The 72089-nt window shown below is 33.1% G+C and overlaps 1 long non-coding RNA gene across 1 annotated transcript; it reads right to left on the reverse strand.

Annotated features, from left to right (window-relative positions):
• Positions 1-24303: 24303 nt before the first annotated feature.
• LOC308505317 lies at positions 24304-56197 on the reverse strand. Its single transcript, XR_013994521.1, has 4 exons — positions 56136-56197; positions 42037-42398; positions 40289-40360; positions 24304-25990 (listed from the first exon to the last, which is right to left on the reverse strand). It is a non-coding gene; the product is annotated as an uncharacterized lncRNA (long non-coding RNA).
• Positions 56198-72089: the final 15892 nt, after the last annotated feature.

The raw sequence follows: 72089 nt of genomic DNA on the forward strand, positions 1-72089 counted from the left end.
GATTTTAATTTGTGTTTATCTAATGACAAATCCATTTGGACATATTTAAATGTGCTTATTTTTTGCCCGTATATTTTCATTGATGAAGTTTGTTTTCAAGTTTTTGGGTTGTTTCCCCACTCCCCCATTTAAAAAAATTCACATGATTTGTCTTCTCATTTTCATTTGCAGGAATTTTTTATATATTCTGGATATGAGACCGCCATCAAATCCATATTTTACAAATGTCTCCCATTTTGTGGTTCACCTTTTCATTTCTTAAGTGTCTTTCAAACAAAATAAAACAAAACAAAACAGAAAATGCTTACTGTTGATAGTTTCAACTTATCACTTTATAGCTCGTTTTTTAAGGGTATCTAAAAAGTCTTTCCCTAAAACAAGAACACAAAGATTTTCTCCTATATTTTCTTGAAAAAGTTTTATGGTTTTAAGTGCTTATATTAGGCCTATAATCCATGCCAAGCTCTTTTTTGGATATGAGGTAGATAAGTTTTGAGGTTAGTTTATTTATTTTCAAATGAATATCCAGTTATTTTAGCACTATTGGTGATCATTGGCATATTTGTGGAAGATCAGTTTACCAGCCAACCTTTGACCTTGACCCTTCTTCCCCACATAGTCCCATGTCTCCTGCATTCTTTCGTTATGGGCTAGTCGTGCTAGATCAGGGATTGTCTTCAAAGGAGTTGGAAGAACTGTTTGGGATGGTGGAAGTGGTCAACATTCTGATTGTGATGATGATTACACACTTGTACATTTGTCAAAACTTGTTGAATTGTACAAATAGAACGAGTTAATTTTATTCTATGTAAATTAACTAGTTAAAGTTGACTGAGCATTAAAAAAAACACTACAAAACAAAGAACAGGGCCATGTTTTTATAAATGCTCAATCCTGAATATCGTTATGCGATACAAGCTAAGGGAGGTAACTAAGCATTGGTAGTGTGGTGCCACTATACTATAAGGAGAATGAGAAATAAAAGAAACAATGACTGACATATCATTATGTTGTATGTAAATTTTGTAGATCATTTTTAATTTCTTTCCCTTCTCCTCCTCTTTCTCATTCTCTAACTCCTTCTGTTTTAATTATTTTTATGTTTCAGGATTTCACTGATCTCCACTTTTTTATTGAAATATACATAAAGCAATATGAACAAATATTAAGAGTATAGCTCAGTGAATTTTCGCAAAGTGAATATACTCATATATGTGTAACTGAGACCCAGATTATGAAATGTGATTCACCAGTACCCAAGAATCTCCCTCATGATCCAGTTCTAGCTACTAAACCCTCTCCTGACTTCTAACAATTAATTCATGTTGTCTTTTGTTGTATTTTTAATCGTTGGGATCATAAAATATGTATTCTTTTGTGAGATATTTTGCTAGGGATATTCATACATATCTTTGCATGTACTCCTTTATTATTTGTTTTCATTGCTGTACACAGAGCCAACTACATAATTTGCAGAAACCCTCATTCAAAATTAAGAATTTGAGATGGTGACATCAGAATATTAAACCAAGCAAGCACAGGGCCTTTCTGAGTGAAGGGCTCTGTGCAACTTCCTGGGTGACACTTTTGCGACACTGGCCCTGGCTGTACAGTATTTCATTATGTGAACGTACTACAATTTAAAAAAATCTATTCTGCTGATGAGCATTTGTTATGGTTTCAATTTTTGACTACTGTGAATAATGCTGCTGGGAATATTTTAATTTTCTTTTAGATAAAATTATGTCTATGTACATTTCTATTTGATAAATATTTGCAAATGGAATTTTAGATAATGCAGTATGCATATCTCCAACTTTAGTCTGTGATGCCAAACAATTTACCAAAATATTGGTACCATCTTACAGTCTCACCAGCAGTCTATAAGAGTTCCAGTTCTATATCCCCATCATTCTTGGCATTTTATATTTTTCCCATTTTAGTGGAAAATTTGGTGGGCATGTTTGATTTTGCATTAAGTAACTTGTTTGCAAAAATGGCTACAACAGTTCTCCCATCCGTGAATACATTCCTTGTTACAATGTGACTATGCAAACAGTATGAAAAATGTGATATATTAATATTATTGATTATGCCAAACAATCATATATTTTTACAGCTCCTATAATTTTTAATATGTGTTCTTTCTTTGAATCTCCTAGTTATGATTCTTTACTTCATCTGAAGAATTGTTTCATAGGCTTTAAGTAAGATTGCATTTTCTTCTAAAATTAAGCAAGGAAAGATCTAACTGGAGCCTGTATTTGCATTCATACAGGATTTATGATTCTTCTTCTTCAAGGTCTACCTACATGTCTCCTTTAGATTTTTTCTTCTCAGATGATAGCCCTGTTAGAGTTCACTTCCCACACCATTGGTGTCTAGAAGAGTTTCATCATCTCTTCAGGTGATAACCTATACTGTAAATCTCTCTAATGTTAAAAATATAAAATATGTACCGTGTTCCCCCAAAATAAGACCTAGCCAGACCATCAGCTCTAATGTGTCTTTTGGAGCAAAAATTAATATCAGACATGGTATCATATTATGTTATACTCGGTCTTATATATTATATAAGACCTGAACTTACAGTGTAGTATAGTATAGTATAGTATAGTATAGTGTATTAAAGACCCAGTCTTATTTTGCTATAAAGTAGTATTTTTTACTTATATATTTTTACTTATATATTTTACTTATAGTAAAATAAGACCGGGTCTTATATTAATATTTGCTCCAAAAGATACATTAGAGCTGATGGTCTGGCTAGGTCTTATTTTCGGGGAAACACGGCAGAAAATTTTTATTTTGAACATGTACTGATAACAGCAGTGATCCTACATGAAGTACTTTAGTAAGTTAGACTAAAGTACCTACCTACAGTATGCTGCATTCAGACCCCTGATCCATGAATTTTATTTTAGTAATTTCATTTTCTGCCTAAAGGTAGAAAGACATCGACTGACAATGATTGGACAAAGTGAGAAGAGAAGAATCATTATGACTGTCATTTAAAAGATGGCATTATCTTATAGAATAGTAGTGGTTATGAGATACTCTTTACCAAAGGCTTATACATACCCCCCCAAAAAAAATGTATCCTGATGATTCCTCTCATTAGCTGTGAAAGAAAGATACTTATATTTATACCTTACAGTTGAAGAAATAGAAATTTAGAAAATTTAAATAACATCTCCAAATTTCCTCGGTTATTAATTCACAGAGACAGAATATTCCCCAAAATTTTTGATTCTAAAATTATACATTTTAAGGTTTATAATATATAATAAGATAACATTTCCATCAGGGTGCTGGCAAACGAACCTGGTATGGAATACTAATACCCATAAAAGCAGCATTTGTAAAATGTGTATATATTTATAATTAAAAGATATCTAGTTTGTAACTCAAGAATTATGTGGTTCATAGAACTTTCCAAAATCACTAATTTTGTCATGAGATTATCTTTACTTATATATGTATATCTTAAAAGAAAAAACATTTTAGGAGATTAGGAGGTGATGTGAAATTAAATTATGATCCTGTATTTCTGTTTTTCAGAATTGTAATGAGAGCAATAGACAGAATGAGTGTTATTTCCAGAGGTGAGTAAAAAAGACATGTGATTTTATATTATTCAGCACAGTGAACAGCTTACAATGACTGTTTTTATACAGCCACCTGAAAGTACTAAGATATGAATTAAAATGTCTAATGTTTGATTTAATGTCACATTTCAGAGCTGAATGCATGACTTTAATTGGGCTGTGCTTAGTTATAGAACTATAATCTACATCACTCAGCAAGAGTAAAGTTAATGTGGCGCAGACTTTTATTTCTTAAAATCAGTTGTGAAATGTGAGTGAAAGAATGACAACCCCAAATCTTCAAACCTTTTAATTCCTCCCAAAATGCTGTATGTATGAAAGCAGATGATTGCAGTAGCAACATGGGAGGTACATTATAATTGGGATTTATTTTTTTCCATCATTTTCAGGGTTTTTATAGAGATTTAGGGAATATCTTATTTAGAGAGTTGTAACATAGGCACGTCAGATGGTCATCTAGTATAACATTTTATTCACCTAGATCAATCTCAGAATGTAATTCACATGGCACGGTTTGCAGCCAACCTTAAACAGCATTACTTCAAATGCAGAAGAGACATAGCTGACTCACAGCATTCTTCTCTAACATTTTCTCCATGGACTGTGCCCTTGGCAAAGGCTGCTCAGCTGTTAGAGAAGACTCATCATCAAGAAGTATTTAGATACAAACCAAAACAATTTTTTGTAACTAATCTTAGGCCATTTTATTTTTTTTATTAATTGCCAAATGTTCATGAGACAAAAATTTCAATATTAATTATTCTATAATAGAGTGGTTCTCAACTGGGACAAATCTCTTCCTAGAGTTATTTTGGAAACCCTTAGGGGACTTGTTATTTGTCACAATGATTGTGGTGCATTAATGAGATTTTGTGATCAGGGGCCAAGCATGTCGGTCAGATATGCAAAAGACAGAATATTCCCATACGTAGAAAAATTGATCCATGTAAAAAAAAGTATTCAATTTTTTGTGCCTCAATTTATTTTATTAATGACAATAGATAATGATAGCTACCTCATAGTTATATTTTTAGAATAAAATATTTGTGAAAATATTTGAATATCAGCTGGATAATCTCTTATATCATCTTCACTCCATCCTATGATCTCTACCCTCAATATATTTCTAACTCACTTTCTTTGCCTGATATAGAAAGTTTCAGCAATATTTCTCCTACAATGCAAAGCCGATCTCATATTCTGTCTATCCAATTAATCACCCCTGATGGTATTAGGTATCATTGATGATTTATAAGTGCCTTTTTAAATGTTATCTAAATCATACCATCATATGATTGTACTAGTTTATTGCTAGTGTGTGTGTGTGTGTGTGTGTGTGTGTGTGTGTGTGTGTATATATATATATATATATATAAAATCTATATATTACTTCTTTTCATTGTCTCGTATGAGAAAATGATGCCCATGTAAAGTGTCATTGATATGGGGGAAAGCATATATCTCTTCAGAAAATAAAATTTCAAACTGTTAAAAAGGAATACTTTCAATTTTGTTAAAATATAATTATGATAAACATCAAATAAAGCCAAATTGAGAGCCATTTATCAAAATAATTGACCAGTATTCTTCAAAATTATCAACTTATGAAAGACAAGACAGAAACATTTATAAACTGCAGATGATTAAGGAGAAGCATCAACTAAATACAGTGTATCCTAGATAGAATCCTGGAACCAGCATAGTACATTAGTAGAAAAGTTGATGACATCTGAATAAAATCTGTAGTTTAGTTAATAGTATCATAAAGACATTAATTTCATAATTTTGAGCATTATATCATGATTATGTAAGATGTTAACATTAGGTGAATCAGGGTAAAGTGTATACAGAAATTCTCTTTAGTATCTTTGAAACTCTTCCTTAATTCTAAACTCATGTCAAAATAATAAGTTAACTAAGTATATGACAGTGTAGTAAGTTTAAAAACATATGAAGGAGACTAACGATAAACATGCTTAATGTTTTTTATTTAATAGATTGTGGAATTGGTCATGAATTTTCCCTGTATCTTTACAGTTTTTATGTTTTCAAATAATTGGCATCTGTCTAAATATATATATATATATATACATATATATATATATATGTATATATATATATATGTGTGTATGTATATATATATACATATATATTCATAATTGCATTATGATGGATAAATTTATGTTATTTTTCATTTGTTTTTTGCAAATTTTTAGTTTATTATAAAATGATTGTTTCCATGTTATAATATATAGCCTTGCCCTATTGGGTCTCTCTTAGCTTAATATTTTAAGAATTTTCTTATTCTAAATTATTTATCAAAATACTCTATCTCGCTCTAATTTGTCCTCACACTGAAATTTTCCATCAGTTTTGTGAATTCCCATACAGCTAGATTATTTCTTGGTTCACTGTTCACATATCTTCCATCCTTCTCCATGTCTTGTAGTTAAAGCACAGGCTTTCCTGGCCATGATCATGATTTCCATCCCATTAAATGTGGTGGTATCCACAGTATGATTTTTGGCAATTTTTGTTAAATGTTAAGGTTCACATACTGCTCTGTGCATTGATACATGGGCATATGAGAATTTGAACTTGGTGTCTGAGGCTCTTTGGTCATTTCACTCCTAAGAATTGCCAGACACCTCTAATCTTTTTTGTATATTATCATAAAATTTTACAGTTTTACCTAGATTTTTTTTTCATTCTTAAAGGTCATTCTCAGCCCCCAGATACCCAGCACTTTACAAGTTCACTAATTCTAATTGGCATAAATATTCGTAAGATACATGAGGCTCTTTGCCTCTATCTTTGGGAGTAGTCTGGTCTCATACAGGTATATCAAATCACACTTGATGTTTTGAAATTAAGACAACTGTTCATTTTCTGTACCCTCCCTCACCACAAAACCACAACCTTTAAGTAAGAAGTAATAAGAGAACTAGATATCTGTGCTCTCAGTACTTCCATTGATTCCAAATATACATACACACTATTATATTGTAACAAATGAACCATAGCAGTCAGCAATAGTAAGGGGTGTTTAATCTTGGCATACTCAGCCCCACATTTTAGTTAAAGGAAAGATCTGTTAAAGCACTTGAAGTAGAGAAAACTTTGCTTGTTCAGGCAATGTGAAAACTGGAGTTTTAAAGAGTTGGGTATTAGTGGTAAATGAGGCTGGAGAAGTAGTCATGGATAAAAATCTTAATTTCTTTTGCTTCTCAAACACATTAATCCCAGCAGTATTTTATAATTTTAAAAATCATTAAGAACCCCAACAACTTTTGTTTATGGTGGGTTATATCTGTAAGCATTACTATGTTAGTAATTAAGACAAAAGTTACAAATAGTTCATTTGAAAATAACAATAATAAACACAGTAGATTTAGCATAAATAATGCATTTTATAAAACTATAGCTATATTTTCCAAAGCCAAAAGTTAGTGTAGGAAATAATATTGTTTTACCTTCTAAAAAAGTCTCTTTAAAATTACTGACTTAATAGAAAATAGTTTTATTCTCATATATGCCTCTGCATTTTATTTGTTATTTATTTGTTTTATTTGTTCTGCATTTATTTTTTGGTTGAGGTACTTGAAGAGAATTTGATCTTAGACAGATTTTTAGTTGGGAAAGGGAGGAGTACTATAATAGATATTTCAAATGTGGGGATTTTTGATAATACATCAAAATTTGACAAGAAGTAGTTTCATAAAGGTTAGTTGCAATGTGAAACCTAAAACCATCTAAATTAACTTTTTGCACCGTTACATTAAAATGCATTTGTCTGTCTTGGATCTCGAATGAACCTTTTACCAAGAATGATTCCAAACTTTGTGTATTGGTTATTTGGAAAATATTGGTTCACTGAATCATTATGTAGATCTTTCAAATGGTGACTCATTTTACTACACTATCAATACTGATTCATCAGATAAGCTTTTATTAAGAAAGGGTGAAGCTTACAGTGGATACAAGTTTTCAAAAATGTTTTTTTTTGTTTGTTTGTTTGTTTTTTTGGTTTGTCTGAACGCTCAAATTTTGTCTTTGGGAACACATATTATCATTGTTTTCCTTGAAGTAGAGCCTTACTTAGTTCATTTGAGAATATATCTGCCATTTTGAAGACTTTTACCCAGGACTGAATAATGATAGTTTTTCTGTTAGTCATCCATCCAAATAAAAACTGTGTTACATGAAGAAGTCATGTAAAAATAGTGTTCCATAAAGAAACTATAGTTCACTACACAACATATACAATTGTGCAAGTACCTTTTCTTTAGCGAACCATCACACTTTGGTACTCATATGTAGCAGAACTGTTGTATATGTACTTCCCATGTCATCACATAGACAATCATATACATCTACTTTGTCACTACTGCTGTGATTCATACTAAGGCACTAGCAGTTTATGTGTCCTTGTTATCGAACCATCATTGTAAATGTCAGGGCAATGAAAAAGGCAGATACTATCTTTATGTAATCATGCAAATACTTTTGACTGCTCAGCTCTCTTGAAAGAATCTTTGAGACCTGCAGAGGTCTATGAACTATACTTTGAGAACAACAGTTGTAAAGAAAATTAAACTTTATCCTATGAACAATGCAGGACATTCAGTATTTTAAAGAGAGGAATGATGTGGACATAGTTAATGTTTTAACATAATTATGATTCTAAATTTTGAGGAAAAACTTTTTATCACAATACTAAAGTATACTCTTTTTAAATTAAATATGTACGGTTTAGATTGGCACCTGACTAATGTCTCCTAAAAAACTTCAATAATACAACTACCTATGAAAGCACAGAAATCTAGGACAGTTCATAATAAGCTACCATGTAATTTGTTGAATGAATGTAAGTTTAAAAATAGTGAAAGGGAGGTTTATTTAAAGTGTAAATGTTGTAAATCCATTACCATGGATTCAGATACTCATAGTAAAGGGGGAAATCATTACTATGCCAGGGATGAAGGAACAAACGAAGAAATGGGGTTACTGAAGCTAAGGGAGACATGACATTTTGACAGAGGGGCCTCTTGGTAGCCATTATAGCACAAGGGAGATACAACTAGTGTCAGAACAGGGAGGGCACATTGAGAAATATCTCAACATCTCTCTCCTCCCACCTTCTGATCTTTGCTTATAATTTCCATGGGCTGAAACCAATCTGAAGCTGATTGTAGAAGGATTTGTTAAAAGAGATGTCAATAATGATAAAAACTGCCTGGAATTTAAGGCGACTTTTGGAGGATTGTTCTCAGAACAAAAGGTAGAGTTTCAGCTGTTGATTTATTTTTTCTTTACTGATGAAATTCTCTTTGTGTACCTCATCTCCATCTTCACCTCCCATGTCATGTAATTTGCATTTTGTCACGGTACAGTGATAGAGTACTGGAGAAGTGAAAACCGGCTTATAAAAATCTTTGTTTAAGAAACATTAAGCCAAGAGTGAACCTGAAAATTATTGACATCAGTAGATATTAGGAACAAGATGAAGTCAATAAAATCTCTTAAATTCTGTCTTTCATCAGTGTTTATTTCTTTGATCTTACGTCCCTAGTGGACATGCTACATGAGAGTCTACCTGTTTTTGCAACTGTAAACAGACCATTCTCAAAGTTGGTAAGAGAAATAGAACTGAGCATATTGAAATAGAGAGTTTCAAAAATTCAGAAAACTTACCTTCAGAAAGGAAAAATATACAGTTTACTCAAATAACAAAACATCCCGTTAGCTCTTTCCTGCATTGCAGATTTAACCAAGCAGGATGATTTTCTGATCAGAATACAAAATAAATAGCTAAATAAGTAAAATCATTATTGTAAAACTATGTTCAGGCATATTGTACTCTAACCTCAGATTAATCTTCCTGTGAGAATCCTATTGCAATGGCAGTTTTCATATGCTGTTAAATATTTAATAGCTATCTCTAAAAAAAATGGCTCCATGCAGTATCATGTTCCTTTGAGACCTTAGTTCCAACTGACTTTTAACAAGTAAATGAATAAATCCTATTATAAAAAGAATTCAACACTCCAGAACTCTGAAACATGAAATATTTTTCCTCTGAAGTAACATGTCTTCTGATGTGCTGCCATTGTCAAAAATATTTTCTATTATCAACAAGGAATATTACTTAAAAATATTTTTTAATATTTAAAATAACATGGGTATGATTAAAATTATACAGTGAATCTAAAAATGAGCAAAAGTACGACTATCTAAATGTACCACTTAATATTTCATTGTGTTACTTTTCCAATTTTTTGTTTTAATTTACTTTTACTTTGCAATGTACTTTCATATTTTAAATGGTGGCCTTATTGAGGGCTATTTAAATCACATTCTACCACACCTATCTCAGTGTCTGTGAGTCTCGCATAACATTTACATCTTGAGAAAAACATAAAAATGCCAAATGCTTCACTTTTTCCTGTGTCTAATGTAGGAGATAGACTTACTAGTGATGGTAAAGCATAAGCATATTCTCAGTAAATGTCTCAAACTCACATGGTCTGAACAGAGGGGGCTAAGGGACTGACAAATACCTTCTTGTTGTTCACACAGCAGCCCAACATATATATATCTCAAGACTTCACAATGTAGCTTTTTTACATAAGGTTAAATGAGGCAGAAATTTTCAGTTGATCTTCATTTTACTGTGCGCATGAGTATTTATTTTTGTTTGAGGTATAGATTTGAGTTGATTTGTTCAAATAAAAAGAAAGTATGTTTTATAAAACTGTCATGTAGTTGAACCCCGCATTATTTTGTGTTGGTGGTTGTAGAGAAAAATAAATAAATACAGCACTAAGGAAGCACATTTTGGGGGGTCCTTACAGTTAATAGACCAATTAGAGCCTAGAGTATAATACAGAGCTTAGCTCCTAGAGCTTCCTCTGGTCAATAGAAAAAGGAGGCATACAATGTCATACAGATTTATTCCATAAGGAGACTTCTATTTGAAATGTAGTTACTGCCTGTGGATAGAGTAATCGTGCTTATGAAATTTTTCAGTAACACCATTGTCACTAGACAAGAGCCCAGAAGTATTTTAAAAATTCCAATAATTAGCACATCTCTCATTGGAACAATAGAGGCTTCACATCTTCAATGGCTATGGGGCTGCGCTATAACTAGCCTGGTATGGGGCTAGGACCCTTCATTCCTCCAGGCGGGACTTCCTCAGCTGACAGATCCCTTCCAATTTTTAACAGTCACATGCAGTTCTGGGACCAGCCCGTTTTTGACCTCTGCCCCTCCTACCAGTCTCAAACTGACTTCTGTATGTCCTTAATTGTAGGACTTTAGTTCAGCTAGACTTCAGGTGATTTTCAATGATGGTGGTTCTGTAGTTTAATTGTAATTTTGATGTGGTCATGAGAGGAGCCAAGCACAGAATTTGTCTACACCGTTATGACTAGAAATCTCTATTTTTCTTAGTTTTAGAAACAAAGATGATAACAGCTAAATGGATAACAAAAATCACATCTTCTAAAACAACTGGAAAAACATACTATTCCTTTTTACAATGAAAACAGATCTGTTGAGGTATGTTAAAAACTGGCAGAATCATTTGTATCATTCTTAATAATTTTGACCACAACAAACAGTCTGCATTTAGAAAAATAGAAATACAATAGGAAAATCTGCTTGGGTATACCATGCTGCTGTTTTCCCCGAGACAAGCCACACATTTTAATTAATTTTGAAGTTTTATTCTGAGTTCAGTTCTTTCTTCCCCATAGAAGCTTTCTACAGGAAAGATGTTCCATCCGTTTGACGCATATGGAGAGTGAAACATAATTAAGAGTTAATTAATCACAAGAAATACGTTCTTGAGACATATTTAGGCAGGATAAATGAAAGGATGAAAACTCAGGCCCGATTTGCCATCAGAATGAAACCAGGAAAGAAACCTAGAAATATGATGCATTTTAGTGACCTATGGGTGAACAGGAAGGAACTAAGTAAGCTAAACATTTTAAAAAATCAGGACACATTCTCAAGAGCAAGTTAGACTTCTCATTTTTTTTAAAAAAATGTATCCTTTCAATAGAAACTTGAAACTTGAGGAAAATTCATCTCTTATAAGGAACTAATTTTATATCTTATATAAGAAATTTCAAGATAAATATTAAGAAACGTTAGGGGATATTTGACTGTTGAACTTGACTTAAACCTGGACCTAAGGAGTATGGAGGGGAAATGGTTAGAATCTTCCAGTATAACTAAAGAATTAGTTGTGACTGGATTTTATTTTGAGCAACTTCAAATTTAGCTAGATTATTGTCCTGTGTGCTCCCTTCCCAATGGGATTTTTGCTTTATGAAAATTCTATTGACAGACACTAAAATCAAAAGAGACACATCTAGAGGAGCATTTCAGTTTTGAATCAGTTGTGACCTGCTGATGAGATGAGATAGAAATAACTGGAATAAATTACCATAGTTGAAGAAAAACATTACATTTAAAGTGTGAAATTACCCGAAAACCTTTAAACTTACCATTGTAAGAACTTGACATAATACCTTAGAGGGAACGATGATATGGTTGCTCTTTATGAATCTTTTCTAAATTGAGACTTGATGAATTTTCTAATATAAGATAAATATCTCAATTTTTTTTAATCTCTCTGGGTTCTTTGGTCATTTACTTTATGAAAGAAAGAATCCCACCCTCTTTGTGGTGGAGCATTTTAGTGAAGGAAGCAAAAATAAAAATTGGAACTCACTAGTCCTATATTCTAGTCTTTGGTAAGTTTCCTAACTATTTCAGTAAAATACTAAATGGGATAATCAGATTATTATCTGAGGCCATTGTAAGCATAGAGCCATTAATCATGGATTGTCATAGTGCTTACATAAAGTAAGACTATTCCTGTTTCTAAAGGTGAGGACATCGCAATTAGAGAGAGAGAGAGAGATAATAATTGTATATATCTTTTGTGTAATTACTGATGAAAATCAACAGTGGATTGACACTTTGGGATATGGCATTAACAGGAAATAACCCCCCACTGAGCTGATTATATATATGTGTATATTATTTATTTATTTCTACCGTTCTTTGTTAAACGTGAGACATTGCCACTCCTCAAGGAGTGCTACCCCTAAAATAAAAATAAATAAACAAATAAAAAGAGAGTGGGCTATATTATTATCATAGCAAGCCAGTTAAACTGTATGGTAATGCTGAATACAACTTCCTTTAGAATGTATATTTATTTAGTGCAGTCATCTCAAAAAAGTTAACCATTGTATTATTACTAGAAGTAGAGTTTTAGAGGGGCTGTACTCTAAATACATCACAGAGTAAGAACTACCCTAATCTGCATGAGATATCCAAAAACTTACCACAGCTTATCTACAGATGTCCCAGGAAAGTAAGGCCCAGGAAGCTTTGTTTGATGTAGCGTAGATTAAAAAGAAAAATAGGGGTGTCTCATTCAATGTGAAGGGGATTCAAGCAAATAGAACAAAGTATGACCAAAAAAGTGTGTGTGTGTGTGTGTGTGTGTGTATCTATCCCAAACAATTTTTAATTTATTCCCAAATATATATTCCAAATAATAATGAATTTATTTTGTTTTATTTTTTTATTTAATTTATTGGGTGACATTGGGCATTGGTTAAATTTATGTAAGTTTCAAGTGTATAATTGTAAAATACATCATCTATATATTGCATTGTGTGTTCACCACTCAGAGTCAGCACTTCTCCCATCACCATGTATTTGACCCCCTTTACCCTCATCTACCACCCCTTACGCGCTGGTTATCACTAAACTGTCGTCTGTGTCTATGAGTTTTTGTTTCTTTGTCTTGTTCATTTGTTGCTTTAAGTTTTATATCCATATGTGAGTAAAACATAGGGTTCTTGATACAATGTATACCTCCTCACACCTGTGAGAATGATGAATTATAATATTAAATCTACCATCATTCAGAACAAAAGCAGATAATAAAAGCTTTCATGTAAATCAAACAGGTCACCTAAAAAAGAAAGCATACACATGGCACCTCGCTTCTCAAGAGTTATTAGTGAGACATCACTACAATCAATTGAACCCCTCAGAGTGGTCTGAGGGGAAATTATTTCTGTGCAGAATTCCATATCAAATCAAGTTTGCAACCAAAAGTGTGTGTTTTAGTAAAGACATTTTAGAATAGGTCGTGACTCAGAAAGTTTACCTGTGGCATACCAATTCTTCTTGGGAAGTTACTTTTATCAAGTAATTTCAATAAACCACTCAAAATTAAAAAGAAAAGAAAGTGGTAGCAATATATGATATAGAAAGCGGTGTTAGAATTCTGGAAAGTAGAGAATGGAAAGCCAAGTTGACAGCTCTTGAGCAGGTCTAGAGAACAGCTGGTCTAGACTGAAGCTAGAGCACAGCAGGCTAGTGTGGGAGGTCTCTGAACAAAAACTTTACAGAATATTTGATTAAATCGAGAAATAGGAAATAAAATAATAATTTTAAATAGCACCAGAAAAAAATATTGATTTAAAAATTCTAGAGAAACAAAACAATAATCAGTATAAGAAAAAAGATAAACTTAATGACCTTTGGAATTTGCAGTAAATACTGTCAGTTCAGAACAATGAAGCCTGAATTATAATTACAGAAGAAATTACAATTGTTGTAAACTTTTATGACAGGTAAAAGTACAGAAATCTATAAGAAAAGGCAAGAGAATTAATATCTTTCAAAAGGTTCATTTATCATTGGTGAACAAAGGATATCAATGTTTGGTGCATTATTTTAAAGATAACAGAGAAATTTGCTGTACAAAATAATAGTGGTTGAATGGGAAAATGTATATGAGCTTAACTATAGCATGTCATAGCAATCAAAATCGTATCTAAAAATCAATTAACCAGGAATATAATTGATACAGATTACATAGAGCTGTGCTGTCTAATGAATAACACTAGTCATATGTGGCAATTTGTACTTAAATTAATTAAAATAAATTTAAATTTCACACTAGCCATGTTTCAGGCATTTAGTAGCCACATGTGATTAGCATCTATCATATTAGACAGTACAAATGTGGAATATATCTATAATCACAGAATCATACATGCAATATGGATGCCCCTTAAGAACACTATGCTAAATGAAAGAAGCCAGTTACAAAAGGACAAATACTGGATGGTTCCACTTATATGAGGCACTGAGAGTAGTTAACTTCATAGAGACAGAAAGTAGAATAGTGGTTGCAAGGGGCTGGAGGGAGGGGAAAATGGAGTTATTGTTTAATGGTTATAGGATTTCAGTTTTACAAGATGAACAGGGTCCTGAAGACGGAGGGTGGTGACTGTTGTTCAACAATTTGTATTTAATGCTACTAAACTGTACACTTAAAAATGTTTAAGATGGAACCCTCATGTACTGTTGAGGAGATTGCAAATTAGTGCAGCCACTGTGGAAAACAATTTGGAATTCCTTAAAAAATTAAAAATAGAACTGCCTTATAACCCAGCAATTTCACTTCTGGACATTTATCTGAAGAAATCCAAAACACTAATTTGATGATATATGTACCACTATGTTCATTGCAGCATAATTTACAGCAGCAAAGGTATGGAAGCAACCTAAGTGCCCATCAATAGATGACTGCATAAAGCAGATGCCCTGCTTGTATACAATGGAATATTACTCGGCCATAAAAAAGGAACAACATGGATGGACCTAGGGGTTATTATTCTAAGGGAAATAAGTCACAGAAAAACAAATACCATATAGTCTCACTTATATGTGAAATCTAAAGAATAAAGTAACAACAAACAAAAAAACAAACAGACTCATAAATACACAGAACAAACTGATGGTTGCAAGGTAGGAGGATGGTTGGGGAGCTGGGTGACAAAGGTAAAGGGATGAAGAAGTACAGACTGGTAGTGACAAAATAGTCACAGAGATGTGAAGTACAGTATGGGAAATACAGCCAGTAATAATTATAAAAATTATATGTGCCAGGTGGGTACTAGACTTAATGGGGGGGTGGGGTTCACTTCATAAAGTACAATAAATGTCTAACCGTTATGCTGTACACCTGAAACTAATATAAAATACTATATGTCAACAGTAATTGAAAAAAAATCATAAATAAAATATTTATTTCCAGAAAATGTTTAAGATCGTACATTTTATGTTATGTGTAGTTTAACACAATTAAAACTTAAAACTAAAATAAAAACACATTTAAAAATGCTAACAATTGGTATCTTTCTATTGTAGATCATAATTAGTCACATTCTAGAAAGGAATATTAGTCCTCAAGAGGCACATTTCAGAAAATCCTTTACTTACTAAAGATTACAATTACTGACCTCTCATACAGGGTAAGGTAAAATGATGGTTAGAATGCTTATTCAGAGGTTATGTCCAGTATTCATCTTGAATTTGGAAGAACAAGCTCAACGAAATCGATGCATTTCTTTAAACAATTAGGATCTTCAGTTTTTCTGCAACCGTCATTGAACGGGTGGGGGGATTTGGTGTAGCTACTCTCATGAACTGCATCGGGGAAGAATGAATTTAGTCGTGGAAGATAAATGAGGATGACCCGAAAGTTCCTATCCTCAGTACGAAGTACATGAAGGTTCACAATTTCATGGGCCTATATGAGATATAATAAGCTGCATTGGGCAATGACAGAACAAAGCAAGAAAATGTATTTTGGTGGAGGTCTTGGAAGATAGAATGAATATTTGTTTCTCCAGATTATTCAAATTTAGACCTAAGTCATTGTCAGGGAAGTGATTAATTTTCATACATCTTATTCAGAATTAAAAGGAATTTATCCGTGCTGTGGCTCTGAAAATGTACGGTAGCCGTATAATCAGCAACTTCATAAAAATGTATGCTTTAAAACTCAAAACCATTCAAGATCATCAGTTGGTATTTTAAAGATCAACATTGTACTAAATCTTAAACCTGAAAACAAATTGTACTTTAAGCTATTCAAATTGTATATGTGACAGAACATTCATAATCATTCCAAAATGAGACAATCATGTTGATTGTTCTAAATGGAATATAATATATCTTTTTCTTTCAAAGAAAACGTACAGTGCACAATAGTTTGGATTGCTATTGCAGTAATATTCAGTGAAATTTCTTCTTTATCTACCATTATTATTATAGAAACTGTGAAATGAATCTTGGAATGTACGGTCAGAGGCCATGCTCTCCTCTCTTCGCATCTCATTAATTCCAGTTTGGCTTCAACATAAATATTAGATACTGGACAGGGAATATTGAATGCATTGGAGAAAATAGTATCGATTTGTAAAAATAGAAATAATGAAATCAGCCATTTTTCTTCAGCATACGGCAGGGTAGTTTATTTTTTGTTTTGCTTTATTTGCTCTTTGTTTTTTCAGAAAAATAGATGAATAATCCATAAACCTTCCCTTCAGTGAACTAATAGTCTGGTGGGGGATATCAACAGTAGACAACATTTAAAGCATCTTAGGTCAGTTGTCAAGTACCTCATATTAGAAATAAAGTCAGTATTTTAGAAAAACTACTTAGGTATCAAGGGTTTTGGTCAAGAAAAGTCAAAGATTAGACAACACTGGATATGAGTTATAGCAGTAGAGCAGGTAATTACTAAGTAGAACAAAGAACTAGGAAAGGCATTCCAAAAGGGAAAAGCATTGAAAGCATCAAAAAAAACAAAAAAGGGCACTGTGTACTTATAAAACTGAAAATATCCCTGGAGTACAGCAATGATAGTAATAATAACATTTGTATTAATTCATAAAACAAATATTTCTAGAATGCCTATTCTATGTCATTCCCTTGTTGTAAGAGCTAGATATTTTATTATGTGCTTTTTAGATATGTGGTACTATTTAAATCTGTGTGTGTATGTGTGTTTAAATAGTATATGATATATATATACATATATATATACACACACATATATATGTCATATATATGCCACATCATTTAATTCATGTAACAAATGATTAAAATTTATTATATATTTTATATGCGACATATTTTACATATTTAACAAATTAATGACATAGAATTTATTCCCATTGTAAATGGAAGAAAACTGATTTTCCAACAAGTTGAATAGTTAGCTTAAGCTATCCTACTCATCAGTTCTTGAACCAGGATTGAAATCTGCTATGTCTGACTCATAAAATGAGCATATAATCTCTAAGAAATGAGATTGAAGAAATAGACAATTATTAGATTAGTCTCCCAAGAACCTAATGTAAGTGAAAACATAAAATATTCATGTCTGTAATTATCTTTTATTTCTTGGAAAAACTATCTTTTTTTTTGTAAAATTATGTTATTATAATGTGGTAGAGGTTCACTCCAAATAAATTATGGGTGAATTTGCATCATAAATCAGTAACAATTTATGATTATACTGTCAAGTAACAAATTGCCATCATCAATATCATGTATGAATCCTATGAATGTCCCTTAAAAGGAAGCTGAGGGACTGTGTCTTTCTACTAAGATTATCGATGTCTTTATTTACTTTTACAACAGGTTCAACTTTAGTAGAAGTGTCAAAGAAAAAATATGAATACTTTATAAAAATATGGTTTTATTATTGTTACCAATGTTATTTGGTCATAAAATTCAGTGTTCCTTGTGTTCAAATCTCTTACTAAGAAAAGGAAGAAGTTAAGAAAGGTCAAGAACCACCTTAAGTGTGTCCATCTTATAAATCTCTCTTTTTTTTCCTGCTGAGTGTTTTAGTGAGAAGGATGCCCAAGTGGATAAAAACATAGAATGAAAAGCTTTGTCTTTATAGCTACTTGAAAAGTTTATCATTGTATTGCCAAAAAAAAAAAAGACATCAGACCCATTTGAGGATTGATGAAAAGGTTTTCATCAATTGATGAAAGAGGTTTTCTGGGAATGGCTGAATTGTTTTATGACTTGAAGCAGTAGAAGATAGAACATATGAAGGCTTTCTGGTGATAGCAAGAAAAGACAGAGAAAATTATATACAAAACCATAAACACAGTTCACCACTTAATTGACTTATGCATTTAACATACGGTGAATGTTTAAATAAAAAATATATTACAGTAAAAGACATTGTCGTTAATCCCCCTCAAAATAATGCCCCTCACTTTGAACACACTTAGTCCTTCATTTGTGACACTTTCTGAAGCAGTTTTGGAAGTCCTCTTTCATGAGTGTCTTTAGTTGCACTGTTGTGGCTGCCTCCATGTCCTGATTGATTCAAAACCAATTACCATTTCTTTCATGGTAATTTTGGGGAAGAGCCAGAAGTGGCATGATGCCAGATCTGGTGAATAAGGTGGAGGGGGACACACCATAATGATTTTATTTGACAGAAATTGCCATAACAGAAGTGATATGTGATATGGACACTTTCCATTGTGATAAAAAAAAGTATGATGAATGCTGCTGCCCAGTGGCATCCAATGAAAAGGCAGATATCTTCAATACGGGAAATGGCTCATTGAACCTTAGTAACAGTATGTGAAGAGTTTCAACTTGTCCAGTGCAGTTAGTCAGGTATGAGCAACGGTTGAGAGGTGTGTTTAAAAGAGTGCTGTAAATCATCCTCCATCATGACAATGCTCTGTGTCACACATGGCTTCTGGTCCATGGCAATTTCTGTCAAATAAAAACATTATAGTGTGTCCTTATCCACCTTATTCACCAGATCTGGTACTGTGTGACTTCTGGCTCTTCCCCAAAGTCAAAATGACCATGAAAGGTAAATATTTTGAATAAATTCAGTACATCAAGGCAGCCATGACAGCACAACTAAAGACACACATAACAGAGGACTTCCAAAACTGCTTCTAAAAATGGTAAGAACAATGGGATAACTGTTCGAAGCAAGGGGCAGTATTTTAAGGAGGATTAATGGATTAATGTGCCTTTTACTGTAATAACTTTTTTATTTATACATTCACTGTATTTTTTTAATCACACCTCATATGTTTACTGAATTCTTGCTATGTTTTAGGGTGTGTGCCAGGAAATAGAAGAAAATAATAAAAAGATAAACAACCTGCTCATTTGGAGCTTTCATTCTCCTAGAGAAAAGTACAATAAAATGATAATGAGTAAAAGTTGTAAAGATAAAAATTAATCTGGAGAAGGAGATAGCGATAGAAAGGTTTGGGGAAAGATGCAATTTTTAAAAGCATAGTAAGTGAGAAGTAAATTAACATTGGAATAAAGACCAGAAGGTGATAGATAAAAAAGATATTTAATATATGATGAAAAATAAAGAAAATACATTAGCAACTGCAAAAATCTCTGAGGTGTGAGCATGCACAGTATGTTCAAATAATGGCAAGATGACCAATGTTGCTGATGTGGAATGAGGACAAAATCAGTAGACATCATCAGAGAGATTAAGGGAGCAGGAGTAGGGGTCTTGTGCTATTTTAGGATTCTATAAACAAAATAGGAAGCCATTGTAGACTCTGACAAATTTGTTGAGTAACAACCATGTGCCAGACACTGCACCTTAACTTAGAATACAAATATGATGGTTTCATAACTGTTCACTGTGCTAAATTTTGTAGTTGAGAGATATATTGCTTATGAACAGAGTAATCCCTAATTTTAGGATCTTTAAAATGTATTTTATTCAAGAATAACACATGAAAATTTGAGCAAAATTTAGTGTTAAACTACATGGTACTGTCAAAATGTGCAATAAAAGTTGAAATAATTGAAATGGCACAGAATGGAATGGACACTTTCCTAAATTTTCAGTGGGTTTCTCTCCTCTTTCTCTCTCTCTCTCTCTCTCTCTCTCTCTCTCTCTCTCTCTCTCTCTCTCTCTCTCTCTCTCTCTCTTTTCCTTCCTTCATTTTTTTTTCCTTTTTAATATGCTGCCAATTAGGATGTTTGCCTAGAATACATAGAAAATTATTCTCCAGGCAATCAAAAAGAGAACATCTCACAAGAGGAGGGAAGATTAATTGCAGAATTCTGATGAGAGGATGATTTCGAAAAACAAAGAAAACAAGTAGCCAAAAGAGTTGTCAAGGTAAAGGTTATTGGTGATTTTGAGGGGATAGTTTCATTGTAATCGAGAAAAAAGCCAATTAGAGAAGGCTGAAGAGTGAGTCAGTTATTCAGCTTCTGGCAAAGTTATAGACTAGATATTAAGAAAAGCCCTTGTGCTGCAAAATATGTAGATTTTACCCCCTCCAAAATTGTTAAATATTTAAAATGTTTCTGCTGAACTAACAGAAGATTGAGGAAAATCACTAAAGGACTCAGAACCAATAATACAAAGCAAAATCTGAGCCCAAGGCTATCCTGGGAAAAATATCAGCCCTGGCAATGTAGATGTATAGGGATGTACAGTTTGAATCAACAGCTAAACCTGAAAGAGGTCCCTTACAGTGGCTATAACTTCAGTGAAAGTGAAGGCTAAAATAAAATCATGAAGGGCATCTCTGATTTGCTCTAACTAGAAAATGAAAATTAAAGTACCTTCTGAGAATAAGTAATGATAGTCTGCTGTCACATGGTCCTGGGGATAGAATATTTAGCATCTTTGAGGTCTAGGAAACCCCAAGCCAATATATTAAATGAAAGTGACTGCAGATTGATAATACTTAATGAAACCCAGCAGAATTAAACTCAGATTCCCTCAAGAGGAAAGCAATTTTAATGTAACTTTGTACTTACATTTATAAATGTAAATACCACAAACAACATATTTAGATACCAGGTAATCTAAATACTCGTAAGAAAATATAATAAAACTGTATTAAATGTAAGCAAATAAAAGATTGACTAAATAAATAAGGTAGCTAAATTAACCAGGCATGTTAAAAATCAAAACAAAAAATCTCTGGTTTAAATTTGAAATGTAAAGAGCTTGGAAGATATCACTCCCATTTATATAAGATAAAGATGGACAAACTAAAAGCCAGTGACCTTTCTTGGACCCATCAGAGAATACTGGTTTCATGGCAAACTGCACCCTGAAATCTGGAAACCTAGGTACCTCTAGAGACATATAAGAACCATTATCTGCTTACCTGGACAGAAACCACTGAAGCCAGACTAGTATGAATGCTTAAATGGTAATTTTGAAGAATTGCTAGAGGCTGCTTGTGTTACAGTGAGGCAGAAAAGGAATGATAGAAGAAATATTGTGTATTGAAATACTAGTGCCAATGATCTGTATATGGAATATATTGCCCAGGTCGGTGGGAGAAGAAAAAGATGGGAAAAAACAAAAAAACAAAAAAACCTAGCCCAGAAAAGTTAAAATACAGGTATTTCCCAGAGATAGAGGAATTCAATAGAGGTGTTCTTACTGTGCATCAAATTGAAATCAAAATGGAAAGAGTGAGTTAAACAGAAATGAGAAGAATCCTCAGAGAAATGGACAAATAAGCTTTGAGCTGGTGATTGGGAAGACCCTGGATCAAATAGGCTATTTGAAAAGGGCAGAATCTGATAATTCCAGGAAAAGATTTCATCACAAGACTTGAAAGACAACAACTTCTGAGAGATGAGAATCTTTAAATAGTAACTTCAGTTACAATCATAACTGATGCAAATGTGAAAATGGGGTGGGGTGTAGTTAAAAGGAGAATTTTGGATATTCCCAGAAATCAACGGCCCAGCTGCCTTAACAAACAGGACTGGATGCCACCGATGGACAAGAATAGTGCCTGGAAAGGTAGAGCTTACACCAGAGGATAGCAATATATTCTGGAAACACACAGAGGACATATTTCTCATTCATTTTAGATAGAGAAGATAAAGGAAAAGAAAGGCTAGCCACTTGGAACAGATGATATATTAATGAAAGATGAAGAACAGTTGGAACACTGTGAAAAGACTGCAACCTCAATATTTCCATCCAGTAATCTCATCACACACACACACACCAGGGGTGACAAAAAAATGTGTACCTGTACACCTGACTTGTATTCTTCTTTCGTTATTGGTATAAATTGATTATTACAATTTTAATACAGGTTTTTCCTTTCTTAAAATGTGTGTACATTGTTTTGGGCACCCTATTTATGTATGTGTATATACACATATATGTATATGAGGTCTGGCAGTAACATTTGTGAACTTGTTGCAACGATGTTGCTAACCTTTTTTGATATCTGAGGGATTATTCATTATGAATTTTTTTTTAATAATAGCGTAGTTGAAGTTACTGATGATATTTCTGTTACCTATAGTCACAGAGAACTTTTAATATAATTCAAATATGTGTATGCCTTTTTGTAGCATAATGCTGGTTTTCATGTGTGCGTTTTGGCTCTTGATTGCTGGTTATAATCATTATATAGTCATCATAGATACTAAACACAGTGGTGTGTGAGTGAGCGTTTGCTGTGCCCCCACGTGCTTGTAATCCTTGTTATAGTGTCTCAATAACTATTAGAGACCATAGGGATAAAAATAGAATGTGGTAATTTGGGTAATAGTTTTACTTTTTAAAAACTGTCAAACATTGCTTGTTATTTTTGTGTGTGTAATAATTATTAGAATACGTTTCATTCTGTTGTTTAAATATATTTCTGAAAATGAACTGTGATGCCTTTAGCCTTAAAACACAATTTGCTCTATTTTTCTTTCATAAAATATGGATAAATTTCTTATCCCAACATATTACATTAATAAACAGATCTTAGAAATAACATAGGCATTATACAATTGATAGATTAGTATCTAAATAGAGAACCAATTATTTAGAATATAACATTGCTACAAATGGATAGTAACTGAATCTGATTTTGTGTCCAAGCTATATATTATTACAGATGATTAAATCCAAACTCAAAATACTCATTAATAGAGATTTGGCAAAGTGGGGGAAAAAATGATAAATGAACCTTTTCTGTTTTCCTCCCCTCTCTCCATCCCATACTTGGCTTCCTCACTTCCTCCTTTTCTTTTTCTTTTCCCATGAGAACCTGCTGCTAAACTGTCATTTTGTTTCTTAACCTGTCTATGCCTAACCTGTAATCAACCACATTTCCCTGACATCAAATGGAAAAGTTCTGTTTAAAACTGAAAATAAAAAATACAAATTAGGCATTGAAGGACACATGAATAAAGTGAATTTTAATATACACAGTTTTTCCCTCTTATAAATCATCTAAAAACCTCACAGAATGAGAGTCCCAAGTCTGCAGTGTATATTTACTTGGATCTCTGATGATCCAAGTCCCTCTGGTGTGTATTTTTTTTGCATTTTTATATTGAAGTATAATTTTGACTATAAAAATGCCCACATTTTAAAGAAACAACTGAATTAATTATATATATATGTGTGTGTGTGTGTGTGTGTGTATGTGTATGTGTATATATAGCTATATAGATATATATAGATATATATATATGTATGTATCTGTGACTACATACATATTGAAAATTAGACATATAAACTAGTGTGCAGGTATGTAATTTTACCTCACTGTGGATTTAAATTATATTTCCCGGATGTATAGTGATGTTTATCATTTTTGTATCTGTTTATTGCTCATTTGAGTGTTCTCTTTGATGAAGTGTCTATTCATGTCTTTTTTGCACTTGTTATTTGTATATTGCTAATAAGAATTTTCCGATAATTTCTCCCACTCTGTGTTTTGCCTTTTCATGTTTCCATTATTAACACAGTCTAAAAAAATATTTTTTTTGTTTTTTTTTCTTTAATATGTTTTATACACACTGCTCAAATTTTTATTGAGTTAATGTATTATTCAGCTTTCAGTATTGGGATATAGCAGGAAACATAACATAATTTTTAACCAATTTTTATGTATTCAACAATTTTTTAGATAATTATATATAGAAAGTTATGTATCATTACTTTTCATTTTTATCTGTTTTTAGCTCAGTGGTGTTTTGATTTCTCCAGAAAACAACAGCAGGAGCATTATTCATAAAAATAGCCTCTTTTACTTTTTTTCAACAGCTGTGCTTCTTAATCTGATGGCTATCTATCCATTTTCCCAATCATTATATTTCTTAAGAATAAATTGGAGATATCTCTGAAATGAAAGTTCTGTGAGCTTTAAAAGTGGGTGTTATTGATTTAAGCAAGAGGTAGAAAATGTTTGAAAAGTACTGACAGGGAAAATAAGGGTATCTCATAGCTGGGAAACAGATGATTTATGACTTTCATTATGTTTTTACTATTAGAACAAAGATCTAAAACTTTGTATTTAAATTATTCTTTTATTACTAGATTTATTTGTAGATAAACGCCATAAAATAGTCATATCAATAATATTACATATAAAGAAGAATCAATACAACATTCCCAGTGAGGTTTGCTTTGTTTCTGTTACTTTCCCTTTGGTTTCCTTTCTTGAGAAGGCAGAAGACCAGAATAATTGAAACTAAATTATTCAAGCTTTTCCTACCTCAGCTAATTTTTCAATAAAATAACTGCAATATATAAACTATGCATGTAGTTTGTCTGTGAATAGTGGTAGGAAAACAGGATTATTGACTTTTTAGCAATATCATTTTTTCTGGATGTTCCAGAAACTTATTAGCTAACATAATTATTCAACAAATATTTATATAATGCCTAGTGATATCAAGGTTCTATGAGAGCCATAAAGATAAAAAGATAATTCCCATCTTTAAGAAAAAAATACCAAACTTAAAAGAATAAGATCATACAAATTATAATATAGAGGGTAGTATAATAGAGATACAAACACTCATACAAAAAGTACTGTAAGGAAATATATGTACAAATTACACTGGGAGCACTAAAGGGAGATGCTATCTCATCATGTTTAGATAATAGAGGGGATTCTTCGAGGAGCGAAGGCTTGATTCCTTCTTGAAATTTATGTTGGTTTTAGGCGGTTGATCTTGGAGGAGAGCATATTCTAGATTCTAACTAAGGCGAAAGACATGAAAAGTCACAAAAGTATGAACAGGAATGGAAATCTGAGGATCCTACAATTGATTTGATATGTTCTGATACATAAGTTTGGGGACAAACAAAGAATGAGTTTGGAGGGATTATCTGTGGCCAGTCTGGATTTTAGCCTAAAGAAAATGGGGATATTATTATGCAAGAATATAACATATTTATTTGGAATTTTAGTAAGGTAACTATAGCCAGTGGTCAGTAATGGCAACAGGGATAATAAATAGATTGGTAAATTACCCTAGAGCGAAGATTTAGAGCTCATCTTCCCAGTTCATGTCCAAGGTTTCATAAGTGGCAGAATGATCCAGTCTCTCATCTGAAACTGTCTTGCTGATACTTCAGTTAAAACAGTTTACGTAGAAATGTGACAGCATGAGGGATCCTCCTTGATCTCTCCCCTTGAAGTTACAGCAAGTTGAACAGTTGTAATTCAGCAGAGGGTTCCCTGCAGAACGCAAAACATGTCTTAGAGATCTGCACACTGAAACATCTGAAAGTGGGAGAATCAGGCGAACAGGAGAGGAGGGAAGAGAGAAGAAGAGAGAGGTGCATGTACACAGCCCAGAGCTCACTGCAGTCCCAGGACGGGAGGATTCAAGCTGCATGTGCATTCTCTGTGTCCCCAACTATTCTCTGTGGCCCCAAGCAGTCCTGCCTGAGTGATCAGCATATAATATGGCTGAACCCAGTGATCTGGGCAGAGACCTTTTGAGTAGAGACCTAATACAGAAGTGCAACAGCTGTGGTCTAGCAACCCTCACTGCCAGGCAGAAAACAAATCCATGCAGCCTAGCCACCTCCTCCAACTGTCCCAGAGTTTGTCTTCCCACACGCTCCCTGGGCTAGCAGTGAGACCTAGAAGAAACTGGAACAGAGTCAAGTTAAAGAGCAGAATACATACAACACTGACATTGGAGAGAGAGTCCTGAGCGGCAGACACACACTGCGGCTAATCCAGTGACAGAGGTGGAGAATTTAAGAGTGAAGCAGCTGTGCTCTGTCAGTCGCCATTACTTGGAAGAGAACAAAACCAGAAACACACCAGTGGGTTTACCCAGCCTACCCAACATCCACCACCTTTCACAGCTGATCCTAGCATGGGAACCCAGGGCTGCTCAGGCATTGCAGCTCTGCATCTGACAGCAGAGGCAACACTGGGATTTCAGAGGCTCAGAACCCCATTGCCCACCATATTCTCCCACGGGGTGGTGCTCTGAGACCCAGGAGACCTGGTCACAGAGGAGACGTCTACCTCCCCAGGGAATCTTCCATCATGAGAAGCCAGAACAGAGCAAGAGAGAATAAAATACTCCAGTGCTACCTACTAGGAAACAAAAGAGAGACCACTTCATATCAACTTAGTGCAAGATTCATTCCCATAGATGCCTAGGAAGAGAAAACATCCACCAATTATTATGAACCACCAAGGTAACAAGGCAGCTCAGAAAGAAAATGAAAAATCTCCAAAAAAATAAACCTAAGGGCATGGAAATTTGTGACATAAATGACAGAGAATTCCAGATTGCAGTTCTAAAAAAACGAGATGCAAGAAAATTCAGGCAGTTTAATGAAGTCGGAAATCAATAAACAAAATGAATACTTTATTAAAGAGATTAAATTTTTTTAAAAAGTAGAAATTCTGGAGCTGAAGAACTCAAAAGATTTGAAGAATAAAATAGTGAGGTTAGGAAATAGAGCTGATCAGATGGAGAAAAGAATTAGTGATGTTGTAGATAGAAATACAGTAATGATTTCTGTAAAAGGAGAGAAGAGATAAAAAGAGAGACTTGAGAGTTAAAAAAGTCAAAAAATTATATAAGAGCTATCTGACTCCATCAGAAAGAGCAATATAAGAGTAATGGTCATAACAGAAGAAGAAGAAAGAGAGAAGACCACAGAGAGCCTATTCAAACAAATAGTCAAAGAGAAATTCCCAAACCCATGGAAAGAACTGGATCCTTTAATCCAAGAGGCAAACAGAGCACCTAATTATTTCATTCCTAAAAGGTCTTCTCCAAGGCACATTATATTGAAACTGTCAAAAATTAAAGAATTCTCAAGGCAGCTAGGGAAAAGATGGTAACCTACAAAGGAATCTCCCTTAGATTATCATTCGATTTTCAGCAGAAACTCTACTGGAGCTAGAAGGGAGTGGAATCAAATGTTTAAACTATTGAAAGAGATAAATTACAAGTCAAGAATAATATATCCAGCAAAGTTATCCTTTAGATATGAAGGAGTTTTAAAGACCTCCCCAGATATCCAGAAACTGAGAGAGTTTTCCACCACAAGGCCTATATTACAGGAAATACTGGAGGAGGTTATTCTACCTGAAACAAAAAGACAAAAGGATACAAAATTGTGAATATGATGACTAACAGCTAAGCAGAAGCAGGAAATAACAACTCCTACTCAGAATGGGGTACTATACACTTAAATATAATATAGAGGGGAAAGGAGATAAAAATATAAAAAAAAGAGAAAAAGAAGACAATTTGCTAATGCAACTTGCAAATGAAGTTTCAGCATAAATAGGAATAATTTGTCACAACAAAAACATAAAAGGGGAGAGTGTAAATGTCTTAATTTGCAAAGGGGAATGGTGATAACATGCTTGCTGAAGATACTGTATATATGAAAACTTTCATATACTGCATATATGAAACTTTTACATAATGGTAACCACTGGGAAGATGGGGAGACACAGAACTGAGACACATTATATAAAAAAAGAGAAAATGGGAAAAAATTATAGAGTACCACCAAACTAAAATAACACAGAAATACAAAGACAAAGAAAAAATGGAGACAGCAAACTACCAACCAGAAAACCAAAGATAAAATGGATACAGGAAATCCTCATATATCAATAACCTTAAATATAAATTTATTGAACTTACCAATAAAAAGGCACAAGATTGGATCAAATAAACCAAAACCTAACCGTATTCTACTTTCAAGAAACACATTTCAGTTGCAAAGACAAATATAGATTCAAAGTAAAAAGGTGGAAAACAATACTCCAAGCAAATGACTTTCAGAGAAAAGCAAATATAACCATGCTTAAATCTGATGAAATAAACTTAAAAAAAGATAATGAGACAAAGATGGACATTTCATAATGATAAAGGGGACAATACACCAAGGAGACATAATGCTTATCAATATATATCCCCCAGTCAGGGAGCGCCGAAATATACAAAGCAACTACTAACAGAACAAAACTAAATTGACCAAAACACAATTATAGTAGGGGACCTAAATACGTCATTGAAAGCTATGGATAGATCATCCAAACAGAAAATAAATAACAAAATATCAGCCCTAAATGACACATTAGACCAAATGGATATAATTGACATGTATAGAGCACTTCATTCTAGAACATAAGACTACACATTCTTTTCTAGTGTACATGGAATATTCTCAAGGATAGACCATGTATTGGGACATAAAACTAGCCTCAGCAAATTTAAGAAGATTGAAGTCATACTAAGTATATTCTCTGATCACAATGCTTTGAAATTGGAGATCAACTGCAAAAAGAAAGTGGGAAAAACCACAAATATGTGGAGATTAAACAACATGCTACTAAAGAATGACTGGGTCAAAGAAGAAATAAAAGGAAAGATCAAAAGATACTTCGAAATAAATGAGAATGAAAATGCATCATATCATAATTACTGGGATGCTGTGAAAACAGTAATAAGAGGTAAATTTATATTATCACAGGCCTATCTCAAGAAACAAGAAAAATCCCAAATCAACAACCTAACATTACATCTTAAAGAACTAGAAAAAGAGGAACAAATGCAACCCAAAGTCAGCAGAAGGAAGGAAATAATAAAAATTAGAGCAGAATTAAATAAAATAGAGAACAGAAGGACAATAGAAAAAATTAATTCAACTAAGACCTGATTCTTTGAAAAGATTAATAAAGTTGACAAACCCCTGGGTAGACTCCCTAAGGAAAAACAAAAGACTCAAACAAAATCAGAAATGAAAGAGAAGTTATGACAGATTCCACAGAAATACAAAGGATCGTACAAGAATGCTACAAAGAAATATATGCCACCAAATTCAGTAACCTAGAAGACATTGACAAGTTCTTAAATATATATATAGCCTTCCTAGAGTGAATCAGGAAAAACTGGAAAAATCTAAATAGACTAATCAACAGTGAGGGGATGGAAACAGTCATCCAAAACCTCCCCTAAAGCAAAAGTCCAGGACCAGATGGCTTCACTACTGAATTCTACCAAACATTCAAAGGTGATTTAATTCCTTTCCTCCTGAAACTCTTCCAAAAATTGAAGAAGAGGTAATACTTTCTAACACATTATGAGGCCAAAATTACTCTGATATCAAAACCTGGTAAGGATAACACACACACACACAAAAAAATACAGACCAATACCTTTTATGAATACAGATACAAAAATCCTAAACAAAATACTAGCAAATCATATACAGCAATACATTAAAAAAATTATACATCACAGTCAAGTTGGATTCATTCCAGAGGGTGCAAAAATGGTTCAACATATGCAAATTAACAATGTGATACACCACATAAACAAAATAAAGGGTAAAAAATGATATGATCGTACCAATTGATGCAGAAAAAGCATTTGACAAAATACAACATCCATTTATGATTAAAACACTTAACAAAGTGGGAAAGTACCACAACATAATGAAGGCCATGTAGGACAAACTCTCAGCTAATATCATACTTTATGGTGAAAAATTCAAAGCTTTCCCTCTATGAACAGGAACAAGAAAGGGATGCCCCCTATCACTACTGTTATTCAACATAGTATTGCATGTCCTAGCCAGAGCAATCAGGCAAGAGAGGGAAACAAAAGGCATCCAGATTGGGAATGAAGAAGTCAAATTGTCACTTTTTACAGGTGACTTTGATTCTTTATATGGAAAACCCTAGACTACCAAAAAAAGACTACCAAAATACTATAAGAAACAATAAACAAATGCAATGAAATTTCAGTAAAAGAAAGGAAAAAAAAAAGTCCTTTTGTGGTTGCAACACAAAGAACAAAATACCTAGGTATAAACAAAGGATGTAAAGGACCTATACACTGAAAACTATAAGACATAATTTTAAAAATTTGAAGAAGACACAAAGAAATGGAAAGATATTCCATGTTCATAGATTGGAAGAATCAATATAGTGAAAATGGCCATATTACCCAAAGCATCGTACGTATTTAATACAATCCTTAACAAAATCCCAATGGAATTTATTAAAGAAATAAAACAAAAAAAATCAACAGATTTACATGAAATCACAAAAGACCCTGCATAGTCAAAGCAATCCTGAGAAGAACAAGGTGAAGGTCAAAGGTATCACACTCCCTGACTTTATACTACAAACAACAATAATGAAAACAGTATGGTATTGGCAGAAAAACAGACAGAGACCAATGGAAGAGAATTGAGAACCCAGAAATAAACCCATATGTATATGAGCAGATAATTTTTGACAAAGGAGCCAGAAACATACAATGGAAAAAAGAAAGCCTTTTCAATAAATAGTGCTGGGAAAACTGGAAAGCCATGTGCAAAAATCTGAAACTAGACTGTTGTCTCCATACCAAAATTAACTCAAAATGGATCAAAGACCTAAACATAAGACCTGAAACAATAAATTGCATAAAATAAAGCATAGGTACTAAACTAATGGACCCTAGGTTCAGAGAGGACTTTATGAATTTGACCTCAAAGACAAGGGGAGTGAAAGCACAAATAAATCAATGGAATTATATCAAACTAAAAAGTTTCTGCACTGCAAAGGAAACCATCAGCAAAATAAAGAGGTAGCTAACTGAATGGGATAAGATATTTACAAACAACACCTCTAGATGGGGCTAATATCCAAAATATATATAGAACTCATACACCTCAACAACAAAAATAAACACACAATCCAATTAAAAAATGGGCAGAGGACATGAACAGAAACCTCTCCCAAGAAGACTTACAAACGACCAATAGATATATGAAAAAATGCTCAACTTCACTAGCTATTAGGAAAATGCAAATCAAAACCACAATGAGATATAACCTCACACCTGTTAGAATGTCTATCAAGAGGACAAAGAATAACGAATGTTTGAGAGGCTGTGGAGAAAAAGGAACCTCATACATTGCTGTTGGGAATATAAATCGGTACAGCTACTATGGAAAACAGCATGAAGTTTCCTCAGAAAGTTAATAATAAAATTATCATGTGACCCAGCAATTCCTCTTGTGGGTATCTACCCAAAAATCTGAAAACATTTATCTGTAAAGGTATATGAACCCCTATGTTCACTGCAATATTATTCACAGTGGCCAAGACATGGGAACAACCAAAGTGTCCTTTGATAGATAATTGGATAAATAATATGTGGTACATACATACAATGGAATACTACTCGGCCATAAGAAAAGATGAAATACTGACATTTCCAACAACATGGATGGATCTTGAGATTATTATGCTAAACGAAATAAGTCACAGAAAAAGTCAAGAACCGTATGACTTCACTCATAAGTGGGATATTAAATTGAAAGCAACAAATGAACAAGATAAACAAACAAACAAACAAGCAGAATTTCATAGACACAGATAACAGTTTAATGGTTACCAGAGGGTAAGGGACGTGGTGGGTGGTAGAAGCCGATAAAGAGCGGGGTCGAACATATAGTCACAGAAGGAGTACTGACTCTGGGCAATGAACACACAATGCAATAGATAGATGACGTATTACAGAATTGTACACTGTAAACCTATATAATTTTACTAACCAATGTTCAGTGTGACTCCCATAAATGTAATGAAGTTAAAAAGAGACATAGGGTCTTATACTAATAAATTTTTCGGGTCCTTAATAGAATTAGAGCAAACAGTTGAAAACTACCAATAAAAGGAGTAAAAATAGGAAACTATATGTATATATGTATGTCTATCTATCTATCTATATATGTATATATAGGTGTGTATATATATATGTGTATATATAGATATATGTATATATCTATATAGGTATATATTTATTTATATCCAAATCTGTTTATGTGCACCTGTACACAAGAGACGGATCCATAGGAAGTAATTTTACTAGGTGCCAGCACCCCCACCTAATTATTGGGACTCTTCAGAAACTATTTCCATCAGTCCATGCTGTTTTGTGTTCCCCCCCCCCCCCGCCAGGGATCACTACACACTTGGGCTTGAACAAGTGGCATATGGAGGAGTGATGGACTTTAATAAAAAGCATAACAAAATTATGTCAAAATAACGGAAATAATGAGAACAAAGATAGATAAAGGGTGACACTGATAGGGAAACTGCAAGCAGTGACCACGGTCTGAGAAGGAAAGATCAGAAGGCGTAGAGGGGAGGACTGAGGGAAGTTTATACTGACAAAATGAGCAAGATACTGTACGTTTGCTTCTTTCTTGCTTTTAGACTCGAAAGACAATACACTTAGCTTTACCTGAATTTCACTGGTATACCACATTATTTTGTTTTCGTATGTTCCATTGTCACTGTGTCTAATTTGCAGAAATAGCTGAGAGGAAAATACTTAATACAAATCCCCTTTGGAAAGGGAGTAGACTAAAAGCAGGATGTGGCACATATATACAATGGAATATCACTCAGCCATAAAAAAGATGAATCCTACCATTGCGACAACATGGATGGACCCAGACGATACTATGCTATGCTAAGTGAAATAAGTCAGACAGAGAAAGATAAATACCATATGATCTTACATATATATGGACTCTAAAAAACAAAATTAATGAACAAACAAAAAGAAACAGGCTCATATGAGTAGATACTGATAGTTATTTGATAGTTATCATATGGGAGGAGTTTGGGGGGTGGGTGAAAAAGGTGAAGGGATTAAGTACAAATTGGTACTTACAAAATAGTCACAAGAATGTCAATTTCAGCATACAGAATATAGTCATGACTATTGTAACTATTGTCTCTGGTGGGTTCTAGACTAATCAAGGGGATCACTTCATAAATTATATAAATATCTAACCTCTATGCTGTACACTTGAAATTAATATAAAACAATATTGGATGTCAACTGTAATTGAAAAAAAAGTTAAAGGGAGAAAAGGTGAATGGGGAATAAGAGGTTCAAATTTCCAGTTATAAAATAAATAAATCATAGGCATGTAAAGTACAGCATAATTTACTCAATAATATTGTAATAATGTTATATGGTATTAGATCATTACTAGCCTTCATATGGTAATCACTTCTTTAGGTACATGAATGTTGAATAGACATGGCATACACCTGAATCTAATATAATATTGTTATATATAATGTTAGCTATATTTTAATTAAAAAAAATTTAAGTGCTACGTAAGGATCAAGGATATAAACCAGTAACTTTATAACAATAGATTGACTCTCATGGAACAGGGTAGATGATACAGAAAACCTGCCAAAGAATAAGAAATACTGCTATAATTGAGCTATAGGCTTATTCATCTTTGTACTTCAATACCTAACATAATTCCAGGTACATAGAAGGTATTCAACAAAGGTCCATTAAATGAATGAATTGGGAATGTTTTATAGTATATTGAATGAACTCCAAGCACTTTATTATTATTTCATTGTTTTTACTGTTGTGATATATGGGAGGGGAAAGATAAGGAGAGTAGAATCTGTAAGAATAATGAAATTGGATTTGTTCAACCTGGTTAATACAGTTTTTGTTTTGTTCTGTTTTGCTGTCAGTATTGCACATAAGTTTAAAATGGTCGTTATAAAGTGACTTCAGATTTTTAGAGAGTAAGGGTATTGTTATTTTCTTACAACAAAAAATAAAACATGTTATTCTAATTTTAATTTGCTCTTCAAGGTTCAATCTCCATTTTTCTTATTCAACTCTGCCCCAGGAAACTTACCTACATTAATTAAGTTGGCTAGTTCTCTTGCTTTCTGGCTTCCTAATGAGGTGGCCACTCTAGGCCACCTTTTTGCTCTTTCTCTTGTGTTTTTATCCCTACGGAGGAATACACGACCTCCCTATCACTGGCCAACAATTACTGCAATACTATTGTGATTTCCCTATACCCTACTGAAATGCTTTATTATACTCTCTGAAAATTATTCCATTCCATTTTGACATTCATTTCTTGTCAGGATCTGATGGATACATGTAATACAATTAATGATCAATATAATGTAATACAATTAATTTGACATCAGTTTAGTAAATTATTCAATATATTTACAGTTGATCTGTTTTGAAACATGCACAAATAGAGCCATTAAAGTTATGGTATTTTTCACTTTTGGGATCTCTTATCTAATTCATGTATTTACCTTTGTCATTTGACGGCTGGCAATCTATCAAAAGATAGAGATACATATAATACTAACATTGATTATGTGAGAAATCAATAATGGTTGCTGTTGAGAATAGAAAATATACCAGATAGCTAAAACTGTGAAAGAAGTACCATTCAGTTTCATCATTAGACATTTATAAATGAGTTTAATAGAAAGAACAAGTTGTGTAAACTATTCCAGATCCAATAAAGACATGATTTACAACACTCCAGCTCAGTGTGTTTGGGTTATCTATGTCGTCAAAGGCATAAAAAATGGAAATTTATAAATTTATTTGTAAAAAAATTATTTATGAATTTATAAATACGTACTTATGAATTTATCTATAAAATTAAAGTACTTGCTTAATATTTTTAAGGCATATTATCTTGGAAATTTTAGTACTTAGGCCAAAAAGTAAATTCAAATAGGTGATATAAAAAATGAGCCATTTTTATAACATAAGTATATATAATAAATATATGTATTAATAATTTCTAAAGAAAAGTAGAATTTAGATGTTTTATTCATATTTTCACATTAGAGCACGTCTTATATAGATTTTTAAAAACAATTTAATTACTTTTTATTTTGAGATAACTATAAATCATTTATATAAATCTACATTTCTCTATAAGAAATAATAGAGACATATCTTCCAGTTTTTACCTAGTTTCTCCCAATGGTAATTGCAAGAACTGTGGTGCAATATCACACCCAGGATATTGACATTTATACAATCCACATCTTATTCCAGTTTCCCTAGTTTAATTGTAGTTGTGTGTATATGTGTGCATTTGTTTATGCATTTCTTTCTCAGTGTGTGTGTGTGTGTGTGTGTGCGCGCGCGCGCGCATCTGACTTTAAAAATCATTGATACAGGGTTTCTCTGTCTGTTTTCAGTTACCATCAGACTAAATTTGGCATGGAGATTTTAAAGTGAAAAGCTATTAGAATAAAAGTGCTTGAATGAGTGACATTTTATTTGAAATATTAAAAATATATTATTTATTGAACATGCCCTTTAGTTCTCTTTTCAACTTACATATCATCTTAATGAATGTTTTCATTTCATTAAACTTGTTAAATAGTAGATTATTTCAGGATTTATTTTCTTCGTAGAATTGAAAGTAAAGATAATTGTAGACTGAAAATAATTGTAAAGTTATCTTTACCAAAATACTTAAGAGACTTCTGTATACAATATTGATATGAAACTAATTCACTCCTCTCACACCCTGATCACTATTGAAATTAATAACAGAAATATAAGAAACAAGGAGGACCCTCAAATACCCTGAAACTTTGAAAAGTGCTTATCCGTATGCCCGAATCTTTTACTTGTAGAAAGGAAAAACAGGAAATGTGCTGATTTGTAGTTACTTCTGAAAAAAGATGAAGAAAAATGATAGATATGCAAAGCCTCATTAATTCCTCACAAATTATAAGGAGTAAGGACTGAAAGAGATAGTGAGCCAGTAGAAGCTATTACCTGTCTGGATCACCAGCACTTGAAAACATTTTTTCTTAGGAGGCTAAATGTAAAGCAGGAGCAGCTTATCTAAGGCAAACAGCAGTAAGTAGATGGGCCTTGATTTGGTAGTGCCATTATCCGAAAACAGCGGAAATGAGGGTGGGCATAGGCACAACTTGTAACTGATGTGCCCAGGCCAAAAAAATTCAGGATGTGCAAAAGTGGCTCATACACAGTGCACACAAGTGTAGTATGCTTCATCATTGTAGAACTCTTGTCAAGCATCTGCTGAGACCACCTACAGCTCCAGCTCCATTCATTTTGGTACGATGCTGAGATAGTAATGTAAGTTTATATCAACTAACCATTTAATCTAACATACATTGGGAAGAGGCTAATGGTAAGCAGGTGCAATATGATGTTCCAAAGATGCTCATTTTCCTTGCTTTGGGAAGATACCAAAGTCATAAAGATCTCTGTTTATTTAAGGAGGAGTAAATTTTAGAACAAACATCAACAAAGTGCCTGGAACACTTAAAAACTGTCCATCATAAAATCCAGGCAATGTTTTAGTTAATAAGGTGCAATAAATAGAAGTAATTTTTAAAAATTACTATGATAAAATAAAAAAGCAATCTCTCAATGATTTGAAGAACAGGTAGTGGGAATGACAGACATAAAGTTGGAAGGTTAAGATGTTGTAAGATAGTAGGATAATGTGAGGAAGTAAGAATTGAATAATTAATAAATGGCAAACACCCAGGTCATGATGCTTTACAGGGTAAGCTGTGGGAGTAGATGACTGAAGTAGATTGCAGATGAAGCTCCTTAGAGTTGAGAGCAAGGATGCTGGAGGCTCAGATTTGGATAGGCTACCCTTAATGTCATTAAAGATACTGTAATAAGAATTATGGTCACAGGTAAACTAAGACCCAGAAACAAGACAGTAAACAGCAATAGAGACAGAGGAGAGTGTGGTGCCAAAGACCATAAGCCCCAAATAATGTTCATATTCAGATGAAAAGGAAGGCATAGACTTATCTGTCAAGTATAAAGTAATATGACTGACACACAGCTGTTCCATGTATGACAGCTAATATTATTGTTATGGTTTATGTCATAAAGCAGAATATCAGGTTGTGGTCTAGTTTTCAGCAATTGACTGATATATCCATTTTTCATTTATGAAATAAATTATTTTTTTCCTTAAGGGATTTTAATTTTGTGGTGGAGCTGCCAAAGTAGCATAAAAAGAATGAGCAAAGACGAAATACAAGAATTTGTGGTAATCCAAATTAAGTGCACATCTCTTTTGGAAAGTTATCCCGTATCACTTTCATTTCATCGTTCTCCAAAGATTTTGGTTAGTGAAACTCATAATCTGAATAACATTACTAGGAAAATGTTAAATGCATTTTAAAAATACCAGAGGGGGGGGTAAAGTGACACTGAGCATTGCCTCAATGGCACATATCATCTCTGCTCAGGAAAAAAGTCACAGTACAATTCAGCCTGCTGAGATACTGGCTCTACCACATAGAGGTTGTGATTGGCCTCCAAGGTGTGACTGAATTAATTTTAACTCATTTCACAAATTCCATTTTTTATTATGATGTATATGGCATATAACAATAAATCAAAATATAATTATTGTATTTTAAATTTATGTTTTTGGGGACAATGGCTGTTGTAAAACATTCTGCTACTCTGTTGCCCCTCAAAGAGAGGTTAAAAATGTTCTTTTCCGGTGCCAGTCTGCTGGGTTTATATTTTGGCCTGACTTTTTACGCTCTGTATAACTTTAGGTGATTTACATAATGTTTTTTGGATTTAAGTTTTTTCACTTATAAAATGGGGATATTAGGGTGATGTGTAGGGAGAGGATCACTTTTCTCCTATATCTGGTATATACTACCCGTAGTGTATATAATATGTAATACTGTAGTCTAGGATTTATAGTAGCACTCAGTGCATTATATTACTGCAAATATTATCTGAAAAAAGCTAGAATATTAAGACATTTGAGAAGATAATGATATCTCTCATACACTGAATACTAAATGCCAGAGACCTAACAAATATGATTTAATTTAATCCTTACAACAGGCATGTAAGTTAGGTATTATTACACCATTATACAGATATAGAAATTAAAGCTTACTGAATTGAGATCAAAATGCTTCTAGATGGCATGCTTTTTCCCTTGTATCATTTGATCTTATCTCTTTCATTGATATTTTCACCATGACTGATTGATTTAATTCCATATAGAAAATAATGCTTTATTTGCTTTTCTCACTCATAATTCTTACTGAATTCATTGAGTATCTGATTCTACTAGGTTATGTCATACTCTTAGATTTTAAAGAGGGAATGCAAAATAGGGATATTAACTTCCAACTTTTAGTCAATCCAATCTGGAGACTAACTAAACATACAGCTTAAAATACTGTCTGATAGAATCTCTGATGATTAGAATATCATTGTATTTTTAGTGCTGTTTTTCTATATGGAAGCAATTGATACTTGATTGTGCAAATAACATTATGACTGTGCAATGACATTGATTCCTACTTTGTTAATTCTCAACAATATTAAAATTGTTTATATGCGCCAATTATAAATTTTATAAATCCGTTAGGTTTTAGAGATAAGATAATTCTGAAAAATTCTATAAGATATCTGCATTCTTCAATGAAAAGTAACCTCCCAAATTCTTTACATAATTTAGGTACAGCAAGTTTAGTTATATCATGCAGCCATAGCTAATATACTACATATTGACATAACTAACTATAAATTCATAAATTAAATTTCAGTTTAAACTTAATGTTTCCTGTATTTCTGATTATATTAAGTTGGTACAAAAGTAATTGCGGTTTAAAAGGTTAAAAATAATTGCAAAAACCGCAATTACTTTTGCACCAAGCTAATAGTTCAGGAATAGGTTAAAAGTACACAATATCCTTTGCATTCTTTATGTTCCAAAAGTTTTCTTTGCATTTCTAATAAAATTGGTAGATTTTACTGAGAGTTTAGAGTTTAGGTAGATTTTATACTGATAGTTTAATATAATGTTATTTTGTTTACTTAGATAACATACTTGCTCTGTCTGTGCAAAGGTGGTACCTTTATTCACTTTGTTCCTTTTGACATACCTGTATAATATTCAAATCAGAGGCCATGTTTGCAACCCTAAAACAAGGAAATCAGAGAAGCACACAAATTCATACAATACATCATAATCACCTTTACCAACTCCTTCACCAAGCAGACAAAGTCAGGGTTGTGTGTATGTGTGTGTCCATGTAGTAATATTAATGGAGGTCTATATAAATAATATCCTCCAAAGCTTTTATATTTCTTGAAGGTTTGAAGAAGCTTGCATTTTCTTATATGTATTCCTCTAACTTGGACATTATAGTGCAATTCATTAGAATTCATTACAGCAGAAGCCATAAATCCAATCACTTTTAAATGTTTCTCATTCATTAGCAAGTTATTATCATTTTATTAAAAATGCATGAATTACCTCAGTAGCAACAGTCTCAGTGTTTGCCTTAGAGATATAGCAATGCAGCTTTACTTGCCTCCAATTTTGTAGTAACATACAGGTCTTTAGTAACACTTTTCTTCCACCTGGTCTAAACAACTAATGTTTGACCCTGAAGTTGTAAAATCTGGTGATCCCACTTCCAGTATTCTGGAACAATTGCTAAAAAATGGACTGATCCAAACAGAAAGGCTACATTCCTGAAACCTCCTATGGTACAACCCAAAAAAGACAGAACACCTTGCTAAAAACTGATTATTCTTTCCACCAGATCTGTTTGTTATAATGTTTGAATTGTGTTATATGAAATATAGTTTTAGTGCAAAAGCATGCTTCTAAAACTCACCCACTGCAGCATTAGGTAGAGAATTCCATGAAATGGTTTCTATCCTCAATAGAATGCAAAAAGGTATAGCTTCTATGGAAGAGAAGTAGAAAGGTCAAAGAGAACAGAATGAGATCGCAAGATAATGGTAAAAATAATGGGGAGAGGAGAGAAAATGAAAAAAAATGTATAAGAAAGGATTTCAAGGAAAGTAAAAATCTACCGATAAAATTAAAGTCCACATTAAGGCAAATATAAAAGTTAAGTCACAAATTGTAAGTCTTTACCAAAATCGTAGTTCAAACTATACGTAATAAATTGCAGCAGAATTTACTGAGAATATTTGAGGTGAGAGATATTTTTCACAAATGTCTTTTAGAGCAAAAACAGTAACAATAAATAAAAATACAGAGCCAAATACCTAGAAGATAAATAAGTATTTATAAATGCTTATCATGAAAGCAATATCCAGGTGAGTAAGGTTCTGTTTAGGATAATGCATAATCTATACAACTTTTCACCCTCAAATTGAAATTTCTGGCAGTTTGCTTGTCAGAAGGTGTCTTATAGAATTTTACTTTAATGGTTTTCTATTATTTTCTATGAAATGCTACTACTTCCTTCAAGGCTACATTTACTATAATTTTTTACATGCTTACTGTCAGAAACTTTGGTTACTTAATGTATATTTGCTATAAAATTTGCACGTATTTGTCAAACTTGTAATTTTAACCCAATGAGTATGGATTTTCTGATTTTATTATACTTAACACAACCAATTTAAAGAATGCATAAAATCTTTCAGAGTTAGCAAATCCATCTCTAAGTTTTCTCCCACTAAATAGGTTTATGCCAGAAAAAAAGGGGAAATTTTAGCGAAATTACCTTAAAAACTGAATGCAGGTAATTACTTTGTATCCATGAGAGTAGGGGGAGAAAATTGAACAATAAAAACAAATCAGTTATATGGAGGGAAAACATAAAAATAATTCAAAACAAATAGGCCAATAAATAAAAATTAAGATAGAAGAAATTTCATACAGAATATGGAGAAAGCTGATTCAAATCAAAAAATGCTTTGTTACTTAATAAAATTTGAAAGCAAATAGAATTGAAGCCTCAACAAAACATATATAAAGGTCTGACAAGTAAGTTGGTGAACTTGCCAGTGTGCCTTTACATTGCCAGCACTGTATAAACAACTTGGTAAGGTTTCAGAACCTTGGTATATCAGTGCCTCACAACTGTGTTCATGTCGACATGTGGCAGTGTCTTGCTGAGTGGCATTCATTATTGTTGTTCGTGTTTTCGTGTACCGTCGCAAGAATGTCTGAGTTTGAATTAAAGCAACAAACAAACATTAAATTTTTTGTTAAACTTGGCAAAATGGAAGTGAAATCAGGGACATGTTAGTCCACATTTATGGGAATAAAGTCATGAAGAAAATAGCAGTGTATAAATGGATTAAACATTTTTTTGAGAGGAGAGAATGCGTTACTGATGAAGAGAGGTCAGGGCATTCAGTGATGAAAACATTGCAAAAATTCATCAAATTGTGCGTCAAAATTGTCGGCTGACTGGGTAAACATCGATAGAGAAGCAGTTAGGATAATCTTACCTGAAAAATCTTTGCAGGAGAAAGGTGTGTGCAAAAGTGGTCCTGAAGGAGCTCTTGCATCACGACAATGCACCAGCTCACATGGCACTGTCTGTGAGGGAGTTTTTAGCCAGTAAACAAACAACTGTACTGCAACACCCTCCCTACTCACCTGATCTGGCCCCCAGTGACTTCCTTCTTTACCAGTAGATAAAGGAAATATTGAGAGGAAGACATTTAGGACATCAAAGGTAATATGATGGCAGCTCTTGATGGCCATTCCAAAGAGTTCCAAAATTGCTTTGAAGGATGGACTAGGCACTGGCGTCGGCACAAAGCTTCCCAAGGATAGTACTTCAAAGGTGACCATAGTGATATTCAGCAATGAGGTATGTAGCACTGTTTCTAGGATAAGCTCACGAACTTAATTCGCAGACTTGTATATTACTTTCCTTTATGTAAAGAGCTTTTGTTGTGTGATAGCTTACAACGTTTCAATCAATACACCAGAAAACATGACAAAAAATTCTTTTCCTAGAAAAAATTTAAAAACGAAATTATCTATTTTTATTGTTAAACTAATACATGTTATTAACATATCAAATAATACGGAAAATTATGAACAAAAAAGTAAAAGTTTATCCCCAAAATATTTAGTATTAACCTTGTGGTATCTATATATTTAAGTGGTTTTCTCTGTATACCCTAACATACACTAATGTATTTCCATATTAGGATACGATAATAGTTAATACACTCCTTAGGTTAAGATAATCACTGTATTTTTTAAATTAGCAAGGCATTATAAATATGTTACTATTTTAATAACTTAAAGAATTAATATCACATTCTTTGATGATCTTATAACTTAGATTATAGGTGGTTCTGCATTTTTTCCATCTTAATACTAAATTGTGTGTGTGAAAATGTATAGAGTGACAGGAAACATAGTGTTAAGGCATAGGAGGTAATGTGTATGTGCACTTATTGTAAGTTTTATGGAATGTAGGATGAAGGTATTGACAAATGTGGAAAAATAAGTTTCAACCAAATAGTTAAGAGTCGATTTGCTATAAAATTGAACAATGTCAAAAACGCTGAGGGTCTGACGTACATTAATTCTGGGTGTAATTATTCTTCAATTTATTTCTATATAAGTGTGTCATTTTTTTCATGAATTTTATTCTTTAAGTTTTGATATCATTTTACTTGTAAATTACCCTAATACTTCCATTATTTTGGACAGTTATATATTTGTGCAGTGTAATGTTAAGTAACCGTAATCACCATACCTTAGTTTAGCAAAATGATAGACTATAACTTAGAAAATACTACAACTTACATCTATTAGTTCTATGTGACATAACTATTCCAAAGAAGTTATATTTCTTAGATTTAGTAAAAGTAATAATTTAAAATGTGTTCAGTTACAATCATTTCAAAATTTACTTTCTGGAGAGGCATTTTATTTTGAGATAATTATAATCACTTTTTTTCCCAAAATAACTGATTAGGCACTATTTCATCTTGCTTTCTGGGAGACACGGGGTTGGCTTGTAAACTAATTTTGAAAATTAGAGCTGTAAGTGAGATGAAAGTGAAATGATTCTACAGTTCTTAAGTACTTTAGTTTTGAAATTAAAGATACTAAACCTGTCACTTTATACTTCATTAAACTGTTTGGAAAATAATTATAATGCATTTTTAAAATTGATTTGTTAGATTCATATTATTTTTTGATTATGGAATTCAGACAGAATATGCTAAGTTGTTCCAGCTCCAATCACAAGAACTTTCAGTTTCTTTTCATCAAAACAAATGTATAATAAGTTACCAAGAAATGGAGTGTGGCTAAGCAATTCAGAGACAAGCTAAGATATATGTATATTTTCTATTTGGATAAATTGAGTCAATATATGAAACCAGTTACTATATGCTACATTGATAGTCTGTTAAAGAAATCATCCTTCTATTTAAATAACTAGTAAATATTGATAGGAGTTCATGAGCAGAAAAATTCTCAGTAATTTGTATTAATATTAATTAATAATTTCATTTCTGAAGTTAAAGGGTCAGCAATCACTGTTGAAATTTGATGGTTTTCAGGCTGAAAATCATATATTTTTGTCACAACAATAAAGATAAAACATTTAAATATTTTATAACTAAGTAGAAGTTAAATTCGAGCTTGGTTTATAAAATCTATAGGCAAAAGCCTTAATAAATAATTCTGTAATGGTGTATATTTCAAAGAAGCCTCTAATATGTGAAATAATTAAAAATCAAATATATATAAATGTTGTTGTAAAAATTATCAATATTAATTAGGATTATGATTTCATCTACAGTTCAATATTAGTGAATTTTTATCCTTAAGGTTAAAAGAGTAAGAAATTTTTTTTGCTTTGTGTAGATTTATAAATATTGAAAAATAAAATCTTCAAAATAGTTGGAGATGTGAGCACTCCTGATCTAAGCTTACATTAATGCCATAGTTATATTAATGAGTTTATTTTGTCTTTCTAGACCTTACATTGCTTGTTAAATAAATAGTTGTCTACTGGCCACATAATGTTAGCCTTCGGTTAATCATTATTGAATTAATATGTTGCTGTGAATACCAAGAAAGTTTAGTTAAATTTTAAAAGTTTAATTAACAAATAATTAAAATGGGAAGGTAAATTCATTCACAGAATCTTCTTAAAATTTATTTAACCAGTATGTCTCTTTATATGTATTTGAACACACTTCAAAAGACAAATGAAACCAAATGTTGAAGAGGACTTGTTTTACGTTTTGAGCATAGCCCCAAATCTGTGGATAACAGTCAGCACATTCTAAAGAAAACCAAGAAGGAATAGGATTCTGGCATTACATGTATATGTATATTATATATATATATATATATATATATATATATATATATATATATATATATATATATATTAAAGAAGAAAAGGAAGATATCCCATATTTATAAATTTTAAGAAAAGGCAAATGTAAACTACATTACTCATAAATTAAGAACTGGTAGTAAGTCGTTTGAAGTAAAAGTAAAGAAAACAAATAATGGCCATGGAAGTCAGGACAGTGGTAAGTTACCTTTTTGGTGAGGGAGACATTATGATTGGTAAAGTGTGCTGGCAATGTATTGAGCCAGGTGGTGGTTCTGTGGGTTTCACTTTATAATATTTCTGAAAAAGTGTAATTATGTTTCATACATTTTTCTATATTTACATTATTTTACAACATAAATTAAAAAAAAAACTATTAATGAAGCCGTTTCTTGTTTATAGTCTACTGTTTATTCAGTAACTTAGTGTTACACACATTTAAAACTCTGCAGTCCATGAACAGCGTGCATTTTGTGAGCCATAAACAGAAAATAGCTTCACAGTGTGTAGGTCTTCTAACAGAACCACACTTAACTGAGAGAAGTTAACTGATACTATCAATTATTTCACATGAAGAATGCTTCCCTGCCATGCTAAACACTAAACACTAATGCCTAGTGGGCTACCTTTCACTACCCTGGACACTGGTTCCTCCAGTTGAGTTACAATACATACCAAAATTATTTGGTTACAGAGTAACCATTATTTTTTATTACACTTGTTAACATGAGCGTGTAGTTTCATTATCTGTTATGCAAAAACTAAAATTTTTAGTTTGAAAATGAAGAGTGGTATCTATGATAGTTTAATTAAGTGCTTTAGAAAATAAATGTTTTAAAAATCCTGTAGCATTAATTTTAGAAAATGATTAGGTAAAATATCTGTAAAAATCTGGATGCTTCCTCTTCAGATAGTTTTACAAGTGTCTTTAATAACTCTGTGCCATAGGTTATATATTATAATTGCAGTTTATGTAGGAAAGACGATATAGGCTTCTAATCAGCTATGTGAAAGAACAGAATGTAGCCCTACTTAAATAATGGCTGTTGTTTGTTTTGTTTTTGTTTTCAGGAGGCTTGTTTTATTTATTTTTTTTAAGACATGGTATCTTAATGAATTAATATCTGGCTTTATTACTTGTGCACATGCATATGTGTGTATAAAATTAAACTTTGTATTTTCAATTATAAGTGATGTTTCCAATTATCCAAAGATTGTTTCTGACTGAAAAATATACCAGGGTCTGTGCTGTCCTGCCATATATAAAATAAATCACAGCAATAAACATTATAGTATTCTTGGTCCTTAGCTTTTATACAGTGTGTTTTTTTTTCCTTCTATGTTCTTAAATATGTTTTGAGAATGTGCTCTTTAGTTAATGAACACTTATGTATTGTATGAATGCACTATAATTTTTGGCAATTTTTGGGGGGTGGGATATTTAAACTTCTGGCACCTGAGTTTCCTCTAACTTTTTATTATTATTATTGTTCTCTGAAGATGAGGTGTCTCATGGTTTTTGGGGAAGTAAATGACCTCTTTTCATGTTCTTTACGTGTTCAGCTATAAGAAGGAAGTAATCAATATGCTCTGAGTTGAATTTCCAGATTCCTGGGAGAAGTAATATACACAGTGCTGCTTAGTCAGGCATTAATCGGCAAATATCTATCAGGTATCTGTATTTGCCAAGCACTAGTCTAGAAATGCCAAAAAAAAAAAAGAAAGATATTATCTTTAAATATGGTTAGGTCCCATCTCTGTGAACCCATTGCAGAAGGGCACTTAATGAGAGAAAGGAGAGTTGTTGAGAGCTGAATAGACTTAAGTAAATGTGCTTACTACATAACTAAAATATCTAAATGTGTTTTTATCTGCTTTTACTTATAATAGTTTGATCAACTCCTAAAGTCCCCTATATATTTTCCCGTATGTTCTTTTTCTCTGCATTTCATGGGGGAGGAAGTGTTTGTTTTCATAATCTTCAAGTGACGCTCTTTTGGTATGTAATGCCAGTATAAACATAATGTTATTTTCCCACTCTTTAACCAATTATCCCGGTGCCAGCTACTGAATAATCCAAACTTTTCATACAAATATGAACTTCCATATTTATCATCCTTAGGTTTAGTTTTAGGTTTTCTATTCTGGTGGGGTTGTTTTCCGTCTGCCTGACCATTATTATGTCTGTATTACACTATCTTAATTTACAAGTATATAGCTTGTTAAAGTTCCAACTTTTCTTGATTATTTCAGAAAATAATTTGGATGATGTTTTAGGTACCAGATTTCATGATACTTTGTTTTTTATTCTCACATCAATAGCATGGGACTCATATTATTATTACTATTTTCAAATAAGAAGATAAAGTTCAGAGAGATTAGTGAATGCCCTTTTTCAATCAAGAAGAAAGTGCAATGCCAGAATATGACCCTAGTTTTGTTGACTTTGTTTCTCGTTGTGATAAACTATCTATGGATTTTACTCAAGAAGAGTGAATAAGTTGTGAATGAACATCAGGAATTGGCGGATGGTACCTAGCTATACACATTATTTAGTTTAATTATTTTTAATTAGGATAATCAAAATGTATGTGTAGGAACATAAATAATGTATATTTAAAAACTCACTAAGTTTATTAATATGAAATTTGAATCGTCTATTAAATTACATCTTTCAAAGTCTTAATTTCTTATATAAATTCCTCTTAGAAGTGTTTTTCTAATTAGAAACTTGATTATAAAACATTTTTTACAAATGCACACTATGTACCCAATTCTGGCCTAGTGTTTATTGTAAAAGATAGACGTGATATAGTTTTTAAATTGTCAGAAATAACCCTCTATTTTTAAAATTTATAAGCTACAATTTAGGACAAGTAATCTAAAGAGAATACAAATCACATTGGCCCAAATGTTATTCGTGGATTTTTAACATGTGATGTACATTAGACATTTATTCATAATAATTATGAACATGTTAAATAGAATCCCAGAAATCTATGAGGTCACTTAGCTGGAGCAATGAATTCCATCAGGTTTAATTAAAACTGAATAGAAGAGGAAAATTTTTCAGCCACTCTTCAGTATTGGAACCAGTTATGCCTTAATATTGACCCCACTAGCCTTTGTCACATGCTCAGATGTCTCACAAAGGCATCTGACTCAAACTCTGTCTTCTGGACTGGAGCTCTGTCTTCTGCTTGTGATCCTTATTGTTTGGTTTTCCTGGGATTCATGTTATGGTATCACTTCTTAAACTTACCCCTTTCACTTAGAATATTTGTTTTAATAGTCTGCCTCTCTTTATCTTTGATTCTAAGCTTTGTCCAAACCTTTTAGTTGAATCCACCATAGACAGTGGGCATGTCTCACTTTCATCTCAGTGCTGAGCACATGGCACAAATCACTGCATTCTAAATTATATCCAGTGGCTGAGTAATAGGAAGCTGCTATTCTTTAACTGCCTGTGATTTACCAGGCAGAAAACTAGGTGATATATATAACTATATATATATACATACATATAATTCTTTCAACAACCTATGATGCATAATTTATTATTTATCATTTAACTAGTATTTTCATAAATCTGAGATACTGAAATAACTTAAGAAGCTTGCTCAAGACATATGCATAGCAGTACTGAGAACAAAGTCTATAGATTGAAATGTTGTGAAAAGAGTACAGACTTTGTACAAAAATAGAGCTTAGTTAAAATATCAGATCTGCCAGTTGCCACCGAAAGTTTTTTTCATATTTAAAATGAAAAGATAAATGATGTTTATATTAAAGTATTGCAAAGATTCAATGGCAAAAAATCATGGAAAGTTCTTACAATTATTTGGAATGAGGTATATACATCATCAGTCATAGTAGCTTATTTTTTAATGATTGCACTGTTATCTCACCATTTAGCACTACTGAATTACTTGAAGAATAAATAGGTTACTCTCAGATAATAGCAGCTGCCTAAATCTGAATTTCTCTAAATGTCCTCCCAGATAAGCATGATGTGGACAAATAAAATAAGATAAAATAAAAAATAAAATAAATAACATGGGCCAAAAACACACACTTCACAAATTAACAATGCTGGGAAACCGAGATTTTTCATAAATGAAAATATTTATAGAGAACCAAACACCAGATTTCAATAGTGCATTCTATGGGTGCAAGGCATGAGGGAGAAGAGACTTAAGAGACATGGAAAAGAGGAGAGAGCGAGGTCTTAGCCAAAGCACAGCTAATATCACCCACAGAAAGAGAAAGTTCAAAATACTGAGCACATACTTGGGACTTTGACAGTTCACAATACTAGCTACATAAAATTTGGTTCAAAGATGTACCTGGACTGGAGATGACACCCTCACAGAAGCCCTTTTTTTTTTTTTCTAGGAGTAAAGGAGATCTATAGGGACAAGTGATGCTTCTTAGAGAAATGATGGGGTAAGGATGGGGTAGAAGACAGAATACGGTCCCCAGAAATAGGAGGAAAACCAACTGTGTATGAAACTACTGTATTAAGCATAGCGAGAATGTAAATCAGCAGACTAAAATTTATCACCACAAAATAGATGTAAAATGAAAGACAATTATAATACTCCAAATCCTCAAACAAGAATGAGCAAATACTAAACTAGAAGGAAATCAGGAATTCAGATTTTGAGAATGAATTTGGAATGAAAAGAAAAGCAGCATAAAATATGAGTGTTGACTGAACTCAAGAAAATAGATTATTACAACAATACTATGAAAAGAAAAATATATTAAAAATTCAGATGGAGTGCTGGAGATCAAAATACAATAGCTGAAAATAAAAAATAAAAAAGCACTGACTAGGATAAGCAGTGTATTTGACACAGCAGAAGAAAATACCAGTGAACTTGAAAAATAAACAAAATGCTCTGAGAAAAAAATTAAAATAACAGACAAAGTCTCAGTAAGCTGTAGATCAATATCAAACAGTCTCACACATTTAAATAGAGCCACTGAAGCTGGATGGGGGGACAGGAAAAAATATTGAAGAAATAATGGGCAAAATATTCCTAATTTGAAAAAAAAAGTATACATGGACACTCTCAAACAGACAAGAAACCACAGAAATTATAGAATAAAGAAAGGCACGTCATAATTAAATAGCTGAAAATCAGAGATAAAGAGGAAATATTAAGAGCAGTCAGAAAAATGAAATGCATTGATTACAGATAAATAGGCAAACGGATAAATATATGATAAACAAATATTTTCCTAATAGTAGAATGACAACTAATAAATACAGAATGGATTATCAATTAGAAAATAACTATTTTAGAATTAATGTAGTAAATTGTATTCTGGAAAGAATCGTTGTTGAGTGCCAAAACCATACAGTGGAGAGATTATTGTGGAATAGGATATTTACACAATCTCAAATAGCTCCTTCATAAATTTATCATTGACAAAAGGAAAAATGGTAACTAAGTGGTGAAGGAATCAGAAAATAGCATAACAAGTTTTTGGTGTGGTGGACAGTCTCTTAGGTGGCTCACAGTTACACCTTCCTCCCGGTCGTCGCCATGCCTTGTGTAAAACCCTTTCTTTGAGTGAGAACAGGAGAATACAGCAAAGGTCATGGGATGCGCCTTATAAGATAACATTACGGTAGCCCATCTTCCCCGTAGACTTTTCTCCCTTGCTGATTTTGATGAAGCGAGCTGCTGTATTGTGAGCTGCCGTACTGAGCGGCCCATGGAATTGCTAGAGGCCTCAGACCTGTAGCCAGCAAGAAAACTAGGCCCTCAATCCTGTGGCCTGCAAGGGACTGAATCCTGTCAATAACTGTGAGATTTCAAGCAGATCTGTTTGTAGTTGAGCCTTGAAATGGTATCACAGCCTCAACTGATTGATTCTATAAATCGGTTTGTTATAGAATGTAAGATACTGAAGCAGAAGACCCAGTTGAGACTTCTGACCCAATGATACCATTGTACAATAAATGTATGTGTGCTTTAAGTTGCTAATTCTGTGGACCTATTGTTATGCAACAACAGATACTTAATATACCACTCAATCAAAATTATCATCAAGAGTAAATAAAAAATATATGCTACCAGATGTGATACTCTGAAAAAAATATATCACTTATGTAGTGTCCTAGTCCAAAATGCATAATTGAATTTATTCATAGGGAAAACATCAGCAATCCCCAAGTGGAGGTATATTCTATAAAAATATTAGTGTATTCTTCAAAAATATTAATGGTATGAAAGAAGGAAAATATACGGAAGCTGCTCCATGTTGAACGAAACTAAATTGACACAACAGCTAAACACAATTTCTGATCCTACACTGGAGCTTGTACTAGAAAATAAATAACTATAAAGCATGTCACTGTGACAATGGATGAAACTGAATGTTCAACGTAGAGTATATAAAAAGTGCATTGATGTTAAATTTCTTGAATTTGATTACTGTATTATCGATATGGAATTAAAGGTCTTAGGAAATGTATGCTTAAGTATTATGGGTTTATAAAACTGCTATATAATTTTATATGGAGAGAGGATAATAAAGCAAATGTGGGAAAACGTTAACAATAAGTCTACAAAAATATTGTATGTTTTTTGTTTTGTACAATATTTTGTACAAATTTTTGCAAATATTCTCTGTTGAAAATTATTTTAAAACAAATTGGTAAAAATACTGTTAAATAGGCATTCAATTTTTCTCCTTGACCCAATGTATTACAATGAGAAACCTAACCGAACTTATAATTTCCCAGGATATCACCAAGGGACTGTCATATATTGAACTCCATATATCTTTAGTTAAAAATGCACAAACTATTAATGCTTTTTAGCTTCTACTAGCTTGCAGAAATCTTGATGTGTAGAGGTAGAAAAAGTGTAATTTGTCTCCAATCCTAGTTTAGAAAATATCCTTACACATTATATCAAAAGCTAATTAAAATTCCATGCCACTACTAAAAAGAACATGAATACGAAATTTAGCAAAGGTAGATAAATCATTGGGACACTGGAAATTGACTGCAGGGGGAGAAAACTCGAATATTGCAGCAAAACTAGGTCATCTATTCCCTTCAACAGGAATTGATCACTTATAATTTATCTGCAGGGATGCCTAAGAAAAGAGAAGGAAAGCAACAGTATCATCCTCATCATACAGTTACTTATGGATTAATTGGTAATAAAGCGTGATGATATGCATAGCACTGTAGAGAGGGAGGAGGGTCGGAATAGGATATGAAGAGGAAAATTTTAGTTGTAGTGAAAACACAAACCGTTTTTTGTCTACAACTTCCCCCTCTCTGATCTTCAGACTGAAAAAAAATGGAATTATATTTTCCTAAGTTGCCATTGTTCTTCTATAGTAATTACAGTGAAATTTAAAGTTTTGAAGCATATATACTCTCCACATTATTTTCCTCTGCAATTTTCAAAATGTTATGACATAGCAACTTCAAAATCAAAAGAGTGTTTAAAAATTGTTCGCAGGCTTGATAGCTCAAGAGATTTGTAAGTCATACAATGCCTTTGATTTCTAGGTCATTGCATTAAATCCATTCTGCTTAATGACTATTGGCTGTTCAAAGTGAAATGAACTGTTGAGTTTAGCAGAGTTCTACACTCATTTGTATTATCTACTACATTTTCCAGTTTATAGGTATTAATCTCTCTACTTTTAAAATCTGTACATAAATGTGTATATTTAATAAATATTCCACTGAATTGTTTTATTAACTAAATATTTTCATATGACCACGGCACCAAACGTGTATTAAGAGCCTACTAAGGGACAAATATTACAGTTCACATGATTTTGTTTAATTTCGTGTGATGCTTATAAACTTGTTGTGGGTTTTTTTCCTTTGTTTTTAACTGAAAAGCCATATCAGAAACATTATTCAACTTCTCTAAGACACATAACTTTTTCTGGAAAGTAAAACCCAAAGCTGAAAGTTATTCAGTTGATTAGGTCAGCGAAGATGATTTGCCCAACTTCAATACTGCCCAAGGCACTGTAGGGACAGTGATGGACAAAAGGGGCAAAGATCAAGCCCTTGGCACTACTTTTTGGAGGACAAGACAGTAAACAAACATATCAATAATAGCATTTCAGTTATGAATAATATTATAATGACTATACATGAATTTAGTGAAGATAGAGTGAGGAGGCATGTTTTGCATAGAGTGACCCAGAAAAAAACTCTAGAGGAGGTGAAATTTAACCAGAAACCTGAATAATGGCAAGGAAGCAGATGGCACAAATCTGAGCTAAGAGCCTAAGAGCTTTCCAAGCAGAGGGAAGTGTAAAGTTCTGCACCAGAAATGACATTGGTTGTTTTGAAGAAAAGCAAGGGGGCTGATATGACTGAGAACAGTGAGCAGGAGAGCACCAGTAATGGGATAAAAACGGCATTGCCTTCGAGCGTAAGATGAGAATTGAGTGTCAAACTATTGGAATAATGACTGGGTAGAGAAGACATGTTGACTGGGTTCTCTCAGAAGCAGACCCTGAGAAGGAATTAGCAGCACAAGTGCCTTACTGTAAATCAGTGCATGGGAATCATAAAAAAGGGACAGAGCCATTCAGTTGTGAAAGCCTCCAGACTTCCATGCAGACCTGACAGGGAACAGAGAACCATAGAAAAGGCAGGACTGGGCAGGGAGAACTTCAGACTGTAATCTGGATCTTGTCGCAGATCTGAAGAAGTGTTGGCCAAGCCAGTGGGAGCTCCCAAACAAAAATCGCCCACGAGGCTGTCTTGTCATGTTCAGGAGCTGGGTGGGCTGTCCTGTTAGAGGGTAGCGTGAGCTCTTAAACTAAGGAGGCTCCTGAAGGAGCTGGGGTGAACACTAGTAACTGACTACACTCCTTGCAGATAAATGGTAAATTACTTCTTAAGTGGAGATTCAGACAGTGCACCTCCATAGTTGACAGGGTGTCTGTGTTTGATACACTTTCATCATACATACTCCTTGCCCTCTTCAAAAGTCACTGTTCAAGGGTTTATTTGGAATGCGCTTAAAGGAGGTTTTCAGCCATGCTGTTACACTAGGATTTCGGAAATAAATCTTGCCAGAGCTGAAGCCCTGCTAAGACGTCGTGATCTCTTACTGTCCTCAGAGGACCTCCAAAGCAGGAATATGCAAAAAGGAGCCAGAGACCCAGCTCGGGGAGAAGTCAGAAGCATTACGACAGGAAAAACAAACAATAACAACAACAAAACCTACAGTGAGCACCTACCATATCCAGAGTTTTATTATTAGCCTCATTTTACAGACAAGGCTACTGTGACACAATGGGATTCAATTGGTGTCCCAGTAGCTGACTGTGTGTCTCCACAGACCACACCAAATATGCTATTTCTTACTATTTTCACGTACACATGGGGTTTCTCTTACTGTTCATTTTAATGTTATTTGTACAGGAAATGAGGGTAGGAGCTGGTGGGTGGCTCACTGTGTGATTTTCCCTGATATCTAAATTCAAGACACACTGCTCACTTTTTTTTTTTGCTGTCATTTATCTGGATCCATATTGGCAGCCACGGAAGTGCATGCTGGTCAGGCTTTCAGTTCAGCTCTAATGTCCTATGGCAGTGTGCTAAGATTGACGTGCAAATTTATTATAATCCAAGTTAGCTCTATCGATACTCCTTTGTATTTTTTTTTTAATTATCTCCTTGTCTTCCACCTGATTTTAAAAGACAAATGACATGGCAAACTTGCAGAGATTACCATCTCCAATAATGGAGATTATTTCACAGTGCTAAAAATAAAGGGAAGAAAAAGAAAGTTGAAGAAAATGAAAATAGACTTGATTTTATAGTAAAATGTCCCTGAGGTTTAATTTGGCCTGTGCTGTTTAATCTGCCATGTGATATGTGATTTGGTCAAATTTCCCCTCTTTTCTCCTCTTCCTCCTCTTTATCCCCTCCTCCTCCTCCTCTTTAATTTTTTATACAAATACTTGGTTGTTTTAAAGATTAAATGAAATGACTTCTATAAAATATCTGGAATATAGATAGTAGACACTTATGAAATATAAGTACCCAGAATTTAAGGGCAGGTGGAAATTGATAAATAATTCTCCTGCGAATATCTTTAAATAAAGGTTTATGGCCCATCTTTCTCTTACTTTAAAATAATACATTAATTGGAAGCCATGTTAAGTATTTTTAAATATGACAATAATATGATGTAAATTGTAAAGAAAGAAGCTGGTTCTTTATGACTCTGGAACATGTCAGTTGTAAGCAAACATTTAAATACGTCCATCTATTCATTCTCCACTCAAACAGCTATTAGTTATCTATTCTCAGATAATATGTTAACAAGACAGAGAAATAAAGATGAGTAAGAGTAATACCTTCAGAAATAGTTAAATGAATGTAATTAAATACCATTAACAATATATAATACCATTAACAATATAAATAAAAAATAGATCTGAATTTCATTTCAGACTCTCTATGTACCAAGTAGAGAAATCTTCAAATTCCAAAATTAGAATTTTAAAGGAAGTGTTTTTTCCATCTAGAACAACTTAGACGACTTGTAATAGTAAAAATAATGTAAGGAGTTTTAAGAAATAAACATTGTTAATCTATTAATGTTTACAACAAAAGAAACAAATACAAGTAACATTGAATAACATCAGAGCTGTCTCCATAGAGCCATCAAGTTTCAGGATTGATAACTTTTAGCCTTACCCTTTGTTGCAGCACATGGATCTTTCAAAATGTTCAATGTTAAGAATATTCTAAGACTGATACTTACAATATTAATGAGGCAATGCTTTGTTCTTTTGTAAAGGAAAATAGCATTAAATAAGATACTTTATGGAAAACTCTCCAAATAATTAAGTGGGCAAGCCATTACTGTTACTGATTCCTTATGAAAAAACATAATTTCAGAAATAAAGGGTTTTTTTTTTAAATGACAGTATTTAATCTATCTGAAGGAAACCTAATGCTTGTGACAGATCAACACCCAGAATGTCCATGGGCAAGTTAATTGCTCAGTTGATGACAGGATTGATTAGACAGAAAAGCAATTTCCATGAAGCATAAAATTTGGGAAATGAACTGTTTAATTTAATGAGCAAAATTGCTGTATAGACCATTCATGGCTGATCCTATTATTAGTTATACAAGTTCTAAGGTGAACATCAATTCTTATCATTTATGAGAGCCACAGCATATTAGCGTAGATCTTTCTTTGAAAGGCTTGTTGAAGTATTTTTCACACAAGTAGGAGACATGAAATATTAAAAATAATACTAATGAGATTAATATACAATCACTCTTCTGAAAGAGCATTACAATCAATCTTCAGAATGGAGGAACAAGTAATACTAAACTCATTATACTTACAGAAAATTATGAGACAGTGAACTTAAGCAGCTTGTTCAAGGTCACAAAATAAAATAATTTCTGACATAAAAATAGAATCCAGTCCTTCAAAGCCCAGCCCAGGGACTTGTCTACTAGTATCTCCACCCCTAATGCATAACTGCAGGCCTTATCTATTCTTGCTATTTATAACTGTTCTTTCCTCAAAGGAGATCCGCTTGGTGCTTTTATGTTGCATCAATAATATCTTTAAGTTAGAAAGTAAATGTATTCTGTTTAAATTGGAGGATATTTTTTTTTCCTCAACTTGGTCTTATGTAATAGGTAAATTATGATACCTCAGTTTTATATGTAGAAAAATACCGAATAATTGATTTTATCTTTTTGTAAGTCCCAGTTGTATATTGCCAAAAATTAATGTGTTATTAGACTCCAGTATTTCTTAGCCTATCAGTTATTTTCTATTATTGTAGTTTATTCCAATGTCTGCTTATCTTCTGTAAATTGTTCTCTTGTGTCAAATATTTCCAGGTATTTGGACTTTAGAAAGCTAAGAATGATTACTGTTAAAATATAATATGCATTGTTTGCCTTATCTTAGAAGGACATTAGTTAGACTTCATGGAAAAAAATGTAATAGTAGACTGCTTTTTCTATCTAAATCATAGACTTAAATATAAAATTATAGGTAGTATGTCCATGTGTCTTATTATACTATAAAGAGCAATAAAGGATATAATCACTATCTAAATCTCACAGGGAGAAATTTTAAACCTCTTACTGGCCCTTGTTTTCTACAAGATAGAGAGAATACATTGTGACTTAATCTTGGGGTAGTCTTGTAGTCCCTTTTTTTCTTTTCTTTTTCTGCACTTCAAATAGGGATATTCTGTGTTCCAAAATTTATGAAAGGATGGGTACTACTTTATTTAGTATTCAGCCATTATTTTTGTTTGGTCATATTTAAGAGCCATTACCTCTAGTAACCCACTTATGCGTATTCAAGCTGTACAGCTTGTTTAGAAATGTTTTTACCAAAAATGTAAATGTTCTGCTCTAAAAATAAAGTTTGGAGATGGTATGAGGTACAAAAGGTACTGAAATATAAAGTGTAGGTAACAATGAGAAGCAACTTCTCACTCACATCTGGCATGATCAGTGCTGGTACAATTACTTTGCTGGTACAAAGCATACTTAAAGCTGGCATATGCATACTCTTGTACATTGCCTATGTGCAGCAAAAAATGTATAAGAATATTCACTGAACGATTTTTTGTAATAATTTCAAAATATAGACTACTCAAATGTCCAATTACAAAATGGATAATTAAAAGTGGTATATTCACATATTCATTCATTGGAATACTATTCAACAATTACAAAAACAAATTATTGCAACAAATAAAATAATCTCACAGACATAATTTTAAGTGAAAGAAACCAACATCAAAATGAAGTTTTGGTATAATCACACTTAAATTAACTTCAAGATTAGTCAAAATTAATCTACGATGATAGAAATCCAAGAATATTTGGCACTGGGATGATCCATAAGTAATATTTCTGGATTATTGCTCATGTTCTGTATCTTGACCTGACTGGGGATTACATACCTCTGGTCTTTTTGAAGTACACTTCAAAAGTGCACTTAGAGTTTGAACTCTAAACTTTCTCTATAGATGTCATACTTCAATAAACTTTCACCCCCTCTAAAATGCAGCAATTCAAGTTGGCTATTAATTTTGGGGTTTTTGTTTGTTCTTGTTGTTTAACATCTTTTTCATATTGTAAGAAAAGGAACAAGATAAAACTAATTTAGAGAAATTTAAATTCTTCGGTTTGTTAATTGGCTGAAGCATATGTAGACTATAGGTAGTCTGTGGACTTGCAATGCTGAATTTGGGTGTCACCTTATTCTTTAGTCAAGGGTAAAACCTGTTAACAGCAACATTCTTTCATGGATCCATAAAAAGAAACTGATGATGAGAATCTGAGGGGTTCAGATCTGAGTAGTTTTAAGTTCTGTAGTCAATCAAATTATATTGGATGGAGTCTGACATAAACACTAATAGAAAAGAAAGAGCAAATGCACACATCACATAACATCATTTATCTCATCTGGTTTTCACTGAAAGCTTCTTGAAGGCAAAAATTTAGCTACTACCTATTAGTAATGACAGCTTGAATACCAGCAATAATGGCTGCCTCAGAATACTAGGAAAATAAAAATATTTGCTCACTACAGAATGCAAGAAAATAGTCCTCTTTAGTTAGGGCATATTAATTCCTTTATTAAGGCTTAATTCTGATTCCAATGGTTTCCCTAGTCTCCTCTTATTATTATTCCTGCTTTTCTACCTGGGGAGGTTCTTCACTTTGATAGCATGCCATGTTTTATTGCCTTTCTTTTAAAAATATTTTTAATTACATTTGACCTACAATATTATATTTATTTCACATGTACAATATAGTGATTATATATGTATACAACTTATGAAGTGATTAGCCCAATAATTGTAGTACCCATCTGACACTATGCATAATTAATACAATATTATTGACTATATTACCTATGCTGTACTTTACATCCCATGACTATTTTGTAACTACGAATTTGTACTTCTTAATCCCTTTCCCTTTTTCACCCATTTCCCACAATACTCTCCTACCTGGCAACCATCAAAATGTTCTCTGTATCTATGAGATTGTTTCTGTTTTCTTTGTTCATTTAGTTTTTTTAAAATTAAACATATAAATGAAATCATATATTTGTCTTTCTCTGATTTATTTCACTTAGCACAATACCCTCTTGTCCCATACATGTTGTCATAAATAGTACGACTTCATTTTTTTAATGGCTGAGTAATGTTTCACTGTATATATGTACCACCTCTTCTTTATCCAATCATCTGTTGATCCCATATCTTGGTTATTGTACATAGCACTTCAGTGACTATAGAGATACATATGAGGTGTGATCAAAAAGTACAGTGACTGTTTAAATGAAAAAAGTATTACAGTAAAAAACACATTGACATTAATCCTCCTCAAAGTACCCCCCTGTCCCCCCCGACCCCCCGCTTCGAACACATTTATCCCTTCGTTATTGCCACTTTCTGAAGCAGTTCTGGATGTCCTCTTTCGTGAGTGTCTTTACATCATCCTCCATCATGACAACGCTCCATGTTACACATTGCTTCTGATACAGCAATTTCTGTCAAATAAAAACATTACAATGTGTCCTCATCCACCTTATTCACCAGATCTGGCACTTCTGGCTCTTCCCCAAAGTCAAAATGACCATAAAAGGAAAATGTTTTAATCGATTCAGTACATTGAGGCAGCCATGACAGTACAACTAATGACACTCACAACAGAAGGCTTCCAGAACTGCTTTGGAAAATGTCAATAACAATGGGGTAAGTGTGTTCAAAGCGACAGAGAGTATTTTAAGGGGAATTAATGGCAATGTGTCCTTTACTGTAATTTTTTTTTAATTTAAACATTCACAGCATTTTTTAATCTCACCTTGTATATCTTTTCAAATTAGTGTTTTGTATTTCTTCGTATAAATACCCAGAAGTGAGCTAAAGTGAGTCATAAGGTAGTTCTATTTTTAATTTTTTGAGGAATATGCATACTGTTTTCCATAGTGGCTGCACCAATTTATAATCCCACCAATAGTGCACGAGGGTTCCCTTCTCTCCACATTCTCACCAACATTTGTTTTTTTGATTTATTGATGATAGTCATTCTGACAGGTATAAGGTGAAATCACATTGTGGTTTTAATTTGCATTTCTCTGATGATCAGTGATGTTGAGGATTTTTTCATATGTCTATTGGCCATCTGTATATCCTCTTTAGAAAAATGTCTGTTCAGGTGCCCGTCCCATTTTTTAATTGGATTGTTTGTTCTTTCTCTCTTCTTTTCTCTTCTCTCTCTCTCTTTTTTTTCTTTTTTGGTGTTTAGTTGTATGAGTTTATTATAAATTTTAGATATTAACCCCTTATCAGATGTATCATTGGCAAATATCTTATTCCATTCAGTAGTTGTCATTTCATTTTGTTGATGGTTTCCTTTGCTGTGCAAAAACTTTTTAGTTTGATATAGTCCCATTTTTTTTTTGTTATTCGCCTTGCCTGAGGAGATATATCAGAAAAAATATTATTAAGAGCAATGCCTATATTTTCTCTAGGAGTGTTATGGTTTGGGGTCTTACATTTAAGTATTTACTCCATTTTAAGTTTATGCTTGTATGTGGAGTTAGAAAGTGGTCCAGTTTCATTCCTTTTTTGCATATGTCTGTCCAGTTTCCCAACACCATTTATTGAATAGACTGTTTTCCCCCATTGTATATTCCTGCCTCCTTTGTCATAGATTAAATGGCCACAGATGTGGGTTTATTTCTGGCCTCTCCATTCTGTTCCATTGATCTATGTGTTTGTTTTTAATGCCAATACCATACTGTTTTGATCACTAGGGCCTTATTGTATAATTTGATGTTAGGTAGCATGGTATCTCTAACTTTGTCCATCTTTCTTAGATTGCTGTGGTTATTTTGGGTCTTTTATGGTTCCGCATAAATTTTAGGATTATTTCTCCTGGTTCTGTGAAAAAATGCCACTGGTAATTTGGTAGGAATTGCATTAAATCTGTAGGTTGCTTTGGCTAGTATAGGCATTATAATTGTTTATTCTTCCTTTCCATGAGCATGGTATATGCTTCCATTTATTTTTATTCAATGTCTTCCTTCAGTGTGTTATGATTTTCTGATTACAGGCCTTTTATCTCCTTGGTTAAATTTATTCCTAGTTTTTTTTTTCTTTTTCTTTGTTTATTGTTTTTTTTGATGCAATTGTAAATGGAACTGTTTCCTTAATTTGTCTTTCTGATTATTCATTATTGGTACATAAAAATGCAACTGATCTGAATATTAATTTTGTGTCCTGCTACTGTACTAAATTCATTTGTCAGTCTAACAGTTTTCTGGTGGAATCTTTGGGGTTCTCTAAATATAGTGTGATATCATCTGCAAGTAATGACAGTTTAACTACTTCCTTTCCAGTTTGGATGCCTTTTATTTATTTTTCTTGTCTGATTACTATGGCTAGGACTTCCAATACTATGTTGAATAAAAGGGTGAAAGTGAACACATGATCTGAATATTAAGAGCAACCAGTGGTAAATAAATTTCCCCTGTAAGGTCATTACTTCACCATCTGAGTAAACAGGGTAGAATTATATTCAGAATGCATAGAGTATACATTTATTTTTATATTTAATCCTAGTATCTATTTAAAAGATTTGTCATTAGGGCAAATGAAGGAGGAAGATACAACATCACTATTATGTATTCACCATAGAAAATGCATAAACAGCATTTTCTCTTAGAAAGCTATTGCTCATGGAATCATTATTTTATTGAGCTAAAAATGTATCATTTATATTATACATTCGATAACAAATCGCTTTATACAACTTATAGTTGTACGTTAATTATATAAATTATATGCCTGTCTGTAATGTAAATGCAATTCAGTGACTTACAGACGATTTTCATTTTCATATCTTTGTAGTTTGGACCCTAACATGTCACTAGCAGCCCACAATTAAAGATAAAATATACTTTCTAATGGTAATTATGCAACAGGACCGCTGCTTTATTGAGGAAAAAATGCCAGTTTCACAGTTTTGAGGCATCATAATTTCAACAGGAAGCTTTCAAGCAGCTCAGACTCAGATGCCTATCTGTGTCTGTCCAGGACTCCAAATTGGAAGCTAGTGAGTGATGAGAGCAGCAGAGAGAATGCATTCAGGAGAATGCAACAATGGTGGCCATCACATCCAGTTTCCAGGAAAAACAGTGAAAGTGGAACAATCTACAGTTTTAGTCTTTCCTAGTGACACTGGTTTCCTTAATGGACTGGTTTTGTGACATGGCTTTTATAACACTGTACTCTTGCCCATTTTCCAAGCTTGCCCCTCAACCTCTCCATCAGTTGTGTGATTTAAAAAAAAAAAAGTCCTTTCAATAAATTCCTTCTTTCCTTAAATCAGAAAGAATGTATACTAACCATTTTCAAATAAAAACCCTTAGTACGGTTGTCAGCCACAGCCCTCATATATCCATGTATGATTAGACCAGAAAAACTAAAACTGTAATGAATGCCTCAGACCAGCGGAAAGTAGTTGTTCTGAAAGTCCACCAGTTAATCAGGACAAGATTAAAACTGTTAGCATTAATGTGTTCAAATTTACCTATATGGAAACTATAATATTTACGTATATTTCTATTAAAACAATTTGTAAATCTATTTGTCAAGCTACAAATATTCTCCTCAGCCAATAAAACCCATGAGGGTAAAAACAGAAAAACGTACTGAGACAAAGAAATTCTATTATTCTTGACCTGAAATAAGACCTCATGTCCCTTGACAACTAGTCTAGGTTTTCCTACTGAAGTACACTGCCTTCCAGCTATTTTAGGGGAGAAAAGTGTTCTACTTCAATTACTAGCCTGGTGAGTGCTTTGGGAAGCGATCTCTGATCTTTTTCTGAAATCATGAGTATTTCTAAATCTTCAGGGGGAAGACTTGAAATACTTACCACTATATTAGAGAATATATATATCTCGTGTGTGTGTATATATATATTTTTTTTTCTGTGTAAAAGCTACCCCAATCGTAAAGAGGATGTGAGAAATAAAGGAATCAGAAGAAGAAAGACAACTACAAAAGATAGATACATATTGGCCATGAATTATTGATTTTTTAAGGTGAGGGGCATTACCTTGTGAGCTTTGACAGGGTTTAGATTTGTTTGTTTTTTGAATTCTAGATGTAGTACTCTATTTCAGAAGCTAATAATTTTGCAAAAAAAAATGATTTTGTTTTAACCACCCAACTCTCTAAATACTTAATGGGGAGTTTAAAAATAGAACTACTCATATTTAGGATCCTAACAATCATGTATAGCAAAGTAAAATAATTTATACCAGTAAAATCCACACCTTGAATTTGTCAGGGAAACTAATTAAATAATACAAGTAAACTCCATTAACTCCTACTATATCCTTTTATAAAAACTTAAATTACAAAACCGAATAGCTGGACTCTTCCTTGGAAAGCATTGTTGTCTTTTTAAGAAGTTTGTTAAATAGTCTACTTATTATCCTTGAGAAATAAAGCAATAGCCCAAAACAAGCATTAAAAATAATTTGCCTTGTAATTTTTATCATTTTTCAAAATGCTCAGATATCAATAAAATATGTTTAATGTGACTTTTTAGGGGTTGCAGAAAGAAGAAAAATGTTTATTTGAATACATAAAATCAAAATGAAATAGTTATCTTAGAAAGAAGTAGACCCAAATAAATAGAGCCATCTCTTGACACCAAAAGCAAGGCTCATTCAGATAAGTTTATAAAATGTACCCAGAAGAGAATTTCTGAACATTTATTTAGTTTCATAACTCAGTTAACAGTGTAGCAGGACTTTAAGGCAATTTTATAATAAATCAATGAACAAGAAATGTCTTATATATGATTTCATAATGCATTATGGATGTAAGTATACACATCTATGTTTTGCTAGATTTTTGTTGTTGTTGTCTTTTACTGAACAAAACTTTCTATACCTTGAACTTGTTGGAAATGGAATCTGATTTGATTTTATAGTAAACCCTGCAAAAACATTTTCTCTTCTAATATCTGCTGTTCTAAGAAACCATGTTAGTAATGCTTAAAGAACAGATAATATGTTATGTTAACAGAGGGCACTTGCCAATTCCTGCTTTTCTTTGTTTTCTTTTTACATGAACATGTAGAGAGTGGGGAAGGGAGTGTCTTAGAGTCCTGGTGTCAAGGAACAAGACTAAATGTGCTAGTTACGATTTTAGGAAGAAAGATTTGTTATATGTGGCATAAGTGAGCAACAAGACATTTTGTTGCAATGTCAAGCAGTGATTTTTATAAAAAGATAAATCTGACTTTGCCTTGGTTTACCTTTATCTTTCCCTGACTAGAGATTACACACACGCACACACACAAAATGCTACAGCACATAAAACAGTATTTAGTTCCTCTAACATTTCATGTTTTCTCTTACTTCCAGGCATTCAGGCATGTTATTTCCTGCATTTATGTTCTTTTTTTATGACTTATTCAATCTGGTCAATTGCTATTCATACTTCAGGCTTCAACTTCGATGTCATTTCCACTAGGAAGCTTTCATAACTGCCAAGATTCCCCCATCCCCATCCCAGTAGTTTCAGTGAAATGCCTTTTCTGTGTGCTCCCATTCCCTGTCTTACCTATATCAAGTGCATTTATTGGCATTAAGCTTACCTGTGCCCTGACCTATATGTCTGTCTAAATTGTACTTGCCCAGGAGCTGGTGAGGTCATATCTGCCCCATATTTTCAGTATCTACCATGGTGCCTGGCCCATAGAACATCCTTAATAAATTACTGCTATGGGAAGTCTTTAAAATGGTGCTGACGAATCCATGGTCAAACAATAGATCGTGGGGAAAAAAATAGATCATGGTAGGTGAAAGACAATTACTGAAATGTCATACCTGAGCTAGGAAACTTGGAAGGAACATGCCTAGTACTAAGTTTTGGGAAGAACACTCTTAGGATAAAGCTGAGTAGAGGACAAGTTATGAATCAAAAGGGACGGCAAAGATGGTATTGTTGCTCTGTGTTCATGCAGTGTTATTGGTTGTAAAATCAAAGTTATCATGGATCTCAGATTTTGGAAGGAAAGTACTGTTAAAACAGCATTATTTGAGTACCCAGTTATTAAATGAGATGAGCATTTTACTCACTCACCTAATTTAATAACTTCACTGCAACCAGAGGAAGGCTCAGTGAGTGAAGACACTCATTTAGAAGCCTCACGACTTCACGATTCCCACCATGTTAAGCTAAATCAGCAATGTCAATTCCATGTTGTCCCTATGCTGAATTTGTCGTGGCAGATCATATGTATAGAAATACAATGAATAGGCTCTGATAAGTGATTTTCTGTAAATATTTCTGCTCTTTTTTGTGTGTGATTTACACTTGACCAACTGTTATCCTCAGCTGTTTTCCATGACTTTCCCAAGCATTGATACCAGTTCAGGTATTTATGACAAGTAATAAAGCTTGAGGAGCCTTACTTACCAAGCATTTGCCCTCAAAAGAAAGTCTGTCCCTACTGTTTCTTTTTGTCGTCTAAAATTTCTATCACGTTCTCACTTAATAAACTCTATCCTCTGGGTTTAAACTACTATTAATATTTTCATAAGTGATCACTGCTAGTGTGACCTTATGAAAAAGCACACAGTTTGAAATAAAGGAAGTTATGTTGCAGATAGATACTCAGTCTATCAATATTTTACTTCCTCATGCTCTTCTTAATGCTACTTATGTATCAATCACGTAATAGAATCAATCTCTCATTCTTTCTCTCTCTTTCTCCCTTGTCTTTCAGTCTCCCTCTAACAAATATAGAGTATGACTGAACTGACACTAGTGCTTTATTCTTCTTATCAAAAAAGTCTTAAACCATCACACCCACAATAGTTGAAAAATATTTTTAAAGTTATCAACATTAATTTGAACAGATGATTAAAGGTATATTTCTCTGATATTTCACCTAATCAAAATCTTCAAAATTTTCTAAGGCATAGAAATGAAAATGTGATATAGCTTTCTTGATCCACTTTGATTCTCAGAAATTTAAGTTATGATCTGGGCAATTGAAAATCTTAAATAATTTAACTGACTGAACTTATGTTCTCATAGTCAGCTTTGTATGTTCCTATGCTTGTGATAGTTTACAAATCCATGGATCTTACCCCCCAGTGGAAAAAAGCTCTTAAAATAATTTTTCACAGAAAGGTAATTATGCTCTTAATGGCAGTTGTTTATAACTTTGCTGAAAGTTGAAGCATTAAGAAAGAGTGTCCTGTACACTATATAGCAGTTACACTATTTCATTTGCTTTCTGCTGAATCTCAAACCTTCCCTCCAGATCAGTGACACTCTCCACCATAGTCATGATAGGAATAAATTGTCCACCCCATCCTGTGACAGCTTCCATTAAAAGGAATAGAATTTCCAGGTTCTTCTGTCTTGCCCAGTCTCCTGGAAATCTGGAGAATAAAATTATTATTTTGTTAGGTAAGGATGACTTTCAAACTATGTGTAGTTTGATTTCTGTATGCACTTATTTTATAATGTATGCCTGTGCACAACCTGAGCCCGCTTATATTGTTCATTGTACCCATAGTGGAACAGTTTTTCCAACCCTACCATCTCTAAAACCTAGGCATTTTTCAAAGTGCATTCAAAAGTGACTGATTCTAGGAAGCACTCTTCTATTTCCCTTGCCATAATCAGTGTCCATATATTATAAATACATTTGCATGCCTTTATTTCCTAGTACATGTACTTGTTATAGCATCTAGAAAAATGCATTGTTCAGAGAAATACTTTTAAAATATTGGTTGAATTGAAGAATTCAATGTGTTATTTTGCTTTGTTTTGTTTTATTTTAATATGCAAAAGTCCCAAATTACAAACTTCTGCTTTGTTCTAAGTAGTTGTCCTCTTCATTTCATTGAAAGGAATAGACAGATATCAAATGCTGTGGAATTGCTTGGCCTTCTATACGGAAATAAAAATATTTACTATTTTAACAGCTTTATTAATGTATAATTTGCAAAATATAAAGCGCTTCCAGTAGTAAAGTACATGATTCAAAGGTTGTCAGTGTATTTACAGTATTGTACAACCATCTCCATAATCTGATTTTAGAACATTGGCCCCAATCCCAAAAGAAAGCTTGTACCAATTAGCTTCCCATTGCCCCACTCCTGGAGGCCTAGTAACATTATTGTATTTCCTCTTTATAGATTTGCGTATTCTGGACATTTCATATAAATAGGATCATACAATATATAGTCATTCATTACTGTCTTCTTTCACTTAGCACAATGTTTTTCAGTTTCATCCATGTTGCAGCATGTGTCAGTATTTCGTTCCTATTTATTGCAGAATAATACACAATTGTGTGGCTGTACCACATTTTTCTATCCATTTAACAGGTGATAGACATTTGGGATGATCCACTTATGACTATTCTGAATTTTGTTGCTATGGACATTTGTGTATAGGTTTTCGCATAGACGCATGTTTTCATTATTCTTTGGTAGGTACCTAGAGTAGAATTTTAGAATCATATAGTAACCCTATGTTAACAATTTGAGGAACTGCCAAAAGTTTCTAAATTGGCTGCACTTTATAAAATATTACATCCCAATCAGCAATGCATAAGAGTTCTAATTTCTCCACATCCTTGACAACACTTGGCATTATGTGCATTATGATTATAATCATTTTTGATGGTGTAATTGTACCTAATTGTAGTTTAGATTTGCAATTCCCTAGTGACTAATGATGTTGAGTGTCTGTTCATATGCTTATTAGCCATTCATACATTTTCTAAGGAGAAATGTCTATGGAAATCATTTGCCTGATTTTTAATCGAGTTATTTGTCTTTTCCTCATTAATTGTAGAGCTCTTTAAACATTCTGGACACAAATCCCTTATTAGAGACATTATTTGCAAATATTTTCTCCCAGCCTGAGCATCATTGGTTCACTTTATTAATGGTGTTCCTTATAGCATGAAAAATTTTAATTTTGATGAAATCCAAGTTCCCTTTTTTTGTCTTCCGTTGCATGCACTGTTATGCTCATGCCTATGCTTTTGGTAAGACTAGTTTCTCAAAATCTAGGTCATGACGAATATGCTTTCTTCAGAGAACTTTGAGTTAATCTTTTTACCTTTACTGGTGTTCTTTATTTCTTCATGTAGATCCAAGGTACTGGCTGGTATATTATCATTTCATCCTGAAAAACTCATTTTATTACTTATTGTAGAGCACATGAATTATCTCAGTTTTTGTTTATTTAGAAATGTCTTGATATCTTCAGTTTTTAAGGAGAGTTCTGCCCAACAATGGAATCCTTGGTTGACAATCTTTTTCTTTCAGCACTCTGAATATGTCATCCCATTGCCTCTGGCCTCCAGATGATCAGAGGTTTCTGAAGCTAAATCAGCTATTAATGCTATAGAGGTTCATTTGTATGTGTGAGATGATGAGTCACTTCCTTCTTCTTACTTTAAAGATTCTCTGTTTTCAGTTTTTGACCATTTGATTACAATGTGTGTATGTGCAGATCTCTTTGTGTTTATCATATTTGAGCTTCTGGATGTGTAGATGACTATCTTCTTCAAATTTATGAAGTTTTCAGACATTTTTTCAAATCGTCTTTCCCTTTTTTTACATCCTCTCCTTCTGAGACTCCTATTATGCACATGTTGATATAGTTGATGTCATCCCACCTCTCTGTCTTTAGACTCTGTTCATTTTTCTTCATTCTTTTCCCATCCTGCTGCTCAGATCAGCTCCTCAGATAATCACAATTGACCGGTTACTCAGTTCACTGATTTCTCTCTTCTGCCTGTTCAAATATACGAAATGTCAGTACCAGGCAGCGGCTTCAAATCCGAAATGGTGTTTAGACGTGAAGTGAAATTTTAGTTGGCATATAAAGCATACGATAAGGAAAGTTGAGCCAATAATGACATGTAGGCCATGGAATCCAGTGGCCATAAAGAATGTTGAGCGTATATGAAGTATGTGGTTGCGATTTCCTTCTATTAGGCTGTGGTGGGCTCAGATGATAGAGGCTAATAAGACTGATGTATTGAGGAGGGCGACTTCCAGGGAGGTGAGAGGGTAGATGCCTGTGGGTGGTCAGCATTCTCCTAATTCGGGGGTAGGGGCTAAGCTTGAGTGGTAGAAGGCTCAGAATAATCCTGAAAAGAAGAAGACCTCTGAGACGATAAACAGGATTATTCCGATCGGAGGCCTTTCTGTACGATTGGGGTGTGATGTCCTTGAAAGGTGCTCTCTGGAATGATATCTCGTCATCAATACATGGTTAGTATATTAGCTAGTAGGCCAAAGATTAGTAGCAGTGCGGAGTGAAAGTGGAATCATATTACTAGGCCAGATGTCAGGAGGAGGGTGGATAAAGCTCCTGTGAGTAGCCAAGGGCTTGGGTTAACCATGTGGTATGCGTGGGCTTTGTGGGTCATTAGGTGTTATCATGTAGGTAGAGGCTAACTAGCAGTGTAAATACATAGGCTTGGATTAGGGTGATGGCGAACTCTAAAATTGTCAGTGGAATAAGAATGATGAATGTAATGAAGGCGGTAGCTGTGCTGATGCTTAGGAGGGCTAGTGTGGCACCACCAATTAGGTAAATTAAGAGATGTCCTGCAGTAATGTTGGCTGTTAGTTGCACGGCACGGGCCATGGGTTGAATAAATAGACTAATAGTTTTGATAATCACTAACATAGGAATTAGGGGTAGGGGGGTTCCTTGTGGTAGGAAGTGGGCTAGGGAGGCTTTTGACTTGTGGCGAAACCCTAGAATAACGGTTCCAGCTCATAAGGGGATAGCCATGCCTAGGTTTATAGATAATTGCGTGGTTGGGTAAAAGAATGGGGTAGTAGCCCAGCAGGTTTGTTGAGCCAATAAATAGAATAAGGGACATTAATATTAGGGTTCAGGTTTGGCCTTAATATTAGGGTTCAGGTTTGGAGTTATGAATGGTTATTATTTGTTTTGATGTTATGTGAATTAATCATTGTTGGATGGCAATGAGATGATTGTTGATTAATCAGTTTGTTGAAGGAAATAGGATGGTGGGGAACACAATAATTAAGATGACAATGGGGAGACCCATTATTGTTGGGGTAATGAAAGAGGCGAATAGATTTTCGTTCATTTGGTTTCTCAGGGGGCAGTGTATTTTTATGATTTTACTTCTAGGGGTTCTGGGTTGGAGTGGAAGGAGTGCCGTTTCTGTGGTTCTTCTGGTTAATATTTCATTTTAGTGTAATTTTCATCTCCAAAATTTGTATTTTTATAATTTGTATCTCTTTTTTGATATGTCCTAATTGATTAGACATAATTTTTACATTTTCTTACTTCTTTGAACATATATGTAATACTTCATGTAAAGTTTTTGTTTAATAACTTCAATATCTGAGTTTCCACAGAGACAGTTTCTGTTGATTTGTTTTTGTTTTCCATGTACCTGGGCCATGCTGTGTTGTTTCTTTTAATTCCTCATAGCTTTGTTGAGGGACAAAATAAATAAAGTAGTATTGGATTATAAAATAAATATACATGAATGTATATGTGTGTATGCATTTATTGCTTTAAATGCATGTATTAAAAAAGAATGATATCAAATCAATTACCCAACTTTTCCTTTTTAGAAAATAGAACATGAAGAGCAAAAAACTCAAGACAAGCAGTGTAGGAAATTATACATGTTAGAGGTAAAGTGAAAAGTAATATGGCAAAAGAATAAAGAAAATTAACTAAAACCAAAATTTAATTTATAGATTCATTTGAGGAGACTTGACATCTTAATATCATCTGCATTCCATGAACTCATTATATATTTATATTTACTTTGGTCTTTCAATCATCTGTGTTTCCTAGCTTTCTCAATCTTAAAATTTATGTATTTTGTTGGATTTATATCTAGATAGTTCATGTCTTTTGTTTCTAAATAGTGTTTTCAAATGTTTCTATTTCTAATTTTTTATTACTAATATAAACATTAGTTTGTGCATTAAACATGTTATCCTACTAACTTCATAAACTAATTTATTGATTCTATTAGTTCGATAGTATAGTTTTTGAGGTTTTTCTATGTAGAAAACACTCTTAATCAATAGACAAATTTATTATTTAACTTAGCCTTGATGTTTCAGTGAGAACAATGTACTTTCCAGCTTTCTGCACCGTAGGTGACAGTTGAATTTTTATTTCCATTGCTTTTGATATGCTATTTGTTTTTCTAACTTTATTAGAATCCAATACAAAACTAGGATAACATCATCTTCTTATATTAGTTATCTACTCAAAATGAAAATCGTAAGAGATTATTAAAGGAATTCCATGTTCTGTGCCCCTCTTCAAAAAGTATTAATAATGGAGTCTATGTGCCTTTGAATTTCCTCCTCCAAGAAGACTTCTTATTCAAGAATACATGAAAATGTAGTCAATGAGTAGAGTCAAAAGCTCTCTTGGGAATATTTGTAAGATGTGTGTTTCTAGAAACAGATTTGAAGACAGTAGTAATCTCTGCTAACAATGAACGAGAAGGGCCCTACAAATAAAACAAACAAAGGAAAAGACAGATCTAAACGAAGGACATTCCAGGTCTGGGTTGTAAGAGGATGATAATTTAAAGCAACCTAGGTATGGTCTAGGAGGTTGAATTAGAATGATGGGGGAATAGAAATCAATAATCACTTTCTTAATTCTGTGCCTTTTACATGGCACATTTGAATGCAACTTTACTTTCTGTAATCAGGAAAATATGCAACCTCCTAGCACTAAAGATGTCTGATCTACAGGGTGGAAAACATACAGGTAAAGATAGGGTGTGTGTGTGTGTGTGTGTGTGTGTGTGTGTGTGTGTAATAGAAAACCTAGTTAATAAGAGAAATCTTAATCCAGAGCAGGGTCAGCTATGTGGGCAGGTCTCTATACAGTCCCTCGGGGCCCTGTGATCAGTTTAATGCTCTTCTTTCACTGTTTGAAATTCTTAATATTTTTTGAATGAAAGAGTCCACATTTTCGTTTTACACTCGGCCCTACAAATTTTCTAGCTGATTTTCTACAGGAGGTTTGAAAAGATATTAGTTTACATCTCTGAATACTATTATAAATCACTTCCTTTGGCTTTTGTCAACCTGAACACTCAGTAAAATGTTTTGAGCTTTATCTGGTGATTTTTTTTAATAATCTGACAGGAAGTAGAGAATTGCTATCTAGTCATAGATAACTAGGTCTTTGTTTTTCATATTAAGTTTCAAATATTCTA

This window comes from Rhinolophus hipposideros (genome assembly GCF_964194185.1).
Source record: "Rhinolophus hipposideros genome assembly, chromosome: 11".
NCBI lineage: Eukaryota > Metazoa > Chordata > Mammalia > Chiroptera > Rhinolophidae > Rhinolophus > Rhinolophus hipposideros.